Here is a 62,999-nt window from a genome sequence, read left to right as displayed (position 1 = left end):
TGGGACGTGGATGTAGTGTCCGACACCGAAGGCCACATGTATCTCACACCCACGATACTTGCTAGCTATTTAGGGTTTCCTCTACCGAAAAGAAGAGGAGAAATAAATAAGAAGAAGAAAAAAGAAGAAAAAGAAGAGGAGAAGAAGAAAGGAATAGTGGAGAAGAAGAGAAAATAGAATATTCTATTTTCTCTTCTTCTCCACTATTCCTTTCTTCTTCTCCTCTTCTTTTTCTTCTTTCTTCTTCTTCTTCTTCTTCTTCTTCTTCTTCTTATTCTTATTAGCCGGAAGTAGAGAGAGGTTTCCTAGTGTCAAAGTATTGAAGAAATCCATGCCTTCATCATTAGCCGGAAGTAACCAGGGCATCTTGGTACGAAGTTCTGCAAAGTTGTTTTGGAATGGAGTCCCGGATAGAATAATCCGCCTTTTGGTACGAATTCAGCAAAGGCCTTCCAAATAGCGATATTCGGAAGGCTCTTGCTGAACTTTGTACCAAAAAGCGAATTATCCTATCTGGGACTCCGTTCCAGAACAACTTTGAAGAGCTTCGTACCATCATGCACATGTTACTTTCGCCTAATGATGAAGACATGGTTTTGTTGAATCCCTTGACACTAGGCAACCTCCCGACCCCTCGGCGATCCTATCGAACATGAGAGGAAGAAGAGGATAAAAAAAGAAGAGGAAGAAGAAAAAAAAGAGGAGAAGAAAGAATAGAGGAGATCTTCTCCTCTATTCTTTCTTCTCCTCTTATTTTTCTTCTTCTTCCTCTTTTTTTTATCGGGAACGAGGGTCGTCGAGGGACATAGATGTAGTGTCGTCGTTGTCGATATATACCCCCACCCGATAGCTTACTATGATTAGGTAGCTAGTTCTACGTTTGGCACTAATATATCCATCTGTCATGTTTGAATAATAATTGCCATGTTGTAAATATTTGTAGAAACTATGGACACCGCCCTAGACGAAGTAACAAAAGAAGCGTTGTTGAGGGACATAATCGCAGAAGGAAGTGATGCCATCTCATTGTTTCTCAACGAAACCGATGGTCTGGAAGGAGAGGGTGAACAAGCTGGCTACGGTGACCTAATGCCGGTGCAAGAAGAAGAACATGAGGACTGCTCCAGTGACCCAATGCCGGTGCAAGAAGGAGACCGTGATGACGGCTCCGGTGACCGAACCGAGTCCGGCCAGGTATATATATTAGTTAAGCCTATGCTGACTAGCTGATTGATGCATTCATTGTTTTGGTATGTACACATATTAATTAAGTCTTTGTTCTTTTTTCTAGCCCTCCGGATCGAGCACAACTTCGGTAAAGAGACGAGGCCCGAAGAAAAAGTTGAGCTCGGATGAAAAGTTTGAGATCATAGCAATCACGCCCGACGGCCAACCTATTGAACCCCTCCGGACAAAGAGCGCATTTGTTGCTCAGTGCGGGGTTCTGGTTAGGGACAAGATCCCGATAAGCATCCAGCAATGGTTTAAGCCGGCTACAGAAGACCCTGAGGTCTCTTATGTCAATGATATGCAGAAAAATGATCTTTGGACTGAGCTGAAGTCAAATTTTACCCTACCGCCTGAGGATAATCCAGAGAACCTAGTTAAAGAGAAATTAATCAAGTCTTTTGCTCTAAAGAGGATGGTAGAACTATTCAGGAGGTGGAAGAAAGAGCTGAATAAGTTTGTCGAAAATAATGAGACACCAGAATTCAAGGGCAGATATGAGAATATCAGAGATCAGTGGCCCGCATTTGTGGCCCACAAGACATCGGAAAAGAGTAAGAAGATGTCGGCGACAAACAAGCAAAATGCTGCGAAGAAGAAGCTTCACCATCGCACGGGGTCAGGTGGCTACCTCGTAGCCCGGCCTAAGTGGTCCAAGACTGAGAATGATCTGGTTCATAAAGGGATCGAACCAGAGACAATTAACTGGCCAGACCGTTGCCGGACTTGGTTCTTCGGGGCTGGCGGAACACTGGACCCTGTAACAGGGAAGTGCATTTGGACGAACGATCAAATGGACATACCAGTCAGTAAGCTTAAGCAGTATATCGAAGCAGCGCATGAAGGGACGTTCTTTCCAGACAGAGAGAACGACGAGCTCACAATGGCCCTCGGGAATCCTGAGCACCCTGGATGGACACGAGGCACGCCAGGCTCCATTCCGTGGAAGGTTGGGTTTCCGGACGCAGGCGGTTACAAATCCCATGAGAGGAGGAAAAAAGTGCAGCAGACCCAAATGCAGGCGCTGCAAGCAAGGGTAGACGCGATAGAGGAACGAGAAGCAAATCGCAGCAAACGTACTGCCAAAGACTCCCCCGAAGCTACCCCGCCATCTCAGCGCAGAAGCAGCGTGGCTTCCACCGAGCTGCTTCAGCCGGAGCATGCCTTGACGGCTCCTGCCAGTTATCCCGTGGATGCTATAACGGAGTCTCAAAATTGCCACCTTATGACGCAATGGATGAATTTGAAGGTCAAGGCGGCTGTTGGCTCTGTTTTTCCTACTGAACCCGGCGCAACTTTTCACTGCCGGCCGATTCCAGAAGGATATGCTAGGGTGATGGTGGATGAGATAACGGAGGGATTTGAGGACCTCCAGCTTGACCACCCTACCGGTGAAGGGGAGACTCGGCTGGGGTCTGCTCTGAAGACTCCATGCCTATGGCGGAAGGAGCTCATCAACCTTCCGAACTGGACGCCACCGCCTCCTCCTCCTCCTTCGGCGAGTCAGGGCACTCCGCCTCCACCGCCTCCTCCTCCGGCGAGTGACGATCAGGGCCCTCGGCCGGCTCCTTCTCCGGCGCGTGGCGGCACTCCGCCTCCTTCTTCGCCTGCGCCGACGCGCCCGAGCAGCCAGCCTCCTCCTTCTCCGCCTCGTCAGCAAGGGCGGAAGAGACCTGCCGCCGCTCCAGCTGCTTCGGCGCGTCGTAGTCCTTCTCCTCCTCCTCTTAAGTAAGTAAAGAAGACAACCGCTACGTCTGCTCGGTCGGCGTCTAGCAGTACAACCAGAGGCGGGAGGACATACAGATTCGGTCCTTCTCTGAAGACTCCAGAGAAGTTACCATACGAGAGGACCCAGGAGGAGAACACCGAGATCGCGCGAGAAGAAGTGAAGAAATTCTTTGAAGGGGTGAAAGCAAAGAAACATCCACCTCCGGAGGAGAAGGTAGATCGGGTGAAAGTGAAGCGCACTCTGGCTGCCCTGACAAAACCACCGAAGTCTGATCCGCCGAAAGGAAACTATGACCGCATTATTGGAAAGGAATTTGCCGAAGCGGAGCGGTCGGGAAGTACTGTCAGTGATCAAAGGCTGAAAGAACGACGAGCTGGGAAACAAATTGCCCAGCTCGGCGAACAAGTGAAGCAATCGTGCCCCCCGCTCAAGGTGCCTAGCCACAACTTCGATAATGATCCGAGGATGGTGCCCGGTTATAGCAATCGTGCAGATTACCTGCCCGACGAAGTACATTATGAACCCATGGAGATGCAGATACAAAGATACGAGTACGGGAAGCCTCTCGTCAAAGATGAAAGATCTCTATCAATGATGATGCGAAGATTGCATGATTGGTACTTGAAAATCTGCAGAGTCTCTGGGGGGAGGAGTACTTTGTATGTGAAAGTTAAAAAGGAGCATGACCTCGTTGGAATTGATCTGTTGCCTGTTCCATTTGAGGAGTTCTATCAGTTTTTCAATCAATTGGCCCTCGATAAAACAACGGTCGCCTGCTACTGTCTGTAAGTAGTACTACTTCTGTCATTAAGTTTCTCTATATAGCTTAGCTCTTTCATTGCATGTATTTATAATCATCCTCACTATATTATGCAGATTGAAGATCGTCGAATTGAAGAAAAGACAAGTCGGTGATATTGGGTTCATTAACACATATCTCATAGATGCAACTCAGGTTAAATTTCATGCCGCAGAAACCGAGGCCAGCATGCTAGAATCGTTGATAATAAATCAAAACAAAGATATAATACTCTTTCCTTACAACTTCAAGTGAGTGTTACTGTCTTGTGCGTATTCGGTTTCCCTTATATATTAGTCAAGGTTATAGTAATGTAATTGATGAGTTATGCATGCATGTGCAGTTTCCACTATATTCTCCTACATATTAAGCTTGAGCAGGGACTAGTAACCGTCTTAGACTCAAGACGAAAAGATCCCAAGGACTATGCAGACATGACTCAAATACTCGAGAAGTAAGTTAAATCGATCATTATCCACCATATCAGCAACTTTGTTCATTTTCTGATATATCAAGTAATTGTTTTCTTTGTACAACAGGGTTTGGAGAAAATTCATCAGAAAAGCTCCGGGACTGCCGAAGGAGCTGCAATTTAGACACCCGAAAGTAAGTACTAGCTATAGTAGCATTTTAAGCGCATCTACTAGTCATTCAAGCGCTAGTTTCATCAATACCATTTGGCATTCTTGCTTATCAGTTTGATTAACCTCTATTTCTTGTAAAGTGGTTGTGGCAGGAACAAGGGAATGATTTCTGTGGATACTATGTTTGCGAGTCCATCCGCCACACGACCTGTGAGCGGGGCTACACTGACGAACAATATGAAGTACGTAAATAACAACATTCACAATTTTATTTTATTACCATCATTTGTGTTGAGTTTCATTCATTCATATATATATATGTATTGACCCCCTTCTTTAAATTAGATGTTTCGGAAGCGGGATGAACTCCTAGCACCAGCTCGCATGCGAGGAATTCAAGAGGAATTGGCGGCATTCTTTCTTGACCACGTGATCCCTGAAGACGGAGAATTCTATGTGGACTCTGAGTCCGTATGATTATATTTGTAAGAGATAATTATTGTATATATGTAGCCGGTAGTGTCAGATAGATATACGAGAACTTGTTGTTCGACCAATCTCTCGGAGAAGGAGAGGTGGTCGATATCACTTATCTCTGTATATATGCATATATGTTCATGACGATCTTCTGTTTCCTTCGTTTGCTTACTAGCTAGCTAGCGTGTCTAGTCCTCTCTATATACGTATGTATAGTACGTAGCGTCGACCAAGTACGGACATAACAGAGGACACTTCTCTCTATTAATTATAACTAGCTAACACAATATATGAAACACCTAAATTAACCCCCCAAAACCCCCACCCCCCCTTTCAAAAAAAAAAACAAAAACCCCAGCCACAGAAGTGCTGACGCGTGGATGCCTATTGGTTCCGGTTGATGCCACCAACCGGGACCAAAGGGTCTCCTGACTGGGCTCTGCGCACTGCCCACGTGGAGGGCCTTTAGTCCCGGTTCTGGATTGAACCGGGACTAAAGGGGGGAGGTATTAGTACCGACACTTTAGTCCCGATTCCTGAACCGGGACTAAAGGCCCTTACGAACCGGGACTATAGGCCCTTTTTCTACCAGTGCTATGAACACATCTATTTTTTGAATTTATTTTACACTTCAAAAAAAAATTGCACGCAGGAGCACGTGCTCCTAAGAGACAAATTGGATTTCTGCTCGTTAATAGAACTAGCCGATGCCCCGCGCGTTGCTGTGGAACCTTGCTAAAAATGCATAAATAATTGCTATAAAAACAACTAAAACTAATCAAAAGCAAATGTAAGTTTAAAAAACATATGAAGCATATAAAAATAGAAAACAAGGAGTTGCAACTAAAAGAGTATCATGTCTAACAAAACGTGAAGGATGAACTCGAATGCAAAAAATAAATTATGACTGACATGCATGGATTTATGATGTGGCAATACTTAATAAATAGAGTAACGAAAAAAATATTTTATGGCTTGCATGCTTGACTTGCTTATGTGGCCTAGTTGCATGTCTAGGAAAGATAGGTAGTGGGTTATACTCCCTCCATTTCTAAATATAAGTCCATTTTAGAGATTTCAATATGGACTACATACAGATGTATGTAGACATGCTTTAGAGTGTAGATTCAATCATTTTGCTCCGTGTGTAGTTCATATTGGAATCTCTAAAAAAGATTTATATTATTTAGGAACGGAGGGAGTAGCTATTTAGGAGCTGAAGATATTTAGATCTCTGTTTTTTAGGAAAATGCTATCTCTCAACCGGTGGATGTTTGTGTGTGCGTCCACCTTCTCCGTAGCCGTCGGATTTGATTTGGATCAAACGACTCAGAAGCAGTCTTTATTTCTAGTATAGTTCTTGCAACCCACCCCTTGTTTCAGTTGGCCTCGCCGAAACAAATGGTCTCTGTTGCAGAACGAGCACTCGCGACCAGTAGTCAAGCCAAGCGCCCTTGCCTGTAGATCGTTGTAGTGAGTGCATCCATGCCGGATCTCCGAGGCCAAACGCCTCCTGACGACCGGATCCGGCGAGATCCGCCACGCATGCGTGGAGCACCAACAACCTCACCACCGTTCCGGCATCACTAGCGCTCATTTGAGCTCGGGATGAACAACGTCCTGCTCAGGATGGCACGGCGGGACCGGGCTGGCGAGGCCTGTCCGGCGAGAAAGAGAGGTATGGTGAGATGATCGACGACGTGTTCCACGATGAGGAGTCCTTCCGCGCCGCTCTGGGCTCCTGCTTCACATGATTTTTCAGAGAGTTTAGACAGTAGCCACGCCTGACCTTAGGATCCATCACAACATAGAAGCTATCCTTATTAGATGAGTTTTAGAGATCACATTTCTTTGTACTTGCAGCTTTGAGAATAAGCCGATTCAAATTAGTGGGGAGAATCTTTTATTTTGTCAATCATGAACAGAAAAAAAAGTGTGATTTTTTGCCATGACTTCCACAAATGTGATTTCAAGATGAAAATTTGCAGCTCCGAAAACATTTGTCAAAGTTTGCACCCAAAAATAATTCAGTACTTTTCGAAAAAAAATACATTCTTTCGGAATTTACTGCTCATCCCGAGCTCAAATGAGCTCGGGAGTAGAAGGGGACTTTCAGAAGAAAAAAAAATCACCCTTCTAACATTCATGGCCAATGGCTTGACCTCTGCACATGCGCCCTATTCGTATGGTATTTTCATGTTGACAGGTAGAAACTACTACAATCTAAAACATACAAACATTTAATTCCAAAGGCATGAGCACAACATAGAACAAAATAGTACTACAGGAAAATTTGCTCAAACTTGGCTGCCAGTCACTTCAGTTGGACCCTTCGTCTTTCAGACTCTTATTCAGGTACATGCACGTTCTTTTGAATTTTACTCGGTCGCTTGCTCGGGGCTCTTCTTCTGCTCCTTGATGTGCTTGGTGATGGCCTCAGCAACAGAAGCCAATGCTTGTGTACTGACAAGTGAGACATTCTTCGCATGCTCGGCATCAACTTCATACTCGACGGTGGATCTTATAACGGATTTGCCATCTTCTTTTCCTACGATCTCGATTCGCATCAAATGTTTCCGAAAGCCGAGATCTAGAAAGCCTCCTTCGATCGTTTCTGCCTCCTTGATGTACTTTTCATTGTCGATTACGTTGAACTTCTCCTTGTAGCTTCTTGGTTCGGAATCTCCTAGCAAAATGGATGAGATAAAGGTTGATAAAAATTGCCTGTTGGGCTTAATAAAAATTTACCTGAAAGCTGGGATTACAATATGTACTGTACTGTACTGTACTGAAGCTCAGCTGTTGAGAACTTGAGATTCGAACCTTGAGGAGGGAAGGTGACGAGCAGGATTGTGCCGACGCCACCGTCTCCCTCTACAAGCTCTACCTTTGAGAGGACATGTGGAAGCAGTTGGGGGATTAGTCGCCCGATGGCGAGGCCGCCATAGACCTCCCATACGTCGGCGGCCGGGAGGTCGGTCTCCAACTCGTGCCAGAGGCTCCCCCCTTCCATTGCCACGCTGACAAGGAATGTAAGATGTGAGGAATTATGTTTCTGCAAATCGCCTTTCGTGTATGTTGAGACACTCAGGTCAGTTGGGATAATGGCATCCTGTAGACCACAGGTTCGGATCACAACCACGCCAGGTAGAGTAATGTCAACTGAGTGTCGACTGATTGTGCATGATCTTAGTGAGCTTCACTGAATTTAACAGGACTACTTCATTTAAGCTACATCTTCACTGTACATTAACTTAAATTTCCCTGATTTTTTATTAATTGTCAGTAATTATGCAAATGAAAGTGTTGACTGCTGAAACTGTTGTAGTTTGAAAAACAGTTAACTGTTGGTCCATTCTAACAACTCCTGGTCCATAATTGTTGATGCTGGAGTAAAACATGTTAATCTTCTTGTAATCAAATTACTGAATCTTCTTGTAACAATGAGGCAAATAATCTACTGCAATTTGATCTACTGTAAATTACTGAATCTTCTTGTAACACTGAGTTGACACTGAAATAAAACTAGGACATCAATACTGTTTACATCAATACTGCAATCCACTGCATACTGTTAACACTGGGATCAATATATAGTTAACAAAATGAATTGTTGTTAATATGCTCAGTGATTATAACACAAGATCAGATTTCTTAGGTTTTACAGTACACAAGTTGAGAACAAAGATGAGATTTCTTAGGTTGCACAAGCACTTCAATTGTGTGCATTTAATTCCCTTTTTTTTTGTCAGAGTCACTAGTGATGGATTATGCTCAGTAAAATTATTAAGTTCAGTAAAATTCTGTCTAAAAGTCAGTCTAAAGTTGACAGCAAACTGTTTGAAACAAACTGATGGAGTATAAGTTTATCACTAGTGATCTCAAGCTCCTAGAGGAGCTCTGAATCGTTTGATCAAACAGTACCTTGTTCTTCTTCTTCAGTTAATTGTTCATGAATTGGAGTAGATGGATGCATCACTGGGACAGATTACTGTTCATGAATTGGAGTAGACCTCTGCTTTCATGTTTTAGGTAGCAACATCCATGGATGCATTCACTATAGGCGATTACAATCAGCTAAAACATAGTACATTCACTATAAATCCATGGATGCATCACTGGAACAATATACAGTCAGTAATTTCACTACAGAATAAATTCCTAATCCAGCTGGATGATCCACGGGTGCGCTAATTCACATATCAGATCTACAATGATGCTACCCAAACAATCTCACACCAATTTGTCCATATGACAGCAATTTCAGGGCGAGGGCGCTGGTACCTTCCACAGCAGCACAGCCGGGGTGGCCTGGACGAAGAAGAAGATTGGCGGCCGCCTGGACGAAGATCGGGGCTGCACCACCACTAGCAGATGCAGCGAAGGCAGAGAAAGACGACAGCAGCACAGCAGAAGAGGCTAGAGTAGTAGAAGACAGCGCGCCGGCGGCCAAAGCAGACTACGCACGTACTCCCTCCGTTTCAAAATAGATGACTCAATTTTATATTAATTTTAATACAAAGTTAATATAAAGTTGAGTTATCTATTTTGAAACGGAAGGAGTAGGAGGCAGTGGTCACCTTTGTGGCAGCTGCGCAGGTGGTGCTGGGGATGCGAGCAGAACGATGAGGAGGTTTCGCCCGTCAGCTGTGGCGCGGGCGACAGGGGTGGGAGACGGGTTGATTAGCAAGAGATTTAAAAGGAAGATACAGGTTTTTTTGGAAAATTAGAAATGAACTAAACTGGCGACATTCTTTTCTGGACGGAGGGAGTAGATTGGAAGTTTTTTGTAATTTGTAAAAGAAAAAGGCGAGAGATATTGGGTCTCGTTAACATAATATTTAGATATCTGTTTTTTAGGCATTAGGATTTTTTTTGGATGGGGGGTTAGCAGGTAAGACTCGTCCTGATGGATGACACGTGACATTCACAAATCACAAAGCATCTAATCTTCCTTCCTCTCTCCATTGATTTTAAGTGGGGGATGGGGGATGCTTTGTGATTTGTGAATGTCATATGTTATTCATTAGGATGGGTCTCGCGTGAGACCTGTTCTCATAGAATTCTTTTTTCATCTCCATTATATATAATAAACAACAAAATCGGTAAGTTTGCCTAGTACCCGGTTGTTTGCAGGGTTCCTTTTATTGGGAACTCGGCAAAGCGACGGAAAGCAACACTTTGCCGAGTAGTTTCTGGCCATTGTCGAGTGCCCCGGGCACTTGGCAAAGTTGTCGGTTCCAGTAGTGACATATACAGGGAGATAATCGATGGCATGTTCCATGGTACCCACATTGATAGAAAGTTTATTGGTACTTGGAGATCAGCAATCAAATCATATTCATTTTGTTCAAAATAAAATTATTTGCTCAACCGCATTAGCCATCTTACTCTGGAAGAAGATGCAGGGATGCTTGTTATTCTACATTTGACTGCACTTGCAATGTTGAGATTAAGTAGATTACCGAAAAATGCTTTCGCTCCGCTTTATATACAAAGTAATAACCACACCTTACAACCAACAGGACAACAAGAAACAGAAAAACAATCGACACGGATACAAAGCACTACAAAACAGCTAACGAGCTCCGAAGAACCCAAAAGGACTTTGGAGCCCACGACGGTTACAGATCATGACATGGACACGCCCGCGACAAGGGAGCTAATTGTCGCCGGAGGAGAGCCATGCTTGGTCGCCTTCCAGGGCCACTCGGTTCACCATCCGAATCTGCCGCCCAAGAGGGCACCCCCGCCCTCTCGTCCTGGATCGAAGGACGTCGACCCATCAACAGGCAAAGCAGCTCACCCTCGAGCACGCTTGGACCGGCAAACCCGTTGCCGAGGAGAGAGCGACCGCCCTGGCGACCTCACCTCTGAAAGAAACCCGTACATCGCCACCGTCTCCGGCCAAGACCCAGAAGCCCACCGCAGCTGTCGAGCATGAACCCTACTGAAGAAGCAGACCAACACCACGCCAAATCCCAGACCGCTGATCACCCAAGACGGCGCCTTCAAGAAGAACATGACGCTGACGAGCCAACGCCGCCCCAATCCAGAGATTGTATGCTTTCGCCCGAGACCACGAGGCGGAGGGCATGGAGTAAGTCTCGATGTTGCCCACCAGAGGGACAACGGCGCCACGGGCGTTGCCAACATCGTGCCCGGCAACGCCGGTCAAGGGTTTCCCCCGACCCAGAGCCCACACCCAGCGCCTCGCCACCGAACAGGACGCCAGGAGGACGCCCACATCTCGGCCGGTCGAGGAGGACAAGACGCCGGTGAAAGCCTCCAACTTCAGATCGAGATCCATGGCCGCCACCGCCTCGCCGCCCAGCACGGCCAAGACCAGCGCACCGCAGCACCACCCCCAGACGTGGGAGCAGCGCCCTCTCTGACCGTGGCCGCCGCCACCAGCGACACCCGCAGCCCCGAGGGGACTAGATCGACCTCGCCGGACCTAGTCCCCACCACCACCTCTGCAGAGCCGCACCACCGCCTCCCAGCACAGCTGCTGCAGAATCCGCGTGTCCCCGCCGCCGGAGAGCTTGCCGGATCCAGCTCCCCCATGGCCGGTTGACCCGCGCTGCCGGGATTCCGAGCAGGGGAGGGAGGTGAGAGGCCCCGCCGCTGCCAGCGCCGCACGGGCTTCGCCCGACGGACGCCCTTCGGCAGCGGCGAGGGGGATGAGGGGATGGGGAGGGAGCTGCTCGCCGCCGGCGGATCTGGATCCCCCGAGACGCGTGCGCAGGGCGCGTCGCGGGAGTGGGGAGGGGAAAGCTTTCTCCTAAGGGCAGTCAAATAAAGATATTCAAATAAGTGATTGAGTTTGTCAAATAAAGAGAAGAGTGATTGAGAGAATATGTTGAGTCAATTCCTCACAAAGATGTCCCAGCTTGGTGGTGGGCAGGTGGGGTGGGGGCAGCGCGGCTATCGGTTTATACTTGACGGTTGCCGCATGATTTTGAAAAATAAATTTGAATTTAAACTTGTCTAAATAATGAAAGGAACGTGAACCAGCAAACATAACCATGGTGAAGGTCTGGGGAAATAAACCGATGCTCCAAAATGCTTCCAAAAGTTGTCTTTTTGCAGCATCGATTTTGGTTTTTGTACAGGCCTCCACGAACGACATTCTATCAAGAATTTTTGCACGGTGGCGAAGCATTCACCAATGTTTGATAAAAAAAACAGATTGTTTGTTTTTTACTTTTTTCGGTTTCTCCTGTTTACACGGGTGCATGTGAGCTCCGGATTAGAAACTCCACGTCCCCTGTAAGGCTCATATTTCAGAGTATTGGCATGTAACAGGGTTCATTAGAGGGATTTTTTTTTAGCCTTCTAACATTCATGGCCAATGTCTTGCGTCTGCACATGTGTTAAACTACAATATTCGTACAGATATTGTACATGTTGACAGGTAGAAACTAGTATAGTCTAAAACATACAAACGTTAATTCCAAAGGCATGGGCACTGCGTATATAGAACAAAATGGTACAGGGGAATTTGCTCCAACTTGGCTGCCACAGTCACTTCAGTTGGACGCTTCGTCTTCCCGACTCTTATCCAGGCACATGCAAGTTCTTCTGAATTTTACTCGGGGGTTTGCTCGGGGCTCTTCTTCTGCTCCTTGATGTGCTTGGTGATGGCCTCAGCAATAGAGGCCACTGCTTCTGTGCTGACAAGGGAGGCATTCTTGGCATGCTCGATATCAACCTCATACTCGACGGTCGATCTTATAACCGACGTGCCATCTTCCTTCCCAACGACCTCGAATCGCACCACATATTTCCGGAAGCCGAGATCCAGAAAGCCTCCCTCCACCGTTTCTGCCTCCTTGATGTACTTCTCATCGTCGACTACGTTGAACTTCTCCTTGTAGCTTCTTGGTTCGGAAGCTCCTAGCAAAATGAACCAGCGCAAGTAAGTACAAATAATCTGAAGCTGCGATTACATCTGCACCGTCCTGAAGCTGAGGTTTTGAGATACGGACCTGCAGGAGGGAAAGTGACGAGCAGGACTGTTCCGGCGCCGCCGTCTCCCTCTACAAGCTCGACCTTTGAGAGGACCTGTGGGAGCAACTGGGGGACTAGTTGCCCGAGAGCGAGGCCGCCATAGACCTCCCACACGTCGGCGGCCGGGAGGTCCGTCTCGAACTCGTGCCAGAGGCTCCCCCCTTCCATGGCTCTCTCGCGCTGCTGGAGTCCAAGAATGGTGTTCTGTAGACCACATGTACGGATTGCATCCATCCGGCAGTGACCGGTTCTATCCGTACACATGGCAAGATTGCATACAGACCACTCAAAGTTTTTTTTTTCCAAAATGGAATCCCTTCTTTTCAAAATGATCTGCGCTGTTCGTGGCTATAACATTAACCAACATCATATAAAAAGTGTAGAAGTGTTTTCAAATATAAATCTCTACGAGAAGCGCTAGAATAAAGGAGGGTTTCTCATAAAAATCAAAAATATCCAGCCATCGCCGCATCATGCCCGTCTGCGTAGTCACACCGATGTTCATCTACTATGTCGTGTACGGCTATGTTGGTGGCCAGCAAATAGCCCTTTTTGTCTTTAGAAGATGGTTGACAATTTTCATTTCTTGATGGTTTTGTAAGATGGTGGACCGGCAGGAGCGTTTACGCCGTGGTCCTTCGCGAGCGCGGGGAGGAGCTCTACTCCGCGGTGGAGGCCGCCATGGCCTCTGAGATGCAGGGTCTCGCGGGGTCCCTCACCGGCAACGGCGCTCGGTTGAGCTAGTTGCGGCGTGGTGCCGGTACACGGCTGCCATGTCTGTCATCCAGAACATGCTGATGTACATGGACCAGACGTTCGTCCCGGCCACCGGCAGGACGCCCGTCCACGCGCTGGGGCTTGGCCTGTGGCGCGACGGCGTGGTCCGCTCCGAGAAGGTCCGGCCGATGCTGGCCGAGGCGGTGAGGCATGAAAGCGGACGCGTGCAGGCGGCTGAGCCCGGCGCCGGCGTGACCGAGATGCTGACGGAGCTTGGCACCGAGGTGTGCCGCGAGTTCATGGAGGCGCCCCTCGTCTCTTCCTGACACGCCGAACTGTACTTGTACTTGTGCGGCTGTACCTTGTGGACTGCACTGCTCTCAGTGCTTGTAACCTCCTGTAAAAACTTTGCTCTTCTATCTTAATACAAAAAGCGCGCAATGCTCTTGCGTGTGCTTGAAAAAAGAAAAAAACTTGTGCGGCTGTACCTGTTTTCGAAGTATATCTGAACTTCATCCCGGTATTGCTTGCCTTTAAATGCTTTGGTGTTCTTATAATTAGAGGTGATCCGTCATTTTCTTTTTGTGGCTACTGTGGTAGTGCCAGAGGCACGTGACGGACATTGGTGTCAAATTCAGCGGTTTCTTCGATCTTTGATTGTACTAGATGACTCATTGCGCCAATGGCGCAAAGGGCAAGAGCGGACTATGTTTTCAAACCTTGCAAATAAGAATATTTCAAGACCGATTATAAAATCTTTGAAGCACAAGGGAATAGATATTTGGGTATGATGTTCATACATGGGATTATATATTACATTGCATGTTAGGTCTATAGGCCAAAAGAAAGGCATGAGATCAATTCATGATAAGCAAAGCTACATAGGCACAGATGCACCATATAGATAGCTTTGGTCACTCAGCTTATAATAACTAAGATATGCAGTCGTTTACTTTAGGTAGAGTCACCGCCGCATATGTCATCAGCATCGAAAATGACCTCATTGTCTAAGCAGCTCTTCATGGTGGGTGGCAACAACAACATTGAAAAAAACCTACAATGTTCAGAACATAAGAAATAACTTAATTTTGACGCAAGTGTACTGTGTACAACAATACAAAAGAAGGGCCAAAACTCAAACATGAATACAGAAGTGTACAGCAAAAGGAAGTATCAGACAGTACACTTAGTTTGCTACATTCTGCCTCCAACATATGACGGAGTAAACATAGGCTGTGCAAGTTTTCTGGGATTCTACAATATCTCATGGAAATACCAGCAGTTGATTAAAAAAACTGAGAAAAACATTGCTTTCGGCTGGCCAAAACTGTAGAGGATACAGTAACAGATTAACATGTACTACCTTCATTCCAAAATAGATGACTCAACTTTGTACTAACTTTATACTAAAGTTAGTATAAAGTTTGGTCATCTATTTCTGAATGAAGGGAGTATGACCATTTATCAATCGATTATTCGGGTGTTGGTTAGGAAGCATAGAAACAACAAGGACCGATAGCTTGACCAAAGAAGAAACTTCATTTCCTTATCAGAAGCAAAAACGTATAGCCTGATCTGGAAAATGCTATCAGCAGTATGATAGCATTTGACAGATCAGGCTATAGAAGAAAAAATGAAGTACCATCAGGCTGATGTCTAATGTCTAATTCTCACTGAACTAACAGCAAGTGCATTTTACACTGCCCGCCCACTACTATTGTTGTCCATGCGGGTAGGACTTGTAAATAAACGTTTATCTACTGTTGTACCCTAACTTGAATTAGCTAGGATGAATCAGACAATTTCCATTAAAAGATCAACATGGTAGGCATTTGCATGAGACGATGGATCTCTTCTTGTTAACAAATAAACAAAGATCAATTTCAATCACAGACAATAACTATACTGCGATGCTAAGTAACTTTAATACTTCATAATGCCAAAAAGTGAGAGGGATGGAATGGTTTGCCCATGAGAGTTGGCCAAGCTACTACCAGTGTACCCTTTTCATTCTGTAAATCATATATGATTCCTTTAGTGTCTCTTTTCCCCCATCTACGATGCATTGGTTCTTACTCTACTTCCACTGCTTTTTCTCAGCCAAAGGAAAAAAGAAATTCACCCCTGCTTTGCTTTTTCTAAAGATGCATCGGTTCCTGAGTAAAGTTAACTCAGGCTTCTTATGGTCATAAAACATGAGTAATCATTTTGAAAAAGGATGCAATGCGACCTCAAAACTTACACTAATAATGTTTTAAATATTTAGATTAATTGTGATGCAAAGTAGCTTTATAATACCAAGTTCATTAGGTTTTATAAATACTCCCTCCGTTCCTAAATACTCCAGCATTAAAGTGTGTGGAGAAGCTCTCTCTTCTCCTTTGTTTAATAACCATTCCTTGATGGATCAGTAAGAAAAAAATGTGAAGAAGCTTACAATAAAATAGGTTCGATTTCAGTGTGTGCACAAACAGGTCTAGTAAGTTGCTCTGGCATATACCAACCAGAGAGACGGAGACAGAGATGGAGAGTTGTTATTAGATGGAAATCTATATGAGAAAGAGAGAGCGTGAGCAACAAAGCTGAGTATCCCTTGCTGCGGCTTGATGTAGACTGAGGGGGGAGGTGAGGACCTAGGAGTCGGCGAGCTACTACTGGCCTTCTGATGCTTCCTAAAAAATGTTGTCTGGTGCATAGCAAGATTAAAACATTAGGCAGAAAACAACATTTGCTCTGCCTAGTGGAAAAATAAGTAAACATGACAGAATAAATCAGATCAAGATGCAGATGGGTAAGGCAAGATCATTTAGCAAAACTAAAATATTCATCAATCAAATGCTGACAACCATACGACACAACCATCAAGGTACAAAATCGGGTCGTGGAGGAGCTCAACCAGAGTTTAGGCCGGTCGATCTGGTCGTATGGACACTGGAAGTAGAGAGAGCATGCCTGCTCTTCTTCTTGCTCCCACCGGACCACATCAGAAGAGGGGTTAGAGCCAGCTGTGGCTGGGAGACGAAGGAGGCCAAGTGGGAGTCAACGGCACCAGCGCCATGGCCAAGCCAACTGCTTGTGCAACTGAGGGGATAGTGCTAAACAAGGAGGCTGACCAAGATATGCAAGTTTGAATACTACTGGTCCACCTTCACTTGATCCTAAAATCAGCTTCGGAGTGTGGATCCCAACAAAATCTGTTAACAATAGATATTCCCTGAATTTCTATGGATACCCAACAATGGCAAATACTCCCGATGGAAGCAAAAGCAGAGGCGGCCTATGCACTTGACGATCAGGGTGGCCTGTCCTTCTAGAGCTGTCGGCGGTTCCTTCCTCTTGCCCATGGCCTCCCACGGTGGAGAAGGTGCTGATGACCGCATGACCTCGTCCGGATTGAGCTCATCCTCCGGCGTCTTCCTCAAATCTCTATATGCGCGCTATATTCGTCTCTGGTTTCTCGACGCAGTACTCTTCTGTGCCTACAAAATAACTATAGAACTGTAAAGTTCAAGTTAATTGCACGTCAATTCTCTTTATATAAACAAACATTCATGGAACCAATGTTTCAACAAAAGGGAAACTAAATTTCGGGCTGGTAGACTTTCCACAAACAAAGTCGGTGAAGCAGTAGAATGCATTATTATCCTTTAACCAGTGGTAGATTTTGAGCCCCGCGACAATCTCAGCCTTTGGAATTCCTAGCCTTGTCATCAGCAGATCCATTATTATCCTGACTGTAGTTCGGATATTCTGCAACTTCTACTAATATAAGACGACAGTATCAGCTGAGGATTTAAACAACCAATGATGGTAGGTATAGTAAGTAGGGTAAAGGAGATCACCAAGACATGGATGTCTCCAATATATATGAACACACTTGGTTTATACACGATTGGCTATTATGCATATATAGTATCACAGGTACGCAGTCTATCTATTTACGATAATATACAAATGTGATATTTATTTACCAACTAAGCAAAATAGCTAGAGCACCAAGGTAAATCGTGTAAAGTATATGCAATAGTAATTTTCATATGGAATGTGCTATTTATTAACCAAGCTGATTATGTTGTCTTTACCTGGAAAAGGCGAGCAATTGTAAAATGGTTAGTTATAGGACAGCCAGCATGGGTAATTGTTGGAGTTGGTTGTTAGTTGATAATGCAGAACCTAGTGAGTCTTGTTCATATAGTCATCCGGACATAGAAAGTTGAAGCAAGCATGGGAAAACTTATGGAAGCATCGATTCTAAAATTACAGAGCAAAGCTTGCTAGAGAATCAATCATTAACAAATGCTACATCAACCAAACAATCAAGAAATCAAAAGTTGCTTGAGCTAAGCCCCAAATCAGCAGCCTGCACACCTACCTTGCTCTAAATTCTACTCGTATTATCCTGGATAGGAAAATAACCTTAGACCAAGTACAATCTCTATGGTCATCACCAGATCGGAAAGGGAAAACACCCAAATGCCAAATGGTCACATACCTCTTCACACTCGGAAAGCTACATACTGCAATCAACCTTTGTAAACAGCACCACACCCTGTTGTTAAACATATATCACGCATTATCGTGTTAGAGTAGTTAGGAGAATCCAGGTTGTTAGCTTGTTTATCTTTTCATCTGTTTATTCTCCTCTATCTCTCCATGTATCTCTCTGGTTGTTGAACAACCGTAATCTTGTATGCCTCTGCGAGAGCCGGCCTCGCCTATTCAATATATAACACGCGGGCTCCCATGTTACGGGAGTTGAGATGCTTCCACAATTTCCACACATGCAAGGTTGCAATATTGGCACCAGTAAGCAAAACCATATCCACCAAAGTTTGTGGTACGGAAGGAATGAGGAGGATGGGATAACCAGTAGCAGTCGTGTAGCCCACAAAACACAAAATCGAGGGGAGACCGAGAGAGGAAGCAGGAGCTCACCTGCCTGATGGAGGTGAGAATGAACCGGGGAGGAGGGGCGTGGGTGACAGTGTTGTCGTTGGTGCGGGGGGCCTCGGTGGTGGATGAGTTCCACACGCATGGCGAGCTCCCGCGGCTCGGCGCCCTGCTCTGCATCACCGATCGTCGCGGACGCGGAGGCCAGCGGGATGAGGAGACATGGGTGATGCCGTGTGGCAGCCAGCGGTGTTGTCGCTGGTGCGGTGGCCCTCGATGGTGGACGAGCTCCACGCGCACGGCGAGCTCCCGTGGCTCGGTGCCTTTCTCTACACCGCCGCGACAGCCGGCGACACGAAGAGGAGGATGGGCTCGCGGCAGGGGCGGGGACAGAGGAAAGAAGGGGTGGCAGCGCCAGGAGAACCGGGGGGAGAGGAGAGGAGGCGGGCAAGAAATGAGACGAGGTCGAGGCGGCGGCGGCGGCAGGAGAGGAGGCGGCTGCGGGGGCGCTAGGTCTGGCTGCTTTTGCCTGCTCACTTCCCCTTTTCTTTCTTTTCTCGCTGCCGCTTCCCCTGCCCGATCGCCCACGCTGGCCGCTTTTTCTCTCCACTATTCATCGAGGACACGTGGATGGCGCGCTTCTGCCTAGCACCCCTTTCATCATTTATATGTTCAATTTTTCTTTCTTGACTAGTGTTTCTTTGTGCAAAAGCCTGCTGTCTTTCAGTTTTGTCAGGTCGGTGTACATGATGTGTACTATGATATGAGATGTGTATTATCATGTAATTTTTTTAACTTTCAGTCATTCGTGGAGACTGTAAAGTACGCTTCGAAAAAAATTTACAAGCGTGAATCAACCTGTGGTTGAGATGGTTAGGTGGACAGTGGTATCCTCAACACACCGCTGTGGCGGATGCATGGGCTGGCGTCGACGACCCTGACCCTTTCCGGCGCGTCTACCTCCGCCTGAAGCTAACCACGCGCCGCCTCCAGAGCTGGGGCGCTCGCACTACCGGCCACGTCACTCTGCAGCTCATGATAGCCAGAGAGCTCACGGCCCGGCTCGATGCGACGCAGGACTACCGCCCTCTATCCCAGTCTGAAACCTGGCTCCATAGAAACCTCAAGCGCACCTACCTCGGGCTTGCTTCGCTTAAGAGATCCATTGCTCGCGAGCGCGTGCGCTTCTCCTGGCTCAAGGAGGGTGAGACGAACACAACATTCTTCAAAATCCATGCCGCTCACCGGCGCCAAAAGAACGTCATCCACTCCCTTCGGGTCAACGACACAACGGTTCATGACGAGTAGGGCATGGCCGAGGCCGCCTTCGATCATTTCTCCTTGCTCTTCGGTTCCTCCTCGTCACGCGATTTCGCACTTGATCTTGATCAGTTCGACGACAGATCATTCGACCTCACTGACCTCGAGCTTCCTTTCTCCAAGGAGGAGATCCTACAAGCTGCTCGCGCGCTTCCCCACGGCAAGGCTCCGGGTCCTGACGGCTTCACTTCTGAATTTCTTGTGGCATGCTGGGACATCGTCAAGGCCAACATTTGCGCAGTTTTTGACAAGTTTTACTCCATGAACGGGTGTAGCATGCAGCGCCTCAACGAAGCTCTAATCACCCTCTTGCCCAAGAAGCAAGACGCCTCCGCCCTCTCGGAGTACCGCCCCATCAGCCTGCTCCACCTTGTGGCCAAGCTCATCACAAAGGTCCTCTCCCTCCGGCTCACCCCACGGGTGGGACAGCTCATGTCCATGAACCAGAGCGCTTTCAGCGCTGGCCGCTGCGTGCACGACAACTTCATGTTGGTCCAGCAGACCGCACGCCAGCTTCATAATCTTCGGCTACCCCGTGTCCTCCTCAAGCTTGACATTGCCCGTGCGTTCGACACGCTCTCTTGGCCCTTCCTCATCGACGTTCTCCGGCATCTTGGCTTCAGACGTCGCTAGATCGAATGGATCGCCATTCTCCTCTCCACCGCAAGCACGCGGATCCTCATCAACGGATCCCCTGCCCCCCAGATCGCCCTCGCCTGCGGCCTGCGTCAGGGTGATCCGATATCTCCCATGCTCTTCACAATGGCCATCGATGTCCTCAACTCCCTTTTGCTGCACGCCCATCAGCGCGGCCTGCTCCAGGCCTCACTACCCGCCATGCCACCTCGAGCATATCCCTCTTCGCCGACGACGTGGTCATATTCTGCCACCCTTCCAGCCACGACTTGCGAGTCATCCGCGAGCTGCTGCACGTCTTTGGTGTGGCTTCCGGGATCCGCACCAACTTTGCTAAATGCTCGGCTACGCCCATCCGCTGAGGTGAATCGGAGCTCGCGTGCATCAGCACCGAACTCGCTTGTGCTGTCCTCGACTTTCCTATCACCTACTTGGGCATCCCATTGTCAGTTCGGAAACCCTCGGCATCCTCCCTGCAACCTATCATTGAGAGGCTCGCGAGGAAGTTGTCCACCTGGCGTGCTGCCCTTCTCTCCCGCGGCGAACGCCTCGCTTTGGTTCGTCATGTCCTTTGCGCGATCCCTTCACACATTATGGTGGCCATCGCCATCTGCCCGCCGATTCTCAAGCAGATCAACCGCACCATCCGTGAGTTCCTGTGGTACGGCAGAAAGGAAAACCCGCAACGGCCATGATCCCGTCAACTGACAACGTGTTTGCCGCCCTCTCGAGCTCAGCGGACTTGGCATTCAGGACCACCGCCGCTAGGGCATCACCCTGCGAGTCCAGTGGCTTTGGTTACAGCGCACGGATCTCTCCAAGCCTTGGGCACATCTCCATCTCCCGAGCGATCACGATGTCTCTACCATCTTCAGGGCCTACACATCCTGGGCCGTAGGTGACGGCCAAACATGCCTTTTTTGGACCGACCACTGGCTCAACGGTCACACCATCTCGGATCTAGCTCCGTCTCTGCTCCCCCTAGTTCCACGGCGCCTGCGGAAGCGCACTGTCGCCGACGCCCTTCAGGACTGTCGCTGGATCGCTGATCTACGCGGCGCACTCAACCCCACCCCTTCGCGACTCTTCTCATCGTTCCAGGAAGAAGCCGGCGCCTGGGCTCGGGCAGGCGCGCGTGGTCTTGGCGCTTTGATAGCATAGGCCCTCTCGTGTAACGGGCCGAGCACCCCGTCACCAGTGCTCTGCGGCTCCATGCCTTGCCTCTAGCGTACAAGGCTCAAGCTGCAATCCCCCCCCCCCCCCCCCCCCCTACTTTCCTTCCTATCAATGAAATGATACGCACTTTTGCGTATTCGCGAAAAAAATCCACCAAGGTTCAAATCCTGGTGCTCGCATTATTCCTGTATTTATTTCAAGATTTTCGGCGATGTTGTCAAGAGGCATTTACTGGCGAACACCTCACTGATCCGTGACCGTGGCAATTTTCCACTCAAAACTCCTGCAAATAAAATAACTGTCATGGCGGTTTTGCAGAAATGCCAATCCCTCCTAATAAAATTGTCCTTCGCAAATGGCATCCTGGTTAGCAAACGGTTGTTGGCTTATTGCGGTACTTTACAAGTAACTAAACCTTTTTTTTTGCGGGTTACAAGTAACCGAACCTACCTAGTAGGACATAGAGTGAAGCAACACGTTTTGCTTCTGTCATAGTTATATAGGAGTAGATTGCAACCCTGCGAAGCGACAGTTGAGTCGGAAGTTGGTGTTGCGACCTGCGATTACAACGTTTGGTGAACAGATAGTCGATCTGCAGGAGCAACATCAGAACGAACGGTTTAGCAGAGTTTTTAATAAATGGGGTTGTGTTTGATTACTTGTAACTTGTACGGTGGGCAAGTAATCAAGTTCCTTGCTTTCGTTCTATACTTACTTCGGGTCCTAGTTAGCCAATTGGTTTAGAGGGTGCTTGGATTCAAGGGACTATTTTTAGTCTGACTAAAAATAGTCTTTTTTAGAGGCTAAAGTTCCAAGCACCCCTGACTAAAGAGAGGTTAAGACTAGTCTTGAGGCTAAAATTTTTTAGTCATAGGAAACCTACTAAAATATGTATTAGCCCTCTCTCTCATCATTTAATGCCCCTCCTTTAACACATGCGAGTTCTGGATTGGAGGGTTTGGAGGATAATAAATGCTCAATAACTTAATTTTAGTCTCTTTAGTATTTGGATCCAAGCATGGATAAGGCTAGCAAGTTTTAGTCCAACTACTTTTAGTCATGAGACTAAAACGTATCCAAGCACCCTCTTAGCACATCTCTCTTCTCTTCCAAATGAATGAGCAATAAATACTTCCGCCGGTTGCTATGGCTGGTCATAGTGGGTGTAACTTAACTACTCCCTCCTTCCATCTATATAGGGCCTAATGCGTTTTTTAACACCTTTTTTGACTATTGACCAGATTAATAGTATATAAGATGTATAATGTGAAAATTATATCATTGAAAGCTCCTTACACATACGAATTTGACAGTATGCTTTGTGTAAGTTGCATGTCATATACTCCCTCCGTCTGAAAATACTTGTCTTTAAAATAGATAAAAAATGATGTATCTAGAACTAAAATACGTCTAGATACATCTCCTTTTATTCATTTTGATGACAAGTATTTCCGGACGGAGGGAGTAGTATTCCTCTAACATTTGGTCAAAGTTAGCCTTGAAAAACGCATTAGGCACTATGTATATGGAAGGAGGGAGTAGTAACATAGCGCACTTCGATTTTTTTTTTGCCTATGTGGCAAGTAGTTAATGACAAGTGGTAACATAATATGTGATTGTAACGTAGTAGCACTTTTCAAGACAATATGAGTTTACAAGCTAATAAATGCAGCCATCTATGACACTACTAGTACTCCCTCCGTCACAGTTTAGAAGGCACGGTTAAATTTGCATGCGTTTCCACAATAGACAAGGTTTAAGGCACATTGCATTTATTTCTAGTAGCTAATTAGTACTCCCTCCATCACGGTTTAGAAGGCACGCTTCAAAATTCTCTGAGACCTAGGTGGTTATCTATTGGTTGTGAGATGGGCTAAAAATAATATTTACACTACACATGCATATAGAAATAATATATCGGAGTACTAATTAGCTACTAGAAATAAATGCAATGCGCCTTAAACCTTGTCTATTGTGGAATGCACGCAAATTTAACTGTGCCTTCTAAACTGTGATGGAGGGAGTACTCCGATATACTATTTCTATATGCATGTGTAGTGTGAATGCTATTTTTTAGCCCATCTCACAACCAATAGATAACCACCTAGGTCCCGAAGAATTTTGAATCACGTCTTCTAAACCGTGACGGATGGATTATGTTACTTTACACTATGAAGATGGTAACTTAGACTAGTGTCATATGCATGACACTAGTATAAATTACTCCCCACTATGACCAACCTAACATTGTTCTTGATTCAAAGGCCCACCTTTATTTAACATTAAACGATCGGTAGGTCTTAATATATATCTTCATCGAGTGAACACTACTCCTTTGTCCCAAAATATAAGATGTCATTACAATCAATATATGAGTATATCTCATTTGTTTGCAAACCGACAAGCTCATCCCCGAATCTCGTTGATAATCCCCAAGTGCAGGGAATCATTGTAGCAATTTCCAAAGGTGAAAGTGATAAGTATGGAGTGTCGAACCCACAACGAGCTAAAGGTAAGATCAATATTCTCTCAAGCCCTATCTGCCATTGATACGACTCTACGTACACCGAACGTTTGCTTCCAACTAGCAACGAGAAATAAAACTACGTTGTGGGTATGAAGAGGATAATTTTGTATGATATCTGAGAGCTAAAATATAAAAGTAGGGGCTGTTATCATAAAGTTAGAATATATTACCAAATATTACAAATAGCGAGTGTGGAATAATGGTGGATCGGTGTGCGGAATTGTCCTAGGCAATTGTTAACGAGACCGGTAATCACTATTGCAGTTTCATATGAGGGAGAGGCATAAGCTAACATACTTCCTCTTCTTGGATCATATGCACTTAGGATTGAAACTCTAGCAAGCATCCGCAACTACTAAAGATCATTAAGGTAAAACCCAACCATAGCATTAAAGTATTAAGTCCTCTTTTTTCCCATACACCATGTCCCGCTTACCCGCATTTGTGTTTCATTCACTCACGCAACGCAGACAATAAACAAAACGATGGACATATTGCAACACCCTACAGCGGGAATCCCTCACGCTTGCGCGACATGGAGGGCACCATAGGATAGCACCAAAGTAAAACATACAACTCATACCATCTAGATCTTAATCAACCCAAAGACAAAGGATATCTACTCAAAACATCATAGGATGGAAACACATCATTGAATCATAATATGTGGCATAAAGCACCATGTTCAAGTAGGGATTACAGCGGCGTGCGGGAGAGTGGACCGCGTAAAATAGATGAGGATGGTGATGATGATGGTGATGTTGATGAAGACGATCACCGTGGCGATGATTCCCCTCCCGATGGCACTTTGGCGCCACCGAGAGAGAGAGAGGGAGAGAGGAGGAGAGGTTCTCCCCCTTGTGCTTCCTCCTCCATGGCCTCCCTCCCTGGATGGGGAGAGGTTCTCCATGTGGTCCTTGGCCTTCATGGTGATGATGGCCCCTCCGGGATCCTCCTTCATGCCCTCCGGTGATGATGGCCCCCTCCGGCAGGGTGCCAGAGAGGGCCTAGATTGATTTCTCGTGGCTATAGAGGCTTGCGGCGGTGGAACTTCCGATCTAGGTTAATTTTCGGAGGTTTCTGTATTTATAGGAGAGGTTGGCATTGATTTCACGCCAGGGGGGTCCTCGGGGAGTCCACGAGGCAGGGGGACCTTGTGACTCCCCTCTCATGGGGACCCTGTGACTCCCCTCCGGTAGATTTTCACTCCAGTATTTTTCATATTTTCCAGAAAAAATCTCTGTTGATTTTCATCGCATTCCGAGAACTTTTATTTCTACACAAAAACAACACCACGGTAGTTCTGCTGAAAACAACGTCAGTCCGGGTTAGTTCTAATCAAATCATACCAAAATCATATAAAAATATTGTAAACATGGCATGAATACTTCATAAACTATAGATACGTTGGATACGTATCAGCATCCCCAAGCTTAATTCATGCTCGTCCTCGAGTAGGTAAATGATAAAAGAAATAATTTATGAAGTGTGAATGCTAGCAAGTGCACAAGTTTAATCAATGATAGTTCCAATCACTTTTTCTAGCATCATTATATGTCATATCAGTAGCTCATCTTCATAAAACTTTTCATGATCAAGTAACAAGCTATTCACATGTTAAAGTATAGATCATAAACTTTCTCGAAGCTAACAAACTATATTCTCAGTCATCAAACAATTGCAATTCATCTTATTTTCAGGAAGGGTCTATGTCAGAGCTTTGATTTAGCAAACTCCATATACTCAACTATCATTTAGTCTTTCAGAATTGCTAACACTCACGTGATATTTATGGGTTCAAAGTTTTAATCGGACACAGAGAAAGATATGGGCTTATAGATTCGTCTCCCAACCTTTTACCTCAAGGGTAATGTCAACAATAATATTTCATGATAACTTACATCCAATTGGATATGTATATATATATATCGGGATCTCTCCAACACAATGTGCTTGCCAAAGGGTAAAATGTAAAAAGGAAAGGTGAAGATCACCATGACTCTTGCATAAGGTAGAAGATAAAAGTAAAAGATAGGCCCTTCGCAGAGGGAAGCAGAGGTTGCCATGCGCTTTTATGGTTGGATGCACAAAATGTTAATGCAAAAGAACGTCACTTTATATTTCCACTTGTGATATGGACCTTTATTATGCAGTCCGTCGCTTTTATTTCTTCCACATCACAAGATCGTATAAAGCTTATTTTCTCCACATTAATAGATCATACATATTTAGAGGGCAATTTTTATTGCATGCACCGATGACAACTTACTTGAAGGATCTTACTCAATCCATAGGTGCGTATGGTGGGCTCTTATGGCAAAACTCGTTTTAAGGGATGTTTGGAAGCACATATAGTATTTCTACTTGGTGCAAAGAATTTGGCTAGCATGAGAGGGAAAGTCAAGCTCAACATGTTGGATGATCCAAGACAATATACTTTATCTCGGATATAAGAAAACATAACCCATTACGTTGTCTTCCTTGTCCGACATCAACCTTTTAGCATGTCATATTTTAATAAGTGCTCACAATTACAAAAGATGTCCAAGATAGTATATTTATATGTGAAATCTCTCTTCCTTCAATATTCTTTCATGAATTGTTCAAGTGACCAATTATACGTTTGCTAACTTTCAATAAGTTTACTACCTATACTTATTCTGTGTGAAGTCATTACTCCCCATGGTATAAGCATATGAAACATATATAAACTCAGATTTATGATATTTCAATTATTCAACCATTTACTCATAGGATATACGTGAAGCACGTGAGTAATGACAAACTACTCCAAAAGATATAAGTGAAGGACACTGAGTAGTCAAATAATTAACTGGCCATGGGCGGATTCTTTTTTATTCAATATTTCAGATCCAATGATTTTATTCAAACAGCAAATGAAATTGAAAATATGCTCCAAGAAAAACACATATCATGTGACGAATAAAAATATAGCTCCGAGTAAGGTATACCGATAGTTTTGAAGACGAAAGAGGGGATGCCTTCCGGGGCATCCCCAAGCTTAGGCGCTTGAGTCTTCCTTGAATATTACCTTGGGGTTTCTTGGGCATACCCAAGCTTAGGGTCTTTTGAAGGAAATATGCCCTAGAGGAAATAATAAAGTTATTATTTATTTCCTTATAATCATGATAAATGTTTATTATTCATGCTAGAATTGTATTAACCGGAAACATAATACATGTGTGAATACATAGACAAACAAAGTGTCACTAGTATGCTTAGCTCGTTAATCAAAGATGGTTATGTTTCCTAACCATGAACAATGAGTTGTTATTTGATTAACGAGGTCACATCATTAGTTGAATGATCTGATTGACATCACCCATTCCATTAGCTTAGCACCCGATCGTTTAGTATGTTGCTATGCTTTTCTTCATGACTTATACATGTTCCTATGACTATGAGATTATGCAACTCCCGTTTGCCGGAGGAACACTTTGGGTGCTACCAAACGTCACAACGTAACTGGGTGATTATAAAGGAGCATTACAGGTGTCTCCAATGGTAGATGTTGGGTTGGCGTATTTCGAGATTAGGATTTGTCACTCCGATTGTCGGAGAGGTATCTCTGGGCCCTCTCGGTAATGCACATCACATAAGCCTTGCAAGCACTGCAACTAATATGTTAGTTGTGAGATGATGTATTACGGAACGAGTAAAGAGACTTGCCAGTAACGAGATTGAACTAGGTATTGGATACCGACGATCAAATCTCGGGCAAGTAACATACCGATGACAAAGGGAACAACGTATGTTGTTATGCGGTCTGACCGATAAAGATCTTCGTAGAATATGTAGGAGCCAATATGGGCATCCAGGTCCCGCTATTGGTTATTGACCGGAGACATGTCTCGGTCATGTCTACATTGTTCTCGAACCCGTAGGGTCCGCACGCTTAAGGTTACGATGACAGTTATATTATGAGTTTATGCATTTTGATGTACCAAAGGTTGTTCGGAGTCCCGGATATGATCACGGACATGACGAGGAGTCTCGAAATAGTCGAGACGTAAAGATTGATATATTGGAAGCCTATGTTTGGACATCGGAAGTGTTCCGGGTGAAATCGGGATTTTACCGGAGTACCGGGAGGGTTACCGGAACCCCCCGGGAGCTATATGGGCCATAATGGGCCTTGGTGGAAAAGAGAAGGGGCTGCCCTAGATGGGCTGTGCGCCTCCCCCCTTCCCCTAGTCCTATTAGGACTAGGAGAGGTGGCCGGCCCCCTCCTCCTCTTTTCCCCCTCCGCGAATCCTATTCCAACTAGGATTGGGGGGGGGGGGGAATCCTACTCCCAGAGGGAGTAGGACTCTCCTGCGCCTCCCTCCTTGGCTGGCCAGCCTCCCCCCTTTACTCCTTTATATACGGAGGCAGGGGACACCTCTAGACACACAAGTTGATCCACGTGATTTATTCCTTAGCCGTGTGCGGTGCCCCCTGCCACCATATACCTCAATAATACTGTAGTGGAGTTTAGGCGAAGCCCTGCTGCAGTAGTACATCAAGATCGTCACCACGCCGTCGTGCTGACGGAACTCTTCCCCGAAACTTTGCTGGATCGGAGTCCGGGGATCGTCATCGAGCTGAACGTGTGCTCGAACTCGGAGGTGCCGTAGTTTCGGTGCTTGATCGGTTGGATCGTGAAGACGTACGACTACTTCCTCTACGTTGTGTGATCGCTTCCGCAGTCGGTCTGCGTTGGTACGTAGACAACACTCTCCCCTCTCGTTGCTATGCATCACATGATCTTGCGTGTGCGTAGGAAATTTTTTGAAATTACTACGAAACCCAACAGTGGTATCAGAGCCTAGGTTTTTTATGTTGATGTTATATGCACGAGTAGAACACAAGTGAGTTGTGGACGATACAAGTCATACTGCCTACCAGCATGTCATACTTTGGTTCGGCGGTATTGTTGGACGAGACGACCCAGACCAACATTACGCGTACGCTTACGCGAGACCGGTTCTCCCGACGTGCTTTGCACACAGGTGGCTTGCGGGCGACTGTCTCTCCAACTTTAGTTGAACCAAGTATGGCTACGCCCGGTCCTTGCGAAGGTTAAAACGGAGTCTATTTGACAAACTATCGTTGTGGTTTTGATGCGTAGGTGAGATTGGTTCTTGCTTAAGCCCGTAGCAGCCACGTAAAACTTGCAACAACAAAGTAGAGGACGTCTAACTTGTTTTTGCAGGGCATGTTGTGATGTGATATGGTCAAGGCATGATGCTGGATTTTATTGTATGAGATGATCATGTTGTTGGGGAACGTAGCATAAATTCAAAATTGTTCCTACATGTCACCAAGATCAATCTATGGAGTCATCTAGCAACGAGGGAGGAGTGGATCTACATACCCTTGTAGATCGCGCGCGGAAGCGTTCAAGAGAACCGGGTTGATGGAGTCGTACTCGTCGTGATTCAAATCACCGATGATCCTAGCGCCGAACGGACGGCACCTCCGCGTTCAACACACGTACGGAACGGAGACGTCTCCCATGCCTTGATCCAGCAAGGAGGAGGGAGAGGTTGATGGAGATCCAGCAGCACGACGGCGTGGTGGAAGTAGCGGGATTCCAACAGGGCTTCGCTAAGCGCTGCGGGAGGAGGGAGATGTGTCACGGGAGGGAGAGGGAGGCGCCAGGCCTTAGATTGGTTTGCTCCTCCTTTTTCCCCACTATATATAGGGCCAAGGGAGAGGGGGAGGCGCAGCCCTTGCCCCTTCCTCCAAGGAAGGGTGCGGCCAGGGGTGGGGAGGAGTCCATCCTCCCCAAGGCACCCCGGAGGTGCCTTCCCCTTTTAGGACTCTCCCCTTTTTCCCATCTCTTGGCGCATGGGCCTCTTGGGGCTGGTGCCCTTGGCCCATATAGGCCAAGGCACACCCCCTACAGCCCATGTGGCCCCCCGGGGTAGGTGGCCCCACCCGGTGGACCCCCGGGACCCTTCCGGTGGTCCCGGTACAATACCGATGACCCCGAAACTTGTCCCGATGGCCAAAATAGCACTTCCTATATATAATTCTTTACCTCCGGACCATTCCGGAACTCCTCGTGACGTCCGGGATCTCATCCGGGACTCCGAACAACATTCGGATTACCGCATACTAATATCTCTACAACCCTAGCGTCACCGAACCTTAAGTGTGTAGACCCTACGGGTTCGGGAGACATGCAGACATGACCGAGACGACTCTCCGGTCAATAACCAACAGCGGGATCTGGATACCCATGTTGGCTCCCACATGTTCCACGATGATCTCATCGGATGAACCACGATGTCAAGGACTTAATCAATCCCGTATACAATTCCCTTTGTCTATCGGTATGTTACTTGCCCGAGATTCGATCGTCGGTATCCAATACCTAGTTCAATCTCGTTACCGGCAAGTCTCTTTACTCGTTCCGTAACACATCATCCCGTGATCAACTCTTTGGTCACATTGCGCATATGATGATGTCCTACCGAGTGGGCCCAGAGATACCTCTCCGTTCACACGGAGTGACAAATCCCAGTCTCGATTCGTGCCAACCTAACAGACACTTTCGGAGATACCTGTAATGCACCTTTATAGCCACCCAGTTACGTTGTGACGTTTGATACACCCAAAGCACTCCTACGGTATCCGGGAGTTGCACAATCTCATGGTCTAAGGAAATGATACTTGACATTAGAAAAGCTTTAGCACACGAACTATAAGGTCTGGTGCTATGCTTAGGATTAGGTCTTGTCCATCACATCATTCTCCTAATGATGTGATCCCATTATCAATGACATCCAATGTCCATGGTTAGGAAACCGTAACCATCTATTGATCAACGAGCTAGTCAACTAGAGGCTTACTAGGGACATGGTGTTGTCTATGTATCCACACATGTATCTGAGTTTCCTATCAATACAATTATAGCATGGATAATAAACGATTATCATGAACAAGGAAATATAATAATAACTAATTTATTATTGCCTCTAGGGCATATTTCCAACAGTCTCCCACTTGCACTAGAGTCAATAATCTAGTTCATATCGATATGTGATTAACACTCAAGGTCACATCCCCATGTGACTAACACCCAAGAGTTTACCAGAGTCAATAATCTAGTTCACATTTACCATGTGATTAACACTCGATGAGTTTTAGGTTTGATCATGTTGCTTGTGAGAGAGGTTTTAGTCAACGGGTCCGAACCTTTCAGATCCGTGTGCGCTTTACAAATCTCTATGTCATCTCCTAGATGTAGCTACCATGCTCTATTTGGAGCTATTCCAAATAACTGTTCTACTTGGAGTTATTTTAAATTGTTGCTCCACTATACGTATCCGGTATCTCTATTCAGAGCTATCCGGATAGGTGTTAAGCTTGCATCGACGTAACCCTTTACGACGAACTCTTTTTCCACCTCCATAATCGAGAAAATTCCTTAGTCCACTAGTTACTAAGGATTACTTTGACCGCTGTCCTGTGATCCATTGTTGGATCACTCTTGTACCCCTTGACTGACTCATGGTAAGGCACACTTCAGGTGCGGTACACAGCATAGCATACTGTAGAGCCTATGTCTTAAGCATAGGGGACGACCTTCGTCCTTTCTCTCTATTCTGCCGCGGTCGAGCTTTAAGTCTTAACTTCATACCTTACAACTCAGGCAAGAACTCCTTCTTTGACTGATCCATCTTGAACACCTTCAAGATCACGTCAAGGCATGTGCTCATTTGAAAGTTCCATTAAGCGTTTTGATCTATCCTTATAGATCTTGATGCTCAATGCTCAAGTAGCTTAAACCAGGTTTTCCATTGAAAAACACTTTCCAAATAACCCTATATGCTTTCCAGAAATTCTACGTCATTTCCGATCAACAATATGTTAAAACATATACTCATCAGAAATTCTATGGTGCTCCCACTCACCTCTTTGGAAATACAAGTTTCTCATAAACTTTGTATACACCCAAAATCTTTGATCATCTCATCAAAGCATACATTCCAACTCCGAGATGCTTACTCCAGTCCTCAGAAGGATTGCTGGGGCTTTGCATACTTATTAGCAATTTTCAGGATTGACAAAACCTTTCGGTTGTATCACATACAACCTTTCCTCAAGAAAATCGTCGAGGAAACAATGTTTTTGACATCCTAACTGCAAGATTTCATAAATAATGCAGTAATCGCTAATATAATTCCAACAGACTCTTAGCATCGCTACGAGTGAGAAAGTCTCACCGTAGTCAACTCCTTGAACTTGTCGGAAAACATCTTAACGACAAGTCGAGCTTTCTTAACGGTGATACTTACCATCATTGTCCGTCTTCCTTTTAAAATCCGTCTGTACTCAACAGCCTTACGACCATCGAGCCATTCTGCCAAAGTCTACACTTTGTTTTCATACATGGATCCTCTCTCGGATTTTATGGCCTCGAGCCATTTATCGGAATCCGGGCCCACCATCGCTTCTCCATAGCTCGTAGGTTCATTGTTGTCTAGCAACATGACTTCCAAGACAGGGTTACGCACCACTCTGAAGTAGTACGCATCCTTGTCATCCTACGATGTTTGGTAGTGACTTGATCTGAAGTCTCATGATCAAAATCATAAGCTTCCACTTCAATTGGTGTAGGTGCCACAGGAACAACTCTTTGTGCCCTGCTATACACTAGTTGAAGTAACGGTTCAATAACCTCATCAAGTCTCCACCATCCTCCCACTCAATTCTTTCGAGAGAAACTTTTCCTCGAGAAAGGACCCGATTCTAGAAACAATCCTTTATTGCTTTCGGATCTGAGACAGGAGGTATACCCAACTGTTTTGGGTTGTCCTATGAAGATGCATTTATCCGCTTTGGGTTCGAGCTTATCAGCCTGAAACTTTTTCACATAAGCGTCGCAGCCCCAAACTTTTAAGAAATGACAGCTTAGGTTTCTCTAAACCATAGTTCATATGGTGTCATCTCATCGGAATTACGTGGTGCCCTATTTAAAGTGAATGTGGTTGTCTCTAATGCCTAACCCATAAACTATTGTGGTAATTCGATAAGAGACATCATGGTATGCATCATATCCAATAGGGTGCAGTTATGATGTTCGGACACACCATCACACTATGGTGTTCCAGGCTGTATTAGTTGTGAAACAATTTCCACAATGTCTTAATTCTGTGCCAAACTCGCAATTCAGATATTCATCTCTATGATCATATCATAGATCTTTTATCCTCTTGTCACGACGATCTTTCAACTTCACCCTGAACTTACTTGAACCTTTCAATAATTCAGACTCGTGATTCATCAAGTAAATATACTCAACATCTACTCAAATCATCTGCGAAGTAAGAATATAATGATATCCACTACATGCCTCAGCACTCATTGGACTGCACACATCAAAATGTATTACTTCCAACAAGCTGCTTTTTAGTTCCATTTTACTGAAACCGAGGCTTTCAGTCATCTTGCCCATGTGGTATGATTTGCATGTCTCAAGTGATTCAAAATCAAGTGAGTACAAAACGGTCCATTTGCATGGAGTTTCTTCATGCATATACACCAATAGACATGGTTCGCATGCCTCAAACTTTTCAAAAACGAGTGAGCCCAAAGATCCATCAACATGGAGCTTCTTCATGCGTTTTATACCGATATGACTTACGTGGCAGTGCCACAAGTAGGTGGTACTATCATTACTATCTTTTGGCATGAACATGTGTATCACTACGATCGAGATTCAATAAACCATTCAGTTTAGGTGTAAGACCATTGAAGGTATTATTCAAATAAACAGAGTAACCATTACTCTCCTTAAATGAATAACCGTATTGCGATAGACATAATCCAATCATGTCTATGCTCAACGCAAACACCAATCTCGATGGTAGAGGGAGCGTACGATATTTGATCAACCTTGGAAATACTTCCAACACATATCGTCATCTCACCTTTAGCTAGTCTCCGTTTATTCAGTAGCTTTTATTCCGAGTTACTAACACTTAGCAACCGAACCGGTATCTAATACCCTGGTGCTACTAGGAGTACTAGTAAAGTACACATCAACACAATGTATATCCAATATACTTCTATCGACCTAACCAGCCTTCTTATCTACCAAGTATCTAGGGTAATTCTGCTCCAGTGGCTGTTCCCCTTATTACAGAAGCACTTAGTCTCGGGTTTGGGTTCAACCTTGGGTTTCTTCACTAGAGCAGCAGCTGAATTGTCGTTTCATGAAGTATCTCTTTGTTCCCTTGCCCTTCTTGAAACTAGTGGTTTCACCAACCATCAACGATTGATGCTCCTTCTTGATTTCTACTTTCGTGTCAAACATCGCGAATATCTCAAGGATCATCATATATGTCCCTGATATATTATAGTTCATCACGAAGCTCAAGCAGCTTGGTGGTAATGACTTCGGAGAACCATCACTATTTCATCTGGAAGATCAACTCCCACTCGATTCAAGCGATTGTTGTACTCAGACAATCTGAGCACAAGCTCAACAATTGAGCTTTTCTCCTTAGTTTGCAGGTTAAGAAAATCGTCGGAGGTCTTACACCTCTTGACGTGGGCACGAGCCTGAAATCCCAATTTCAGCCCTCAAAACATCTCATATGTTTCGTGATGTTTCAAAACATCTTTGGTGCCTCAATTCTAAACCGTTTAACTGAACTATCACGTAGTTATCAAAAGCGTATGTCAGATGTTCGCAACATCCACAGACAACGTTCGAGGTTTAGCACACTGAGCGGTGCATTAAGGACATAAGCCTTCTACGAAGCAATGAGGACAATCCTCAGTTTACGGACCTAGTCCGCATAATTGCTACTATCAACTTTCAACTAAATTTTCTCTAGGAACATAACTTAAACAGTAGAACTAAAGCGTGAGATATGACATAATTTGCGAAATCTTTTTGACTATGTTCAGGATAATTAAGTTCATCTTATGAACTCCCACTCAGATAGACATCCCTCTAGTCATCTAAGTGATTACATGATCCGAGTGAGCTAGGCCGTGTCCGATTAACACGTGAGACGGACTAGTCAACGTCGGTGAACATCTTCATGTTGATCGTATCTTCTATACGACTCATGCTCGACCTTTCGGTCTCTGTGTTCCGAGGCCATGTCTTCACATGCTAGGCTCGTCAAGTTAACCCTAAGTGTTTTTGCATGTGTAAATCTTGCTTACACCCGTTGTATGTGAACGAAAGGATCTATCACACCCGATTAACACGTGATGCTTCGAAGCGACGAACTGTAGCAACGGTGCACAGTTAGGGGAGAACACTTCTTGAAATTTTAATGAGGGATCATCTTATTTACTACCGTCGTACTAAGTAAACAAGATGCATAACATGATAAACATCATATGCAATCAAATAGTGACATGATATGGCCAATATCATGTAGCTCCTTTGATCTCCATCTTGGGGCTCCATGATCATCTATTACAAGAACATGATCAATCTCATACATTACATATATCATTCATCACATCCTTTTGGCCATATCACATCACATAGCATACCCTGCAAAAACAAGTTAGACGTCCTCTAATTGTTGTTTGCATGTTTTACGTGGCTGCTATGGGTTTCTAGCAAGAACGTTTCTTACCTACGCAAAACCACAACGTGATATGCCAATTGCTATTTACCCTTCATAAGGACCCTTTTCATCGAATCCGATCCGACTAAAGTAGGAGAGACAGACACCCGCTAGCCACCTTATGCAACTAGTGCATGTTTGTCGGTGGAACCGGTCTCACGTAAGAGTACGTGTAAGGTTGGTCCGGGCCGCTTCATCCCACGATGCCGCCGAATCAAGATAAGACTAGTAACGGCAAGCATATTGAACAAAATCAACGCCCACAACTACTTTGTGTTCTACTCGTGCACAGAATCTACGCAATAGACCTAGCTCATGATGCCACCGTTTGGGAACGTAGCATAAATTCAAAATTTTTCCTACGTGTCACCAAGATCAATCTATGGAGTCATCTAGCAACGAGGGAGGAGTGGATCTACATACCCTTGTAGATCGCGCGCGGAAGCGTTCAAGAGAACCGGGTTGATGGAGTCGTACTCGTCGTGATTCAAATCACCGATGATCCTAGCGCCGAACGGACGGCACCTCCGCGTTCAACACACGTACGGAACGGAGACGTCTCCCATGCCTTGATCCAGCAAGGAGGAGGGAGAGGTTGATGGAGATCCAGCAGCACGACGGCGTGGTGGAAGTAGCGGGATTCCAACAGGGCTTCGCTAAGCGCTGCGGGAGGAGGGAGATGTGTCACGGGAGGGAGAGGGAGGCGCCAGGCCTTAGATTGGTTTGCTCCTCCTTTTTCCCCACTATATATAGGGCCAAGGGAGAGGGGGAGGCGCAGCCCTTGCCCCTTCCTCCAAGGAAGGGTGCGGCCAGGGGTGGGGAGGAGTCCATCCTCCCCAAGGCACCCCGGAGGTGCCTTCCCCTTTTAGGACTCTCCCCTTTTTCCCATCTCTTGGCGCATGGGCCTCTTGGGGCTGGTGCCCTTGGCCCATATAGGCCAAGTCACACCCCCTACAGCCCATGTGGCCCCCCGGGGCAGGTGGCCCCACCCGGTGGACCCCCGGGACCCTTCCGGTGGTCCCGGTACAATACCGATGACCCCGAAACTTGTCCCGATGGCCAAAATAGCACTTCCTATATATAATTCTTTACCTCCGGACCATTACGGAACTCCTCGTGACATCCGGGATCTCATCCGGGACTCCGAACAACATTCGGGTTACCGCATACTAATATCTCTACAACCCTAGCGTCACCGAACCTTAAGTGTGTAGACCCTACGGGTTCGGGAGACATGCAGACATGACCGAGACGACTCTCCGGTCAATAACCAACAGCGGGATCTGGATACCCATGTTGGCTCCCACATGTTCCACGATGATCTCATCGGATGAACCACGATGTCAAGGACTTAATCAATCCCGTATACAATTCCCTTTGTCTATCGGTATGTTACTTGCCCGAGATTCGATCGTCGGTATCCAATACCTAGTTCAATCTCGTTACCGGCAAGTCTCTTTACTCGTTCCGTAACACATCATCCCGTGATCAACTCTTTGGTCACATTGCGCATATGATGATGTCCTACCGAGTGGGCCCAGAGATACCTCTCCGTTCACACGGAGTGACAAATCCCAGTCTCGATTCGTGCCAACCCAACAGACACTTTCGGAGATACCTGTAATGCACCTTTATAGCCACCCAGTTACGTTGTGACGTTTGATACACCCAAAGCACTCCTACGGTATCCGGGAGTTGCACAATCTCATGGTCTAAGGAAATGATACTTGACATTAGAAAAGCTTTAGCACACGAACTATACGGTCTGGTGCTATGCTTAGGATTAGGTCTTGTCCATCACATCATTCTCCTAATGATGTGATCCCGTTATCAATGACATCCAATGTCCATGGTTAGGAAACCGTAACCATCTATTGATCAACGAGCTAGTCAACTAGAGGCTTACTAGGGACATGGTGTTGTCTATGTATCCACACATGTATCTGAGTTTCCTATCAATACAATTATAGCATGGATAATAAACGATTATCATGAACAAGGAAATATAATAATAACTAATTTATTATTGCCTCTAGGGCATATTTCCAACACATGTTTTGTAACCGAGTTATCGGCAACTGGCAGGAGCCATATGGTTGTCGCTTTATTGTATGCAATGCAATCGCGATGTAATGCTTTACTTTATTACTAAACGGTAGTGATAGTCGTGGAAGCATAAGATTGGCGAGACGACAACGATGCTACGATGGAGATCAAGGTGTCGCGCCGGTGACGATGGTGATCATGACGGTGCTTCGGAGATGGAGATCACAAGCACAAGATGATGATGGCCATATCATATCACTTATATTGATTGCATGTGATGTTTATCCTTTTATGCATCTTATCTTGCTTTGATTGATGGTAGCATTATAAGATGATCTCTCACTAAATTATCAAGAAGTGTTCTCCCTGAGTATGCACCGTTGCGAAAGTTCTTCGTGCTGAGACACCACATGATGATCGGGTGTGATAGGCTCTACGTTCAAATACAACGGGTGCAAAACAGTTGCGCACGCGGAATACTCAGGTTATACTTGACGAGCCAAGCATATACAGATATGGCCTCGGAACACGGAGATCGAAAGGTCGAGCGTGAATCATATAGTAGATATGATCAACATAGTGATGTTCACCAATGAAACTACTCCATCTCACGTGATGATCGGACATGGTTTAGTTGATTTGGATCACGTGATCACTTAGAGGATTAGAGGGATGTCTATCTAAGTGTGAGTTCTTAAATAATATGATTAATTGAACTTAAAATTTATCATGAACTTAGTACCTGATAGTATCTTGCTTGTTTATGTTGATTGTAGATAGATGGCTCGTGCTGTTGTTCCGTTGAATTTTAATGCGTTCCTTGAGAAAGCAAAGTTGAAAGATGATGGTAGCAATTACACGGTCTGGGTCCGTAACTTGAGGATTATCCTCATTGCTGCACAGAAGAATTACGTCCTGGAAGCACCGCTGGGTGCCAGGCCTGCTGCTGGAGCAACACCAGATGTTATGAATGTCTGGCAGAGCAAAGCTGATGACTACTCGATAGTTCAGTGTGCCATGCTTTATGGCTTAGAATCGGGACTTCAACGACGTTTTGAACGTCATGGAGCATATGAGATGTTCCAGGAGTTGAAGTTAATATTTCAAGCAAATGCCCGGATTGAGAGATATGAAGTCTCCAATAAATTCTATAGCTACAAGATGGAGGAGAACAGTTCTGTTAGTGAGCATATACTCAAAATGTCTGGGTATAATAATCACTTGATTCAATTGGGAGTTAATCTTCCAGATGATTGCGTCATTGACAGAATTCTCCAATCACTGCCACCAAGCTACAAGAGCTTCGTGATGAACTATAATATGCAAGGGATGAACAAGACTATTCCCGAGCTCTTCGCAATGCTGAAAGCTGCGGAGGTAGAAATCAAAAAGGAGCATCAAGTGTTGATGGTTAACAAAACCACTAGTTTCAAGAAAAAGGGCAAAGGGAAGAAGAAGGGGAACTTCAAGAAGAACGGCAAGCAAGTTGCTGCTCAAGAGAAGAAACCCAAGTCTGGACCTAAGCCTGAAACTGAGTGCTTCTACTGCAAGCAGACTGGTCACTGGAAGCGGAACTGCCCAAAGTATTTGGCGGATAAGAAGGATGGCAAGGTGAACAAAGGTATATATGATATACATGTTATTGATGTGTACCTTACTAATGCTCGCAGTAGCACCTGGGTATTTGATACTGGTTCTGTTGCTAATATTTGCAACTCGAAACAGGGGCTGCGGATTAAGCGAAGATTGGCAAAGGACGAGGTGACGATGCGCGTGGGAAACGGTTCCAAAGTCGATGTGATCGCGGTCGGCACGCTACCTCTACATCTACCTTCGGGATTAATATTAGACCTAAATAATTGTTATTTGGTGCCAGCGTTGAGCATGAACATTATATCTGGATCTTGTTTAATGCGAGACGGTTATTCATTTAAATCAGAGAATAATGGTTGTTCTATTTATATGAGTAATATCTTTTATGGTCATGCACCCTTGAAGAGTGGTCTATTTTTATTGAATCTCGATAGTAGTAATACACATATTCATAATGTTGAAGCCAAAAGATGCAGAGTTGATAATGAAAGTGCAACTTATTTGTGGCACTGTCGTTTAGGTCATATCGGTGTAAAGCGCATGAAGAAACTCCATACTGATGGACTTTTGGAACCACTTGATTATGAATCACTTGGTACTTGCGAACCGTGCCTCATGGGCAAGATGACTAAAACACCGTTCTCCGGTACTATGGAGAGAGCAACAGATTTGTTGGAAATCATACATACCGATGTATGTGGTCCGATGAATATTGAGGCTCGTGGCGGATATCGTTATTTTCTCACCTTCACAGATGATTTAAGCAGATATGGATATATCTACTTAATGAAACATAAGTCTGAAACATTTGAAAAGTTCAAAGAATTTCAGAGGGGAAGTTGAAAATCATCGTAACAAGAAAATAAAGTTTCTACGATCTGATCGTGGAGGAGAATATTTGAGTTACGAGTTTGGTGTACATTTGAAAAACTGTGGAATAGTTTCGCAACTCACGCCACCCAGAACACCACAGCGTAATGGTGTGTCCGAACGTCGTAATTGTACTTTACTAGATATGGTGCGATCTATGATGTCTCTTACTGATTTACCGCTATCATTTTGGGGATACGCTCTAGAGACGGCCGCATTCACATTAAACAGGGCACCATCAAAATCCGTTGAGACGACGCCTTATGAACTGTGGTTTGACAAGAAACCAAAGTTGTCGTTTCTGAAAGTTTGGGGCTGCGATGCTTATGTGAAAAAGCTTCAACCTGATAAGCTCGAACCCAAATCGGAGAAATGTGTCTTCATAGGATATCCAAAGGAAACTATTGGATACACCTTCTATCACAGATCCGAAGGCAAGACTTTTGTTGCTAAATTCGGAAACTTTCTTGAGAAGGAGTTTCTCTCGAAAGAAGTGAGTGGGAGGAAAGTAGAACTTGACGGGGTAACTGTACCTGCTCCCTTGTTGGAAATTAGTACATCACAGAAAATTGTTTCTGCGACACCTACACCAATAAGTGAGGAAGTTAATGATAATGATCATGAAACTTCAGAACAAGATACTACTGAACCTCGTAGATCAACCAGAGTAAGATCCGCACCAGAGTGGTACGGTAATCCAGTTCTAGAAGTCATGCTACTAGATCATGATGAACCTACGAACTATGAAGAAGCGATGATGAGCCCAGATTCCGCAAAGTGGCTTGAAGCCATGAAATCTGAGATGGGATCCATGTATGAGAACAAAGTATGGACTTTGGTTGACTTGCCCGATGATCGGCAAGCAATTGAGAATAAATGGATCTTTAAGAAAAAGACTGACACTGATGGTAATGTTACTGTCTACAAAGCTCGACTTGTCGCAAAAGGTTTTCGACAAGTTCAAGGGATTGACTACGATGAGACCTTCTCACCCGTAGCGATGCTTAAGTCCGTCCGAATCATGTTAGCGATTGCCGCATTTTATGATTATGAAATTTGGCAGATGGATGTCAAAACTGCATTCCTGAATGGATTTCTGGAAGAAGAGTTGTATATGATGCAACCGGAAGGTTTTGTTGATCCAAAGGGAGCTAACAAAGTGTGCAAGCTCCAGCGATCCATTTATGGACTGGTGCAAGCCTCTTGGAGTTGGAATAAACGCTTTGATAGTGTGATCAAAGCATTTGGTTTTATACAGACTTTCGGAGAAGCCTATATTTACAAGAAAGTGAGTGGGAGCTCTGTAGCATTTCTAATATTATATGTGGATGACATATTGCTGATTGGAAATGATATAGAATTTCTGGATAGCATAAAGGGATACTTGAATAAAAGTTTTTCAATGAAAGACCTCGGTGAAGCTGCTTACATATTAGGCATTAAGATCTATAGAGATAGATCAAGACGCTTAATTGGACTTTCACAAAGCACATACCTTGACAAGATTTTGAAGAAATTCAAAATGGATCAAGCAAAGAAAGGATTCTTGCCTGTGTTACAAGGTGTGAAGTTGAGTAAGACTCAATGCCCGACCACTGCAGAAGATAGAAAGAATATGAAAGATGTTCCCTATGCATCAGCCATAGGCTCTATCATGTATGCAATGCTGTGTACCAGACCTGATGTGTGCCTTGCTATAAGTTTAGCAGGGAGGTACCAAAGTAATCCAGGAGTGGATCACTGGACAGCGGTCAAGAACATCCTGAAATACCTGAAAAGGACTAAGGATATGTTTCTCGTATATGGAGGTGACAAAGAGCTCACCGTAAAAGGTTACGTTGATGCAAGCTTTGACACTGATCCGGACGATTCTAAATCGCAAACCGGATACGTGTTTACATTAAACGGTGGAGCTGTCAGTTGGTGCAGTTCTAAACAAAGCGTCGTAGCGGGATCTACATGTGAAGCGGAGTACATAGCTGCTTCAGAAGCAGCGAACGAAGGAGTCTGGATGAAGGAGTTCATATCCGATCTAGGTGTCATACCTAGTGCATCGGGTCCAATGAAAATCTTTTGTGACAATACTGGTGCAATTGCCTTGGCAAAGGAATCCAGATTTCACAAAAGGACCAAACACATCAAGAGACGCTTCAATTCCATCCGGGATCTAGTCCAGGTGGGAGACATAGAGATTTGCAAGATACATACGGATCTAAATATTGCAGACCCGTTGACTAAGCCTCTTCCACGAGCAAAACATGATCAGCACCAAGGCTCCATGGGTGTTAGAATCATTACAGTGTAATCTAGATTATTGACTCTAGTGCAAGTGGGAGACTGAAGGAAATATGCCCTAGAGGCAATAATAAAGTTATTATTTATTTCCTTATAATCATGATAAATGTTTATTATTCATGCTAGAATTGTATTAACCGGAAACATAATACATGTGTGAATACATAGACAAACAAAGTGTCACTAGTATGCCTCTACTTGATTAGCTCGTTAATCAAAGATGGTCATGTTTCCTAACCATGAACAATGAGTTGTTATTTGATTAACGAGGTCACATCATTAGTTGAATGATCTGATTGACATGACCCATTCCATTAGCTTAGCACCCGATCGTTTAGTATGTTGCTATTGCTTTTCTTCATGACTTATACACGTTCCTATGACTATGAGATTATGCAACTCCCGTTTGCCGGAGGAACACTTTGGGTGCTACCAAACGTCACAATGTAACTGGGTGATTATAAAGGAGCATTACAGGTGTCTCCAATGGTAGATGTTGGGTTGGCGTATTTCGAGATTAGGATTTGTCACTCCGATTGTCGGAGAGGTATCTCTGGGCCCTCTCGGTAATGCACATCACATAAGCCTTGCAAGCACTGCAACTAATATGTTAGTTGTGAGATGATGTATTACGGAACGAGTAAAGAGACTTGCCAGTAACGAGATTGAACTAGGTATTGGATACCGATGATCGAATCTCGGGCAAGTAACATACCGATGACAAAGGGAACAACGTATGTTGTTATGCGGTCTGACCGATAAAGATCTTCGTAGAATATGTAGGAGCCAATATGGGCATCCAGGTCCCGCTATTGGTTATTGACCGGAGACATGTCTCGGTCATGTCTACATTGTTCTCGAACCCGTAGGGTCCGCACGCTTAAGGTTACGATGACAGTTATATTATGAGTTTATGCATTTTGATGTACCGAAGGTTGTTCGGAGTCCCGGATATGATCACGGACATGACGAGGAGTCTCGAAATAGTCGAGACGTAAAGATTGATATATTGGAAGCCTATGTTTGGACATCGGAAGTGTTCCGGGTGAAATCGGGATTTTACCGGAGTACCGGGAGGGTTACCGGAACCCCCCGGGAGCTATATGGGCCATAATGTGCCTTGGTGGAAAAGAGAAGGGGCTGCCCTAGATGGGCTGTGCGCCTCCCCCCTTCCCCTAGTCCTATTAGGACTAGGAGAGGTGGCCGGCCCCCTCCTCCTCTTTTCCCCCTCCGCGAATCCTATTCCAACTAGGATTGGGGGGGGGGGGGAATCCTACTCCCAGAGGGAGTAGGACTCTCCTGCGCCTCCCTCCTTGGCCGGCCAGCCTCCCCCCTTTACTCCTTTATATACGGAGGCAGGGGACACCTCTAGACACACAAGTTGATCCACGTGATTTATTCCTTAGCCGTGTGCGGTGCCCCCTGCCACCATATACCTCAATAATATTGTAGTGGAGTTTAGGCGAAGCCCTGCTGCAGTAGTACATCAAGATCGTCACCACGCCGTCGTGCTGACGGAACTCTTCCCTGACACTTTGCTGGATTGGAGTCCGGGGATCGTCATCGAGCTGAACGTGTGCTTGAACTCGGAGGTGCCGTAGTTTCGGTGCTTGATCGGTTGGATCGTGAAGACGTACGACTACTTCCTCTACGTTGTGTGATCGCTTCCGCAGTCGGTCTGCGTTGGTACGTAGACAACACTCTCCCCTCTCGTTGCTATGCATCACATGATCTTGCGTGTGCGTAGGAAATTTTTTGAAATTACTACGAAACCCAACATCTTTCCACTCCTTATTTTCCTTATATCGATATCTCACCCAAAGCTTGAAAACTTCAATCACACAAAACTTAACGAAACTTCATGAGATAGGTTAGTATGATAAAGAGTAAACCATTCACTTTGGTACTGTCAAAGACAAGGATCATAATTGTTCTCACACAATGCCTACTGTACCATATCATTTCTACAATTTATATTGAGAAATATAAGCCATAGAAACTAGAAAACAAGCAAACTATGCAATGAAAACAGAATCTGTCAAAAACAGAACAGTCTGTAATGATCTGAACACTAACCATACTTCTGCTACTCCAAAAATTATGAAATAAATTGGTGGACGTGAGTAATTTATCTATTAATATTATGAAAAAATAATCAACTCAATTGCACTCTTCTGTAAAAAAATGGCAGCTAATCTCGTGAGCGCAAAGTTTCTATTTTTTTACAGCAAGATCACATTAACTTTCACCCAAGTCTTCCCAAAGGTCTTACTTGGCACTTTATTGAAACAAAATCTATAAAACATGATTACTATAGTAGCTTAATCATGAGAACACACAAAAACAATAAGGGTAAATATTGGGTTGTCTCCCAACAAGCGCTTTTCTTTAATGCCTTTTAGCTAGGCATGATGATTTCGATGATGCTCACATAAAAGATAAGAATTGAAACATAAAGAGAGCATCATGAAGAATATGACTAGAATATTTAAATCTAGCCCACTTCCTATGCCTAGGGATTTTGTGAGAACATAATTTATGGGAGCAAGAATCAACTAGCATAGGAAGGAAAAACAAGTATAACTTCAAAACTTTAAGCATATAGAGAGGAAACTTGATAATATTGCAACTCCTACAAACATGTATTCCTCCCTCATAATAATTTTAAGTAGCATCATGAATGAGTTTGACAATGTAACCATCACATAAAGCATTCTTTTCATGATCTACGAGCATAGAAATTTACTACTCTCCACATACGCAAAATTCTCCTCATTTGGAATAGCGGGATCACTAGTTCCTAAAGTTGACACTCTTCCAAACCCGCTTTAGATGATAGTATTATTCATACTCCAAAAGATATAAGTGAAGTTCATGGAGCATTCTACAATTAATATAGACTAACCAATATCCAAACTCAAAATGTATAAGTGAAGCACACGAAGCATTCTATAAAATCATACTCAAAAGATTTAAGTGAAGCTCCAAGAGCAATTCTATAAGATCATACTTAAAAGATATAAGTGAAGCACATGAAGTTTTCTATAATTTGATGAAGGGACATCTCATACTAGCATGGTTCTTAAAGAAAAATAAAAACACAAAGTACACAAATCATGTGAACAAAACAAAAACCTAGGTATACCGATATTTGTTGAAGAAGAAAGATGGGATGCCAACCGGGGCATCCCCAAGCTTAGATGCTTGAGTATCCTCTGAAATATTTACTTGAGGTGCCTTGGGAATCCCCAAGCTTGAACTCTTGCCTCTCTTTATTCTTCTCATATTGATAGCTCCTCGATCTTCGAACACTTCATCCACACAAAACTTTTAACAAAAACTTTCTGAGATCCGTTAGTATAATAAAGCAAATCACTATGTTTAGGTACTATTTCAAACTCATTCCAATTTCATATTAGAACTATATCTACTGTATTCCAACTTCTCTATGGTTCATACCCTCCGATACTAGCCATAGATGCATCAGAATAAGCAAACAACACACGAAAAACAGAATCTGTCTAAAACAGGACAGTCTGTAGTAATCTGGAGGTTTAGTAAACTTATGTAACTCCACAAATTATGAAATAAATTTGAAAATTTGAAATTTTTTTACATAAGTAATGTGAAAAAAGTTTCAGACCCATTTGACTTTCCAGTAAAAAATGTAAAATCACGCGCTACAGCCAAAGTTTCTGTTTTTGTTCTGCACATAGTAAACAAGCAATCTAATCATCCTAAAACCAAAGCTTGGCACAATATTTTTATAATGCAATGGATATATATAAGGAGATAATTATTTACATAGAAACTTCCATGAAAAATTCTACATTGTTTCCGTGAGCATGAACACAAGTGCTCAAGGTCGACCCTCACTTCTTCAATGCATAACTTTCCAATCACTTCTCTTTTTGAAAAAGTTTTTAGGCATGAGAGGCAAGTAATTTTTTTTGGTATTTTCATTATTTAAAAAAAATTGTATGTTTCACCCACAACTAAACAAAAACAAAAAGGAAAAATAAAATCTACTTAGTGAAGAAAGCAAACAAGCACACACGAGAATATGAACCCCACGCTATTGCTCCCCGACAACGGCGCCAGAAAAGAGCTTGATAATCCCCAAGTGCAGGGAATCATCATAGAAATTTCCAAAGGTGGAAGTGATAAGATGGAGTGTCGAACCCACAAGGAGTTAAAGGTAAGATCAATATTCTCGCAAGCCCTATCTGCCACTGATACGACTCTACGTATACCGAACGTTTGCTTCCAACTAGCAACGAGAAATAAAACTACGTTGTGGGTATGAAGAGGATAATTTTGTATGATATCGGAGAGCTAAAATATAAAAGTAGGGGCTGTTATCATAAAGTTAGAATATATTACTAAATATTATAAATAGCGAGTGTGAATAATGGTGGATCGGTGTGCGAATTGTCCTAGGCAATTGTTAACAAGACCGGTAATCACTATCGCGGTTTCATATGAGGGAGAGGCATAAGCTAACATACTTTCTCTTCTTTGATCATATGCACTTATGATTGGAACTCTAGCAAGCATCCACAACTACTAAAGATCATTAAGGTAAAGCCCAACCATAGCATTAAAGTATTAAGACCTCTTTATTCCCATACGCCATGTCCCGCTTACCCGCGTTTGTGTTTCAGTCACTCACGCAACGCAGACAATAAGCAAACCATGGACATATTGCAACACCCTACAACGGGAATCCCTCACGCTTGCACGACATGGAGGGCACCATAGGACAGCACGAAATTAAAACATACAACTCATACCAATCTAGATCATTAATCAACCCAAAGACAAAGGATATCTACTCAAAACATCATAGGATGGCAACACATCATTGAATCATAATATGTGGCATAAAGCACCATGTTCAAGTAGGGATTATAGCGGGGTGCGGGAGAGTGGACCGCGTAAAAGAGATGAGGATGGTGATGATGTTGATGTTGATGAAGACGATCACTGCTACCTCTTGAGCACTGCGTTGGTTTTCCCCGAAGAGGAAGGGATGATGCAGCAAAGTAGCATAAGTATTTCCCTCAGTTTTTGAGAACCAAGGTATCAATCCAGTAGGAGGCTACGCGCGAGTCCCTCGTACCTGCACAAAACAAATAAATTCTCGCAACCAACGAGTTAAGGGGTTGTCAATCCCTACACGGCCACTTACGAGAGTGAGATCTGATAGATATGATAAGATAATATTTTTGGTATTTTTATGATAAAGATGCAAAGTAAAATAAAAGCAAAGTAAAAGCAAAAGGAAATAACGAAGTATTGGTAGATTAATATGATAAAGATAGACCCGGGGGCCATAGGTTTCACTAGTGGCTTCTCTCGAGAGCATAAGTATTCTACGGTGGGTGAACAAATTACTGTTGAGCAATTGACAGAATTGAGCATAGTTATGAGAACATCTAGGTATGATCATGTATATAGGCCAAAGCTAAGCACCTCTCCCATTGCAAGAATGATCAATCTAGTAGGCCAAACCAAACTGATAATTCGAAGAGACTTGCAAAGATAACCAATCATACATAAAAGAATTCAGAGAAGATTCAAATATTGTTCATAGATAGACTTGATCATAAACCCACAATTCATCGATCTCAACAAACACACCGCAAAAAGAAGATTACATCGAATAGATCTCCACAAGAGAGGGGGAGAACATTGTATTGAGATCCAAAAAGAGATAAGAAGCCATCTAGCTACTAACTATGGACCCGTAGGTCTGAGGTAAACTACTCACACTTCATCGGAGGGGCTATGGTGTTGATGTAGAAGCCCTCCGTGATCGATGCCCCCACCGGCGGAGCTCCGGAACAGGCCCCAAGATGGGATCTCGTGGATACAGAAAGTTGCGGCGGTGGAATTAGGGTTTTTGCTCCGTATCTGATCGTTTGGGGTACGTAGGTATATATAGGAGGAAGGAGTACGTCGGTGGAGCAACAGGGGGCCCACGACGGTGGAGGGCATGCCTGGGGGGGGGGGGGTAGGCGCGCCCCCTACCTCGTGGCCTCCTCTTTTGTGTCTTGACGTAGGGTCCAAGTCTCCTGGGTCTTGTTCATTGAGAAAATCACGTTCTCAAAGGTTTCATTCCGTTTGGACTCCGTTTGATATTCCTTTTCTTTGAAACCCTATAACAGGCAAAAAACAACAATTCTGGGCTGGGCCTCCGGTTAATAGGTTAGTCCCAAAAATAATATAAAAGTGGATAATAAAGCCCAATAATGTCCAAAACAGTAGATAATATAGCATGGAGCAATCAAAAATTATACATACGTTGGACACGTATCAAGCATCCCCAAGCTTAATTCCTGCTCGTCCTCGAGTAGGTAAATGATAAAAATAGAATTTTTGATGCGGAGTGCTACTTGGCATAATTTTGATGTAATTCTTCTTAATTGTTGCATGAATATTCAGATCTGAAAGATTCAAGACAAAAGTTCATATTGACATAAAAATAATAATACTTCAAGCATACTAACTAAGCAATTATGTCTTCTCAAAATAACATGGCCAAAGAAAGTTCATCCCTACAAAATCATATAGTTTAGTCATGTTTCATTTTCGTCACACAAGAATGCTCTCATCATGCACAATCCCGATGACAAGCCAAGCAATTGTTTCATACTTTAGTAATCTCAAACCTATAAACTTTCACACAACATATGAGCGCGAGCCATGGACATAGCACTATGGGTGGAATAGAATATAATTAGGGGGGTTATGTGGATAAGACAAAAAAAGGAGAAGGTCTCACATCAGCGAGGCTAATCAATGGTCTATGGAGATGCCCATCGATTGATGTTAATGCAAGGAGTAGGGATTGCCATGCAACGGATGCACTAGAGCTATAAATGTATGAAAGCTCAACAAAAGAACTAAGTGGGTGTGCATCCAACTTGATTGCTCACGAAGACCTAGGGAATTTGAGGAGGCCCATTGTTGGAATATACAAGCCAAGTTCTATAATGAAAGATTCCCACTAGTATATTGTCGGTGTCAAAACCGGCGGATCTCGGGTAGGGGGTCCCGAACTGTGCGTCTAAGGAGGATGGTAACAGGAGGCTGGGGACACAATGTTTTACCCAGGTTCGGGCCCTCTTGATGGAGGTAAAACCCTACGTTCTGCTTGATTAATATTGATGATATGGGTAGTACAAGAGTAGATCTACCACGAGATTGGAGAGGCTAAACCCTAGAAGCTAGCCTATGGTATGATTGTATGTTGTAGTTGTTGTGTCGTACGGACTAAAACCCTCCGGTTTCTATAGACACCGGAGAGGGTTAGGGTTACACAAGGTCGGTTACAAAGGAGGAGATATCCATATCCGTATTGCCTAGCTTGCCTTCCACGCCAAGTAGAGTCCCATCCGGACACGAGACGAAGTCTTCAATCTTGTATCTTCATAGTCTAACAGTCTGACCAATGGTGATAGTCCGGCTGTCCGGAGACCCCCTAATCCAGGACTCCCACAGTAGCCCCTGAACCAGGCTTTCAATGACGATGAGTCCAGCGCGCAGTATTGTCTTCGGGATTGCAAGGAGGGTTCCTCCTCCGAATACATCACAGAAGAATTTGAATATAAGGATAGTGTCCGACCCTGCAAAATAAGTTCCACATACCACCGTAGAGAGAATAATATTTCCACAAATCTAATTTGCTGACCTGTTTTGGCAACACGACATTATGCCATGGCCCGGTGATTATTCGAACCATTTCCTTTAACTAGCCCTGCACATAACGCGAGGAAGTTTTTTGACACTTCTTGTCAAAGCAGAGATCGTGTCCCCTTATCACGGGATTCTCATCAATACGGGTGTGGGTAACCCAACTGCGCCATCGATTACGGCGCTTGGGGGACAAGCAAGTTTTACCAGGCTAGTGGGGACGCATAGTTTCGTCCGCCCATATAAAGGGATAAGGATTTACCTTTTCATCCACGCCTTCTTCCTCCTTTGCTCATCCACCTTCGCACACTCGAGCTCCAGCGCCCAAGTGATCCACATCCCTTCCCTCAACCTTCTCCAAACATGTCCGGAGTGGGAGGCAAATCGATGGCTTCCTCCGTTATGGAGGGACATATCAAGAAGCTGCGCAAAGCCGGATACTTAGCCGCGAATATCGCACATCGGCTGCCCGCTACGGGGCATATCGTCCCTACCCTGGAACCTCACGAGAGGGTAGTTTTCCTCCACCACTTCCTCCACGGACTGGGGTTTCCCCTCCATCCATTCATCTGTGGTCTCATGTTCTACTATGGGCTGGACTTTCATGATCTGGCCCCGAACTTCGTCCTCAACATTTCGGCGTTCATCATCGTGTGTGAGGCTTTCCTCCGCATCCGGCCCCACTTCGGCCTATGATTAAAGACCTTCAATATCAAGCCAAAGGTGGTGGGAGGCCAACAAGCAGAATGCGGCAGAGCCATGGTGGGCAAGATGCCCAACATTATATGGCTTGAAGGCTCCTTTGTGGAGATCATAAAGGGGTGGCAATCGGCGTGGTTATACATCACCGAGCCGTGCGACGCCAAATGGGAGGCGGCCCCCGAGTTTCGATCTAGATTCCCTACACGGCTCACTTCCTGGAAGGAGAAGGGCTTGTCGTGGGGTTCATCGGTGGAGCTGGATGGACTCCAGAAATGTATCCGGAGTATGGCAAGCAAGAAGCTCAAGCTTGTCAACATAGTCCAGGTTATGCTCATCCGCCGGATCCTCCCATGTCAACAACGGGATTTTAACTTGTGGGAGTTCGACCCGGCCCAGCACCAGACTCTGAGCAAGCTCTTCGATACGATGCACAAGGACGTCTGGAAGGTGCTGTTCAAGGGCACCGAGGTCCCTCCTTCTCTCGCCGAGGACCGCGGACTAAGCGCAAAGCGCCTAGCGTGTTCGGTGAGTTCAATACGTCCCGTAGGACATTTATTTCCCCTAGCTTAATCATGTGCGGGGTCTAATCTCCATGCCTTTGACAGGACTGGGTGGAGAAGTCGGGGTAGATTAACTGTCCGGCCCCTTTGCCCGAAGACACTGCGGGCGCTCTCCTGACGGAGATGCTGACTCCGGCTCCTTACAAGGTGCCGGAGAAGACCAAGAAGGCCAAGGGAACCCGAAAGAGTTCCCGACGCCAGGCGTCGTCGGACTCACCGTCCGATGACTCTGTGGCGCACTCCTCCCCCCGAAGACAAGGAAGAAGAAGAAGATGCTCCCCCTCCAGTTGGGGGAGATAAGAAAAGGAAGGCTGCCCCAACTGGGTGGGCCGAAGGGTCCAAGAAGGGAAGGACTCTCCTTCCGGACAGTTCCACCGCCGCCGACGAAGGCAAAGACGAGTGGTTGCCCAGGGCCAAGCCCCTGGGGAGATCGTAAGTATTCAGATACCAGAGTAACTCATAGCATTCCTTTGTCGCACTACTTCACCTAACACCGAAATATGATTACGCAGGCCGCCCCGAGCCCGTGTCGATGTATCATCGGACGGCTCCCTGGGCTCATCGGACATGGATAGCGATCCAGTCCTGACCGCCACCTCCCCTTATCCTGCGAACAATGCCGAGGTGCTGTCTCACGAGGCACTGGGTCAAGGGCAGACAGTCCCGAAGGCGCCTCAAGGTGGACTCCCGGACTCCGGGAGCCGAGGGGACAAGGCCCCTGAGAGCTCCGAGTTCGGCCCTCAGCCGAACACCGCGCCGGAACCTCCAGTGGTTCCGGGCTCGGGCAGGCAGCCTCCTTCTAAGAGGGGCGAGACGCCTATACCGGTGACCTCTGACCATTCAGAGGTGCCGGACAATCTGCTGGAAGCGCTTCGCAGCGCTTCCATCGACGAGGAGCACCGCACTATCATGAGTGCGGTGATCCAGAAGGTTCAGTCCGCCAAGAGCGGATTGACTGAAGCCTGTGCCAGCCTTCTGACAGGCTTTGAGGTAAGTGTTTAAAATATAGGAAAATATTACCGCATAGATAGTAGCCCCTGATGCTCTGTTCGGTGTTCACAAAGAAAAGTCGAACAAAGGATCAAACAATATCGCAGGAGTCTAATACGAGTATGTCAATATGCATATACAGGCTTCGCTACTGGCGTCCGCCGCACTGACTGCGGAGGTCGCCGTACTGAAGCAGGACCTCGAGGGGTCCAAGAAAGAGCTCGGCCTTGCCAAGAGGTGGCTCGAGGAGAACTAGGGTAAGTAATACCCTGTCTATAGATATGTATATATAAAAGAGGATGCGGTTGCAAAAATGACAGGATCATTGTATATTTGCCAGGGGCCACGACCGAAGTGGTGACCCTAAAGCAAGCGTTTTCCAAGACCGAAGATAAAGCGGCCAAGGAGCGTATTGAGCGAGAAAAGCAAGAGGCTTGGGTGGGCGAGGTGCAGCAAGAGCTCCAGGCTCTCGTGACGAAGCACGAGGCGTTGGAGCTTGACTCGAAGACGCGAGAGTCTGAGCTTGCCGCGGCCCTTGAGAGCGCAAAAAGTGCCAAGGCCAAAGCCCAAAAGGCCCTCCAGGAGATCGATGCAATGAAGAAGATAGCGGTGGGTAAGGCATTCTATATGAAGAGCAAGCATGTAAAATTAAATTACCGATTACTTACCCAAATTCGGAGCTCTCCAGGAGCATTCGCAATTTTGCCCCGCAGTGTGTCGGATGCCGCACAGTTTTATCAGGCCGAGGAGGGAAGCTCAATGGAGAAGCTGTTCTGGTCTCAGTATACTGAGACCGAACACCCGATGCCTCTGAGCGACCAGCTAAAGTAGCTGGTCGAGCTGCACAAGGCGGCCGAACAGGCCATGAAGGGCCTTATAGTCCGGCTGTGGCCTGGCGATGCCCTTTCGAACAGCTACTTCGGCCTGGTGAGGCGGCTTTTGGATGCCTGCCCACGGCTGGAGGTCGTCAAGTGGTCCGTCTGCATCGAAGGTGCACGCCGGGCTTTCGCCCGTGTGAAGGTGAAGTGGGCCAAGATAGACGCTGTGAAGCTGATTAAGGAAGGGTCGCCGTAGGGCAAGGAGCATCGCACCCCCGAAATTTATTATGAGGGTGTCCTGAAGGGTGCCCGTCTTGTAGCGGACGAATGTTCAAAGGATGTAATATTTGAGTAAACTTGCTCATGTGATCCTGTATGATGAAAACTTGTTTCATATGCGCTATGCAACGCTTGTGGGAATTTAAAATATTACCTTATGTTTGGCTATTTATCCAATCTGAGAGATGGCTAGTCCTCGGCTTCTGCCCCCATGCCATGAGTGCTGGGGTGTTCGGGATAAACCTGAGCACTCTTGTTCCCATGTTTGGGTCCTTCGAGGGAGGTGCTCAGCACAACGACCAAGGCAACCGGACTAATAATGCTTTATCACTCTCACTTAGCCATAGAATTCTATAATTTTAAATTTCGGCGAAGCCCCTGGTATTCGGAAGGCCAAATTCTGGGCGCGATACACGCCTTTAAGCTGGACAGGGCCGGCCCCTCGCTCTAAGCGGCATAAGTCTTTAGGGACTCGAAGACCTCGCCGAACAGCGACCAGTCTCTCGCCTTATCATGACAGTCAGTTTTAGCTTTCTCTACTGAGGTGCTTTAGCCCGGCAGAACCGGTGCACAATCGCAGTAGTTCTCCTAGCGCTACCTTAGCCGATAGAGCGGAACGTAAGGTACCAAAACAGAGGAGCCGGGCAAACCCAACATTTGACCAAAGACATGATTCGGAGCTGATGCATATAATGCTATAAGTTCGGGGTGCCGCACTTGTGAAAGTGTTCGGACTTTTCACACCATATTGTGGGTACGTAAGCCCCTGGTGTATTGGCCGGACCAGAGTGTACGGTTGCAAGGTGTCATTAATGAACACACACACATATATATATATATAACAAGAATGCAATAATAGTCGTAATGTTATGTGTTGTTTATTCAAAAAGTTGCGTTAAAGCAGAAAGATACAGGTGGTGCGATAAGCAAAGAGTAGGACTATGTCCCTTCCAAGGGCAAGCTGAGGAACAGTATTAAATCAAATATTTCGCTCTTTATTGTAATCCACCTGGGAATTTCGTGGTGTGACGTAGCTTTCTGCCTCCTTTGTTGCTGCATCATGTGTTCGGCAATAGTGCTGCCGCACAGGGTTTCCAGAGATTAAGGTCCTGAAAAAGAGAAAAATAACCAAACGGGAAGCCCCTAGTGCGGTTTAAGCCGCATCTTGGGGCGTGCCGCAGTTGTGTCCCCCTCCACACCAGTGCCCATGGTATTTTTAATGCGTAAAGGTGTACGCGTGGCACGAGTTTCGCTGTTCGGCTAGGACTAGGGTGGGGGCCGCATTGCTACGCGAGCTCAGATCGCGCCAGGCGGTCTAGTTGCCGATTGCTCCAAGCGTGCTTGAAGGTGTCCGGGTCTTGAAACGCCGAACCGGTGGATCGCCTTGAGAGGCTGCTTTGCGCTTCTGCTGCGAGGGCCGCGGTGTGCTCCTCCGTTCAGAGAGAGCGCTCTGTGTTTCCATTGACTGTAATAACCCCGCGAGGTCCTGGCATCTTGAGCTTGAGGTATGCATAATGCGGTACCGTATTGAATCTCGCAAATGCGGTTCGCCCGAGCAGTGCATGATAACCACTGCGGAACGGGACTATATCGAAGATTAACTCTTCGCTTCGTAAGTTATCCGGGGATCCGAAAATCACTTCCAGTGTAATTGAGCCTGTGCAATGGGCCTCTACACCTGGAATGACGCCTTTAAAGGTCGTTTTTGCGGGTTTGATCCTTGAGGGGTCTATACCCATTTTGCACACTGTGTCCTGATAAAGCAGGTTCAGGCTGCTGCCGCCATCCATAAGGACTCGAGTGAGGTGAAATCCATCAATGATTGGGTCTAGAACCAGTGTGGCGAATCCGCCATGACGGATACTAGTGGGATGGTCCCTGCAATCGAAAGTGATCGGATAGGAGGACCATGGGTTGAACTTTGGGGCGACTGGCTCCAACGCATATACGTCCCTGGGCGCACGCTTCCGCTCCCTCTTGGGGATGTGGGTTGCGTATATCATGTTCACCGTGCGCACTTGTGGGGGTAACCTCTTTTGTCCTCCGGTGTGTGGCTGCCGGGGCTCCTCCTCGTCATCGCTATGTGGCTCCTTGTCCTTGTTTTCGGCAATTAACTTGCCGGCCTGCTTGAACACCCAACAATCCCTGTTGGTGTGATTGGCTGGCTTTTTTGGGGTGCCGTGTATTTGACACGAGCGATCGAGTATACGGTCCAAGCTGGACAGACCCGGCGTACTTTGTTTGAATGGCTTTTCTGCTGACCGGGTTTAGAGCCTTTGAATCCGGCATTAACTACCGTATCCTCGGTCTTATCGTTGTTAATGCGGCGCTTATGTTTGTTGCGACATGACCTGCTATTGCCGTCCTTGGTATCCGAAGTACCATGGTTCTTTGATATGTTATTACTGCGAGCCAGCCAGCTGTCTTCTCCCGCACAAAAGCGGGTCATGAGTGTCGTGAGGGCTGCCATAGATTTCAGCTTTTCCTGACCAAGGTGCCGGGCTAGCCATTCGTCGCGGATGTTGTGTTTGAAAGCCGCTAGGGCCTCTACATCCGGACAGTCGATGATTTGATTTTTCTTTGTTAGGAACCGAGTCCAGAATTGCCTGGCCGATTCTTCTGGCTGTTGAATTATGTGGCTCAAGTCATCGGCGTCTGGTGGCCGCACATAAGTGCCCTGAAAGTTGTCGAGGAATGCGGCTTCCAGATCTTCCCAACAGCTGATGGACTCTGCTGGCAAGCTATTAAGCCAATGCCGCGCTGGTCCCTTGAGCTTTAGTGGGGGTATTTGATGGCGTGTAAGTCATCACCGTGGGCCATGTGGATGTGGAGGAGGAAATCCTCGATCCATACTGCGGGATCTGTTGTGCCATCGTATGATTCAATATTTACAGGATTGAAACCTTCTGGGATTTGATGATCCATTACTTCGTCTATGAAGCATAAGGGGTGTGCGGCGCCTCTGTATTGGGATATATCGCGTTGCAGCTCGAATGGGTCTTGCCCGCTGTGTTCGGCCCGGCCGGATTTACTTTTACTGTATCCGGCGTGACATTTATCGTCTCGCATAGTGGCGCGCCCTCGTGATCCGTAGATCGATCTTGCATGCTTTGCTTTGTCCTCCAATATGTCTCGCAGGTCTGGCGTTTCTCCCCATGCCTTTTTATTTGAATGGCGTCGGGGTGCGGGCTAAGTTTTTGGCTGGAATGCCTCTCTATCGCGGCCACGAGGTGGCCGATCAGCCGCGTCATACGCTTCTTCCTCTAGTCGGGGTAGCAACCTGCACTTTGGGTAACTCTTGGAGGGGCGCTCGAGTTTATATTCCTCGGCCGCGAGGACTTCAGTCCATCTGTCAGCTAGCAGATCCTGATCAGCTTGAAGTTGCTGCTGCTTTTTCTTAAGGCTATTTGCCGTGGCTATAAGCCGGCGTTTGAAGCGCTCTTGTTCGACGGGATCCTCTAGCACGGCGAATTCGTCGTCGCCGAGGCTTGCCTCGTCTTCGGAGGGATGCATGCAATTATCATCCTCCTCCTCTCCATCTGCCGCTCTCTCAGGAGGTCTGGCTCCTCCATCCTCCTGCTCTAAATCTTGCTAGAGGGGATTGTTGTTGTCTTCGGCACTATCCGGAGTATTATTATCTCCTGTGCCGGTATCACCACTTTTGCTTTGGCGGGACTTAGAGCGGCGCCGCTGACGTTGGCGCTTGGGTTGCTTCTTGGAGGGGTCATCCTCTGCTATCTCGTCGCCATTGCCTTCTTTGGGTGTATCCACCATGTATATATCGTATGATGAGGTGGCTATCCAGTGCCCTTTGGGCAGTGGTTCCTCTTCGTCTCCCGCATCGTCGTCCATACCGTCGATGTCTTTGGAGTCGAAGTCGAGCATGTCGGTTAAGTCATCGACAGTGGCTACTAAGTGGGTGGTGGGTGGGTCGCGAATTTCTTTGTCGTCCGCATCCCAGTCCTGCTGGACATAGTTCGGCCAGGATCCTCCTGACAAGGAGAGAGACCTTAATGAGTTCAGTATGTCGCCAAAGGGCGAGTGCTGAAAAATATCCGCGGAGGTAAACTCCATGATCGGCGCCCAATCAGATTCGATAGGAACGGGCGCAGGCGGCTCGGAGTCCGTGGCCGGAGAAGGATCCGACAGTTTAACAACACGGATCTCGTGCAAGGTAAGGTCGATGTTTGGCTCGATCGCCGCTGAGGGTAAGGCCTCCGCGGCGGGGTCCATCCACCCGTCCATGGACGGCGCAACTGGCTCCGAATTGAGGGTCGGAGCGGCAGCCTGTGCGATCTCTTGAACACTGTCCGTTGGTAGAGCTAAATCGTACTCATCGGGACCGCGTGACGCACAAGGCAGAGGCTCGAATCCGTCGAAGATCAAGTCTCCACGGATATCGGCCGTGTAGTTTAAGCTTCCAAGCCTAACCTAGTGGCCAGGGGCATAACTTTCAATCTGCTCCAGATGGCCAAGCGAATTGGCCCGCAGTGCAAAGCCGCCGAACACGAAGATCTGTCCGGGGAGAAAAGTCTCACCCTGGACTGCATCGCTATCGATGATAGTAGGAGCCATCAAGCCTAACGGCGATGACACAGAGGAACTCTCAATGAAAGCACCAATGTCGGTGTCAAAACCGGCAGATCTCGGGTAGGGGGTCCCGAACTGTGCGTCTAAGGCGGATGGTAACACGAGGCCGGGGACACAATGTTTTACCCAGGTTCGGGCCCTCTTGATGGAGGTAAAACCCTACGTCCTGCTTCATTAATATTGATGATATGGGTAGTACAAGAGTAGATCTACCACGAGATCGGAGAGGCTAAACCCTAGAAGCTAGCCTATGGTATGATTGTATGTTGTAGTTGTTGTGTCCTATGGACTAAAACCCTCTGGTTTATATAGACACCGGAGAGGGTTAGGGTTACACAAGGTCGGTTACAAAGGAGGAGATATCCATATCCGTATTGCCTAGCTTGCCTTCCACACCAAGTAGAGTCCCATTCGGACACGAGACGAAGTCTTCAATCTTGTATCTTCATAGTCTAACATTCCGGCCAATGGAGATAGTCCGGCTGTTCGAAGACACCCTAATCCAGGACTCCCACATATATGAAAGTGACAAAACAAGAGACTCTCTATCATGAAGATTAAGGTGCTACTTTGAAGCACAAGTGTGGCAAAGGATAGTAACATTGTCCCTTCTCTCTTTTTCTCTCATTTTTTTATTTGGCCTTTCTCTTTTTTTTATATGGCCTTTCTTTTTTTATAATTCCTCACTTGGGACAATGCTCTAGAAAATGATGATCATCACACTTCTATTTATTTACAACTCAATGATTACAACTCGATACTAGAACAAAAGATGACTCTATATGAATGCCTCTGGCGGTGTACCGGGATATGCAATGGACCAAGAGTGACATGCATGAAAGAATTTTGAACGGTGGCTTTGCCACAAATACTATGTCTACTACATGATCATGCTAAGCAGTATGACAATGATGAATGTGTCATGATGAACGGAATGGTGGAAAGTTGCATGGCAATATATTTCGGAATGGCTATGGAAATGCCATAATAGGTAGGTATGGTGGCTGTTTTGAGGAAGATATAAGGAGGTTTATGTGTGACAGAGCGTATCATATCACGGGGTTTGGATGCACCGGCGAAGTTTGCACCAACTCTCAATGTGAGAAAGGGCAATGCACGGTACCGTAGAGGCTAGCAAGGATGGAAGGGTGAGAGTGCGTATAATCCATGGACTCAACATTAGTCATAAAGAACTCACATACTTATATCTTCTTTCACACATAAACCTCCTTATATCTTCCTCAAAATAGCCACCATACCTACCTATTATGGCATTTCCATAGCCATTCCGAGATATATTGCCATGCAACTTTCCACCATTCCGTTCATCATGACACATTCATCATTGTCATACTGCTTAGCATGATCATGTAGTTGACATAGTATTTGTGGCAAAGCCACTGTTCATAATTCTTTCATACATGTCACTCTTGGTCCATTGCATATCCCGGTACACTGTCGAAGGCATTCATATAGAGTCATCTTTTGTTCTAGTATCGAGTTATAATCATTGAGTTGTAAATAAATAGAAGTGTGATGATCATCATTTTCTAGAGCATTGTCCCAAGCAAGGAATTATAAAAAAAAGAGAAAGGCCATATAAAAAAAGAGAAAGGCCAAATAAAAAAATGAGAGAAAAAGAGAGAAGGGACAATGCTACTATCCTTTTCCACACTTGTGCTTCAAAGTAGCACCATGATCTTTATGATAGAGAGTCTCTTGTTTTGTCACTTTCATATACTAGTGGGAATTTTTCATTATAGAACTTGGCTTGTATATTCCAACAATGGGCCTCCTCAAGTGCCCTAGGTCTTCGTGAGCAAGCAAGTTGGATGCACACCCACTTAGTTTCTTTTGTTGAGCTTTCATACATTTATAGCTCTAGTGCATCCGTTGCATGGCAATCCCTACTCCTTGCATTAACATCAATCAGTGGGCATCTCCATAGCCCATTGATTAGCCTCGTTGATGTGAGACTTTCTCCTTTTTGTCGTCTCTGCATAACCCCCCTCATTATTCTATTCCACCCATAGTGCTATACCCATGGCTCGCGCTCATGTATTGCGTGAAAGTTTATAGGTTTGAGATTACTAAAGTATGAAACAATTGCTTGGCTTGCCATCGGGGTTGTGCATGATGAGAGCATTCTTGTGTGACGAAAATGGAGCATGACTAAACTATATGATTTTGTAGGGATGAACTTTCTTTGGCCATGTTGTTTTGAGAAGACATAATTGCTTAGTTAGTATGCTTGAAGTATTATCATTTTTATGTCAATATGAACTTTTGTCTTGAATCTTTCAGATCTGAATATTCATACCACAATTAAGAAGAATCACATTGAAATTATGCCAAGTAGCACTCTGCATCAAAAATTCTGTTTTTATCATTTACCTACTCGAGGACGAGCAGGAATTAAGCTTGGGGATGCTTGATACGTCTCCTAGGTATCTATAATTTTTGATTGCTCCATGCTATATTATCTAATGTTTTGGACAATATTGGGCTTTATGATCCACTTTTATATTATTTTTGGGACTAACCTATTAACCAGAGGCCCAGCCCAAATTTGCTGTTTTTTGCCTGTTATAGGGTTTCAAAGAAAAGGAATATCAAACGGAGTCGAAACGGAACGAAATCAACTGGAGAAGTTATTTTTGGAAGGAAAGCTACCGGATGGACTTGGACCCCACGTCAGGAGAGAAGGGAGGAGCTCACGAGGGTGGGGGGCGCCCCCCCTAGGGCGCGCCCCCTGCCTCGTGGCCCCCCCCTTCGGTCCACCGACGTACTTCTTCCGCCTATATATCTCCATATACCCTAAAAACATCCGTGGACACAATAGATTGGGAGTTCCGCCGCCAGAAGCCTCCATAGCCACCAAAAACTAATCTAGACCCGTTTCGGCACCCTGCCAGAGGGGGCAATCCTTCTCCGGTGTCCATCTTCATCATCCCGGTGCTCTCCATGACGAGGAGGGAGTAGTTCTCCCTCGGGGCTGAGGGTGTGTACCAGTAGCTATGTGTTTGATCTCTCTCTCTCTCTCTCGTGTTCTTGAGATGATACGATCTTGATGTATCGCGAGCTTTGCTATTATATTTGGATCCTATGATGTTTCTTCCCCCCTCTACTCTCTTGTAATGAATTGAGCTTCCCCTTTGAAGTAATCTTATCGGATTGAGTCTTTAAAGATTTGAGAACACTTGATGTATGTCTTGTCGTGCGTATCTGTGGTGACAATGGGATACCACGTGATTCACTTGATGTATGTTTTGGTGATCAACTTGCGGGTTCTGCCCATGAACCTATGCATAGGGGTTGGCACACATTTTCGCCGTGATTCTCTGGTAGAACTTTGGGGCACTCTTTGATGTCCTTTGTGTTGGTTGAATAGATGAATCTGAGATTGTGTGACGCATATAGTATAATCATACCCATGGATACTTGAGGTGACATTAGGGTTTTGGTTGATTTGTGTCTTAAGGTGTTATTCTAGTACGAACTCTAGGGATGTTTGTGACACTTATAGGAATAGCCCAACGGATTGATTGGAAAGAATAACTTTGAGGTGGTTTCGTACCCTACCATAATCTCTTTGTTCATTCTCCGCTATTAGTGACTTTGGAGTGACTCTTTGTTGCATGTTGAGGGATAGTTATGTGATCCAATTATGTTAGTATTGTTGAGGGAACTTGCACTAGCGAAAGTATGAACCCTAGGCCTTATTTCCTATAATTGCAATACCGTTTACGCTCACTTTTATCATTAGTTACCTTGCTGTTTTTATAATTTCAGATTACAAATACCTTTATCTACTATCCATATATCACTTGTATCACCATCTCTTCACCGAACTAGTGCACCTATACAATTTACCATTGTATTGGGTGTGTTGGGGACACAAGAGACTCTCTGTTATTTGGTTGCAGGGTTGGTTGAGAGAGACCATCTTCATCCTATGCCTCCTACGGATTGATAAACCTTAGGTCATCCACTTGAGGGAAATTTGCGACTGTCCTACAAACCTCTGCACTTGGAGGCCCAACAACGTCTACAAGAAGAAGGTAGTGTAGTAGACATCACTCAACATTAGTCATAAAGAACTCACATACTTACTGCAAAAATCTACAAGTCATCAAAAACCTCGGCACTACGCGCATGCTCCTAGGGGGATAGATTGGTAGGAAAATACCGTCGCTCGTCCCCGACCGCCACTAATAAGGAAGACAATCAAATAACACCTCATGTTTCAAATTTGTTACATAACGTTTACCATACGTGCATGCTACGGGACTTGAAAACTTCAACACAAGTATTTCTCAATTTCACAACTACTCAACTAGCACGACTTTGATATTATTACCTCCATATCTCAAAACAATCATCAAGCATCAAACTTCTCTTAGTATTCAAATCACTCATAAGAAAATTTTACTAATCTTGAATACCTAGCATATTAGGATTTTAAGCAAATTACCATGCTATTAAGACTCTCAAAATAATCTAAGTGAAGCATGAGAGATCAATAGTTTCTATAAAAAAAATCCACCACCGTGGTCTAAAAGATATAAGTGAAGTACTAGAGCAAAACTATATAACTCAAAAGATATAAGCGAAGCACGTAGAGTATTCTAACAAATTCCAAGTCATGTATGGCTCTCTCAAAAGGTGTGTACAGCAAGGATGATTGTGGTAAACTAAAAAGCAAAGACTCAAATAATACAATACGCCCCAAGCAAAACACATATCATGTGGTGAATAAAAATATAGCTCCAAGTAAAGTTACCGATAGAAGTAGACGAAAGAGGGGATGCCTTCCGGGGCATCCCCAAGCTTTGGCTTTTAGGTGTCCTTAGA

General features: G+C 45.4%; 3 protein-coding genes and 1 pseudogene across 3 annotated transcripts; 2 read left to right on the top strand and 2 right to left on the bottom strand.

Moving 5' to 3' along the window:
- Positions 1–6,958: 6,958 nt before the first annotated feature.
- LOC125534350 (norbelladine synthase-like) lies at positions 6,959–7,902 on the bottom strand. Its single transcript, XM_048697601.2, has 2 exons — positions 7,640–7,902; positions 6,959–7,502 (listed from the first exon to the last, which is right to left on the bottom strand). The coding sequence occupies exons 1-2, from the start codon at positions 7,827–7,829 to the stop codon at positions 7,195–7,197; spliced, it is 498 nt and encodes a 165-aa protein (XP_048553558.1). The 5' UTR covers positions 7,830–7,902; the 3' UTR covers positions 6,959–7,194.
- Positions 7,903–12,173: 4,271 nt separating this feature from the next.
- On the bottom strand, positions 12,174–13,063 carry LOC125540119 (norbelladine synthase-like). The gene is made up of 2 exons (XM_048703709.2): positions 12,808–13,063; positions 12,174–12,715 (listed from the first exon to the last, which is right to left on the bottom strand). Exons 1-2 carry the CDS (start codon positions 13,061–13,063, stop codon positions 12,408–12,410), a joined length of 564 nt encoding a protein of 187 aa, XP_048559666.1. The 3' UTR covers positions 12,174–12,407.
- A 6-nt stretch (positions 13,064–13,069) lies between these two features.
- On the top strand, positions 13,070–13,996 carry LOC147987227 (cullin-3B-like). The gene has a single exon (XM_087545183.1). The coding sequence runs from the start codon at positions 13,603–13,605 to the stop codon at positions 13,870–13,872; it is 270 nt and encodes an 89-aa protein (XP_087401309.1). The 5' UTR covers positions 13,070–13,602; the 3' UTR covers positions 13,873–13,996.
- Positions 13,997–19,747: 5,751 nt separating this feature from the next.
- On the top strand, positions 19,748–21,553 carry LOC147987226 (uncharacterized; annotated as a pseudogene).
- Positions 21,554–62,999: the final 41,446 nt, after the last annotated feature.

This window comes from Triticum urartu, chromosome 2A (assembly GCF_056163025.1).
Source record: "Triticum urartu cultivar PI428250 chromosome 2A, HENAU_Tu73, whole genome shotgun sequence".
NCBI lineage: Eukaryota > Viridiplantae > Streptophyta > Magnoliopsida > Poales > Poaceae > Triticum > Triticum urartu.
The sequence above is the reverse complement of the archived record's forward strand: the minus strand, read 5'-3'. Positions and strand labels throughout refer to the sequence as shown.

What these genes read in the sequence shown, in the direction of transcription:
- LOC147987227 (XM_087545183.1), top strand. Translation starts at nt 13,603, where the DNA reads ATGTCTGTCATCCAGAACATGCTGATGTACATGGACCAGACGTTCGTC.
- LOC125540119 (XM_048703709.2), bottom strand. Translation starts at nt 13,063, where the DNA reads ATGGATGCAATCCGTACATGTGGTCTACAGAACACCATTCTTGGACTC. An exon ending in CGTCACTTTCCCTCCTGCAG is followed by an intron (nt 12,716 to 12,807) that starts GTCCGTATCTCA and finishes TCATTTTGCTAG; the next exon opens with GAGCTTCCGAACCAAGAAGC.
- LOC125534350 (XM_048697601.2), bottom strand. Translation starts at nt 7,829, where the DNA reads ATGGAAGGGGGGAGCCTCTGGCACGAGTTGGAGACCGACCTCCCGGCC. An exon ending in CGTCACCTTCCCTCCTCAAG is followed by an intron (nt 7,503 to 7,639) that starts GTTCGAATCTCA and finishes CCATTTTGCTAG; the next exon opens with GAGATTCCGAACCAAGAAGC.